General features: G+C 39.6%; 2 protein-coding genes across 2 annotated transcripts; both read left to right on the forward strand.

Annotated features, from left to right (window-relative positions):
• The first annotated feature begins 2,343 nt into the window (after positions 1-2,343).
• GRPR (gastrin releasing peptide receptor) lies at positions 2,344-31,002 on the forward strand. The gene is made up of 3 exons (XM_016118738.2): positions 2,344-3,148; positions 28,128-28,479; positions 30,214-31,002. Exons 1-3 carry the CDS (start codon positions 2,742-2,744, stop codon positions 30,601-30,603), a joined length of 1,149 nt encoding a protein of 382 aa, XP_015974224.1. The 5' UTR covers positions 2,344-2,741; the 3' UTR covers positions 30,604-31,002.
• An 8,393-nt stretch (positions 31,003-39,395) lies between these two features.
• On the forward strand, positions 39,396-42,469 carry MAGEB17 (MAGE family member B17). Its single transcript, XM_016118751.2, has 2 exons — positions 39,396-39,449; positions 41,246-42,469. Exon 2 carries the CDS (start codon positions 41,303-41,305, stop codon positions 42,302-42,304), a length of 1,002 nt encoding a protein of 333 aa, XP_015974237.1. The 5' UTR covers positions 39,396-39,449; positions 41,246-41,302; the 3' UTR covers positions 42,305-42,469.
• Positions 42,470-72,089: the final 29,620 nt, after the last annotated feature.

Consider the following 72,089-nt stretch of genomic DNA (forward strand, 5'->3'; position numbering starts at 1 on the left):
CCTACGGAGCAGATGGGATATAAGTTGCAATTTCTTTTAAGAAGCCAGAGTTTATTTCTATTTAAACAATACTCAAGGAACTTTCAGCAGGTTAAAAGGCCCAAAGATATTGGTTTAATATAGTATTATATCCAGGAGCTGGGTGTTGCTGCCACTGTTTTGAAATTCTCAGGACAGCCCTAGGCATTTCGATGCCTTGCTAATTCTTCTAGTCCAAGAGTAGTGAACTCCTCTGAATTTGGGCATAATTCATACAAGGCTATGCCTCCAGTAACGATGACAAAAAAACAATACCAGAAGCAATCATTGTCTTTGAGAGGAAGAAAGGTAAATTGTCAGAGGAGAAAGCCACTACAGCAATTTTGAGAAGCAACATTATTAACCCAGTAGAGAATAAACAGAAGCATTTGCAGAACCTACATGAAAACCCTTCTTTTCCGAAGCCAGATCCTCTGACTATGAGCTTGCGCAGCTGGGATCATGATGGGTCTTATAATGACATGTAGGTTTATGTTCTTTTTCTCAACCTCTTGCCCAGTGTCTGGAAACTGGTAGATGTTTGATAATGTCTTTCATGTAAATGGAGGAGGTACTGATTCACCTGTATGAATAGGACATTTTGCCTATTGATCTGAGGTCAGTCTATCTTTTGAACTCATTGAACTTTTCTGAAGTAAAATCACAACAATAATCCCTCTCAATCACAACAATCATACTAGTTATAGTTATAGCAGCTAATATTAATTGAGCACTTACTATGTGCCAAATATTATGAAGTCTTCACGTGGATAATTTCGTTTAACCTCATAAATGATTCCCACTTTACACACGAGGAGCTTGAAGCTTAACACACCAAATAACTTGCCAAGGTAGTAAATGAAGGAGCCAGGATTTAAGCACAGAGTCCATATATTGCATTATTAAGATATACTGCTAGTAACTAATCATAACCACGAGGGTGATGGTTATTGACTCATAGCAGGTGATACTGATCTACACAGAGACATCCCCACCCTTCCCCGTGCCCCCGCAGGCATGCAGCATCAAACCCTTGCTGCTGGCCCAAAGGAGTACAAGCCCTGTGGATTTATGGAAGGAGCATGGCAGCAGTCTCGGTGTTGTAACTTGCCACTGAAAATTTCCATGACAACACGGTTGGCGGCTTTCTTGCTGGGCCCAAGCACAGTGATCAGCGCAAGCTTCTTTATTCCTTATGGACCCTGAAAAAAACTAAGCATCACTGGCAAAGCCTGTTAGTAACCGGCATCTTGTGATGTACCTGGAAGAGCTGGCTCCACATGAGAATGGAAGATTCACTCTTGTAATGTATCTATCTATAAGTTATTGGCTAAAGGTCTACGCTCAAATCTAATAGTATCTCCTCAATAAAGCCTTTTCTGGCACCCAATTAACTCTCTAAGTTATTTCTTTCCACTCCCCAATTCCTCAGTATTCTATCTGGAACTCCTTTACCACTCATTTCCCACTCAGGGCTTTAGAAGAAATCTGCTATAAAACATGGCAAGCATTCAGTAAAAAAAAAAAAAAAAAAAAAAAAAAAAACTGCAAATAACTGCATCAAAATGCTAATTCATGTCATGTTTAGATCTAATGAGAAAAGACCCATTTTTTTGGAAAAGACTACTGAACTTTGAGAGTTCAAAACACAGCTGGCTCCTGATTTAATTTCTCATGGTAAAGGGAAAGAGAATGGCCTAGCAAACCTGCAAGAAAGAGCGTGTGTGCGCTCTGCTTCTGGATTTTCCAGAGGTCAGTAGCTGAAGGTTTAAGCATGAGCCCTGTGCCTATATTCCCTCAGTAGTATCCCCGATCAAAGAGACAAAGGGAAGGCTGAGCGGGACAGCTCACATGTGGACACCCTGTGCATCTGTATGCATTTAATTCAGAGACAGACCTCATTTTATAGCAACCTTAACATGTCATTCTAATGGATTGGAAAAAATGAGAAAATGGGATGTGAGTCCCATCTGGATTGACGCACGTAGTACCAGTGCCTTTGCAGAGTGCTGACAACACTTACTAACTACCCACCACAGGTGCTGCATCTTAAATGAGAAGCCAAATGTACCTGTTAAAGCCCTGTGGGCTAAGAACCGCAGTCCGCTGGTGGATTCTCATCTGGGGAATGCAGGTGACTGGGCAGTGATTGAAGTGTCCAGCAGGGGGCTGGCATTCTCTGTCTATAAGTAGCCCTGGTTCCTCTTCAGAGCCTCAGTTCAGCAGAACTGCTGTTTGCTAGTGCAGCCAGTGACGTGCCAAGCATCCTGCCTATAGGATTAGAGGATTTCTCAGTGCAGTTTTTTTCTACCCACTTTAAACCTTCAGGTTCTAAGTATCAGGAAAGACAGGAAATGCTGTGTGAAAATAGCAGACCAAAAGTTCTTAGTTAACTGCAGCAGGGGAGACTCAGACTGGAAAGGGGGTAGAAAGAGTTGATTCAGAGTGGGTTTAATTCTAAGTCCTTTTTTGACTGAGTTTGTTGTTAATTTACTGAATTTAGAGGGGTACTACATTGGCCTTGTGAAGACCAGAGCAGCACCAGCATTTAAATTGTGGCAGAAGATTTTGAATGCCACAGTAGATATGTACTCAGAGTATTTTTGTTAAAGAAGATAAAGAAGCCAGCAGAGATTTTATCCTCGTCTTCACCCAACTGCAAAAGCAAAAGTTAAGAAACAGCGTCTAAGGGCACCTCTTAGGTGGGAAAGAATCTATAGAGGATGGCTCTAAATGACTGCTTGCCTTTGAACTTGGACCAGTTCGTTCACTGCAACATCTCCAATCACAGTATGGATCTCCCCATGAACGAGGACCTCTTCTACCCGGGGATCCTCTATGTCATCCCTGCGATTTATGGGGTCATCATTCTGATAGGCCTCGTTGGCAACATCACTCTGATCAAGATCTTCTGTACTGTGAAGTCCATGCGAAATGTGCCGAACCTCTTCATTTCCAGTCTGGCTTTGGGAGACCTGCTCCTCCTGGTAACGTGTGCGCCCGTGGATGCCAGCCGGTACCTGGCCGACAGATGGCTGTTTGGCAGAATGGGCTGCAAACTGATCCCCTTTATACAGCTTACCTCGGTCGGGGTGTCTGTCTTCACGCTCACGGCTCTCTCGGCAGACAGGTAAGTACCAGAGGAAAGTTACATGCTCTCTGAGGTGGTGGACACTTTGGTTAATGAGGTTAATGAGCTACCTACCACAGTGGGACAGACAGAGTTGTTTGTACAAAGAGAAGTTTTAGTCAAACTCAGATTCCCTTCCAGGCATGTTATTGTTCTGAGGATTACTTCTTGAGTTTGACGTATTGGTTTAAGAAAAAATAGTGAATGGATGTCAGGGAAAAAGGGGGACAAGTGAGAAAAAAATCTGAGAAAAATATAAGATGGAGGTGCATTTTCTGGAGGCACATAGGTTTAAAGCGTGGCTTTTTCCTACCCTCTCCCTCCTTGCAAAATTAGTTGACCAGTAAGAAAAAAAAATCACAACTAAGAGTTTAAACCCCACGCAGATATTTCTTAAAGGCAATTCAAAATCTTCAGAGAAGAGGAAAGGCCCGCTGCATTTCTTCTTCAAAGTACCTTTTCAGAAATAACCGAGAGCAGAAAATAAGTGGCATTTCCTAAAAATTTATTTTTCTCAGTTTAACTTTTCTCACAGCTGATTTTGTATTTGGCTCTCTGTAACTGAACAGTTTGCGTGCTGGTTCTTCTAAGTATCTCTTAAGTGAAATCATGCATTATTGGATTTTTTTTTTCTTGAGAAAGCTCCATTCAAGCTTGGTTTCCAATTGTAATATCTATGTTGGTGTACTTCCCATATACAGTGCCTTTAGGGTCTTGGGGGAGAGGGGAGGGAATCAGTACAATGTTTTATTCTGGGAAATAAACATTATTTGTCAATAGCATTTCGTGTGTGAAGCTATTGCTTAAAAATTCATATTTATTCATTCTTAAAAATTCATAGCCATTCTTTGAATATTTATCAAACGTCTATCTCTTCGAAAACCTGCTTGAATTAATTAGTCAGGAAATATCTTCAGGTTGTTCACACAAGTTGCTGAATGTATCTTACGTACGTACTTCTGAGACCTAGAAACCAGACACAGTAATGAATAGACTTCAGACGCATTGTGGACCAGATGGTCAAATTAAGAAAAACTGGTACAATGAGCTAGAGACTATAAATTTTTATTTTAAAATCAACTGTATGTTACTGTGTTAAAGATACGTAAGGATTTGGAAGTGTATCAGGAAAGGCATAGAAGCAGCTCTTGAAAGTTTATATTCTGAAGAAAGCGTCCCACATTTTAATACATGTGGTGCTGGATTCTCATTTTGTGAAGGAACAAACAGTTCCCAGGTGATCTGGCTTTGTCGAGTAATGGACAAATAAAGATAGTGTTATCAGTATTTGTCGACATGTGTTTATACTTAGCTGCCTGAAGTACACTGCTCAGCACACATGACATTTTCAAAGATTGAAAACCAACAGCCCAGAAATGAGGTTTGTACATCACACCAGCCTGACGGGATTTCTCCATTCTCACTACTCGTCTCCAGCCTACTGTGACCCTGAATATTTGCCCACCAGGTATTAATGACCACAGGCAGTTTCGCGTGTTTATTCAGGGCAGGGACACTTTGGATCTGGCGGAAGGTCTGGGCTCTTTACCAATGGCTGAGGGCACGTCAAGATAAGGGGAATTTTCTCGATGGGAAGATGAGATTTTGTTCTCTGAGTTGGTGAGTGCAGAAGTACAGATGCAGTTTACTGTCTTCTTAGTGGAGCTGAGGCGGAGTTTGGAGGGGTCGCCTAGAGGAGAGTGAGGGCATGGGAGGTGAAGGTGCGCTGGCTGCGTGGAACTCTTCTCCGGAGTTTCAGAGCAGACCAAATTCACCATCAGCAGAAAGGCACTTTCAAAAGCCGGTCGCAGCTCGCTTTGGCAGCTCCCTTGTGTTCTCAGTGAGTTTATGAGTCACTGCTCGTCTTTCCAAAATTCAGAAGTTACTATAAGCTTCCATATAACTAACTTCCTGTGTTTTGCTGAGGCGTAAAAAGGCTGACGGATCACCTGAATCACAGGTAGTGCATCTAACCAATTTCAACAGGAATAAGGGTTGAGCTGCTTAAAAAATGTAAGACTGCTTAACCTATTTATCTCATTTTTAAAAGCTGTTGATGCCTTATAACCTCATAAAGTTGGCAGGGCAAATAAATATATATATATATATATCCACACATACACAATATCTACACATATTTTTAACAAGATATAATCTATATACAGTACACTGAACAAGTATACAGTTCAATATATTTTTACACGTCTACATGACAACATAACCACCACCCAGATGGACATACAGAACAGTTCTAGCACCCCAGGAGTGTCTTTTATACCCCTTTCCAGTTAATACCCACCCCCACAGAGAGGCAATCACTAGTTTGAGTTCAATTACCATATATTATTTTTGCCGGTTCTGTAATCGTATATAAATGACATCATACTTCTTAGGCTTATCATTGTGTTTGTGATAGTCATCCATCTTGGTGTATGCAGCAATGGTTTGTTCTTTTGAAATGTTGTATAGTATTTCATTGTATGAATATGCCTCAAGTTATTTATCCATTCTAAAACTAAAGGACATCGAGTTGTTTCCAATTTGGGGTTGATAATAACCTGCTCTGGATATTCCCATCTGTGCCTTTTGGGGTACATAAGTGTTTATTTCTCTTTACCTTGGAGTGGAACTGCTGGATCATAGGGAGTATATATTTAGTAAATATAGTCAGAGTTTTCCAAAGTGGTCAGCTATAGTTGATAGATTGGTAAAAAGATGAACCAGAAGACCTTCCAAGCTGTATGGTCATCAAAATCGTTGGGGAGCTTTAAAAAAGATACAGATTCTTAGTCCCCATTTTAACGCCACCGAATCAGGGTTTCTGAGGTATGAACAGGTAGAACAATAGTCCATCCATCCCTGCCTCTTGCAGGTTGACCATCAGTGCCAGTGCTCATCCCAAACCCACTTTTCCAGTCCTCCCCTTCTCCAGGTGAACTTGAGTCTTTGTTAATATGAAAAGAATAACATATTTCTAGAAAAGTTTATACTGCTGCCATTGTTGTATCACAGGGAGGCTTCGAGACAGTCCCAGAAACCTGAATTCTGGCTTTCACACAGCCAACCAATTGCAGATTTGCATTCAAGTCCCTTCATATTGGCCCCCTTCTTCCCTCTCCTATACTTTCTTCCCTTTTCATACACACAGATGTCCTCATACATGGTGGTTACGCTGGCGAGTTCCTGGCTCTGCTTCCTTGTTATTCTGTGTCCTGCCCACTCTCCAGAATCCCTTCTCCTTTCCTAAGTAGAAGACTTGACTCTCCAACCCATATGATATATGGCATGGAATGGCCGTCAATAACCTTGCATTTTATGCTTTTTCCTGCCATTGCTACCTACAAGAGGAGTCATACCAAGTTACTTAACTCTTAATAATAGAGTTGAACAACATTTCAAAAGTCCCTCCAAGTTTTATAATCTTATGTTTTTTTTTTTTTGTTTTGATTTGTTTTTTTATCTAACATTTTGCCTATAATTTGGAATCTGGCTCAAGCCTCCTCCTTAGAGCCCTATGTTGAACAATTTTAGCCCAAATTTCCTAATCATCTTCTAAACATGAGGCTTATTATCTGAGACATGGATTACCTTGTGACATTTTTCATCTTGCCATTTTGAAGTATTTCACTTATTTGTCTTTTTTTAGTCTCTCATATATTCATTGTTTTAACTCTCAAGTAGATTATTAAGAATGTTAAGGGCAGAGATTTCTTATATATTCTTATATCTTCCACAATGCCTCACGTGGTTCCTTGTACCACATCAGGCATTGTGGGTGATCAATAAATACTGATTAATTAAAATTATGGTTAATCGATGCATATTTTTTTCTCATTCTTATTATTCCCCCCCCCTTTTTGGGAATTCATCTGAAAGCATACTCTTAAAAATGTATCATGCAGTCACTTGCTTCTTATCTGTTCCTCTCTATTAAGCTTTTTATTTGGGTAAATGAGAGAAAGCTATTCTTTGTGAGTCTGTAAATGGACTCAGGGGATAAATAAATGGGTGGATAGATGGAAAGACAAGTGTATAGATGAGAAGATGGATGGATGGATGGATGGATGGATGGATGGATGGATGGATGAGTGAATGGGCAGATAGATGGACAAATGATTGGTTGGATGGATATATGTTTTACATAATGGTCTTTCCTACTAGATGCTCATCTCTGTACTAGGTGCTTCAGTATCATGTAAATGGAATTTAAGACCTGAATTGGACCCTCATTAGGAAAAGGGTAAGGAGAGTTTGTGCTTTCTTTTCTAGTAAGTATAAAATTTAAAGCTGGATTTAATGTTGTCAGCATAAAAGGCCAAGTTATATTGTGCCTGCTTCTGTATTATGCAGTTTTATTTCTACTAGAGTGGAGCTGACAGAAGGAATCCTAAGGACAGATTAATACAGCAGTTCTACTGTAACGTGGTCCTTCGATTCCATGGAAAAGACTGTTTAGAAGTTTCCCCCTCCCTTATGATTTGGAAAGTGTTATATTCATGCAAACTCCTTTAAGTACAGACTCTTTGAATTCGTTGCCAGGAATTTATGAGATTATAGTTTTCAGCCTTTCCTGACATCTGGAGCTGCATGGTCTAACATGGTAGCCACTAACCACATGTGGTTATTTAAATTTAAATTTAATTTAAATAAAATTAAAAATTCAGTTCTCTAGTCACACCAGCCACATGTCATGTGCTCAGTAGGCACATGTGGCTCTACTGGACTGTGCAGATACAGAACATTCCAATCATTGCAGAAAGTTCTATTGGACAATGCAGAAGAAAGTTTGTTCTGTATCCTGGGGTCCAATTCTCTTTCTCAAGATCCATGTTAGCAGCTCTCGCTCATTGAGGGTATCAGGAATTCTTCAGATAGGCAAATATCAAATGCCTCTCAGCTGCATGGACTCTTCCTGTCTGTAAAATATCATCTATTGGAAGATACCCAAAAATAAAGAGAGGAAACAGGCAGCCCAATACAATCACCAGATACAGGCTTGGGAAATTTAGACATCCCATTGCTGAGGTTTTGAGACCTGAAGAATATATGTGGAGTTCACTTTCTGGGTCTGCATTAGGAACTTCTGTCTGATCCTTCCATTCTCTTTTGCCAGGCCCTCTTCCATCTGCCAGTCTATCTGTCTGTCTTCCTATCCTAAGACTCGTGAGCACAAACACTGCTTTAGCTAAACTCTACTCATTGTCTCCCACATGTGTCACCTGACTTCTCGCCTCACTGACTTCATTTTCCTTTCCCTGATGGCTGGGCTCCATTCCCTTCATCTATCCCAATCCCAGCAATCCTTCAAGGCACACTTCAATTACCTTCTCCTCCATGAAGCATTCCTTGATTTTTCGCTTTCACTGATTTTTCCCCCCCTTCCCAAGGTGTTTCTGCCTCTTCCTTAAATACTTAATCTGTCCTAAATTGTATTACTGGGTCTTTTTATAGATGTGTTTTCTACTTCCTTAATTATATAGGAAGCTCATGGGGTCTGTCTTCAGTGACATGCAGGCCCACCTTATGCCTAGTAAAAGCATAATAAACACAGCTTGGTTGATGTTTGAGCTATGACAAAATGATAAAGTCCAACGGCTACATGTAGAAGTCATTTTAAAGTTCAAACCCTCGTAAATAAGCAATTCTCAGAACATCGGCTGGGTATCTGAGAATTCAACTCAATTGTGACCCTCTCTGCCCTGAGATAGCATCAGATTCCACAGGTTGAGTTCTCAGTCCCTGCGAAACCCCACCCCCAATCCTGACTTCAGATGCCATTCTCAAGTACATCTGACCAACTGGCTACAAATCAAAGGTTCTCATACCCGGTCTCCTTGGGATCAATTTAATTTCTTGTCCCTCTGTTGGAGGAGTGTACATGAGCCACCAGTTCATCATTTCTCTATAGTGTGATTTTTCTGAAGCACGTCTGCCTCTCAGAAAGGAAATTCAACTCACGTCTCCCCACGGCAATGGACCTGTCACAGTTGCTGGGGGACTCTGGGAGTACTCAGAGGGCAGGTGCAGTGGACGCGGGGTTTCCCAGAAAGGCTCTTTTAACTGGAGCTTTTTCAATTGTGCCGCAGAGAGGAGGGCAGCAAAGAACTTTGACCTCATCTTGCACATTATCTTTTAAAGCGGTAGACTTTTATATGATTAATTAAGTACCATTTCTGGCAACTTAATATGCATGGAAGAAAAAAAACACACCAACTTGATTATGAAACATAGAACATAGCCTGAAAGGGCTCACTGGTCAATAACATCCTTTGAAAATAGACTAAATTTGCATTTTTGCACTTGTAAGTCCTCCTGGTATGTGCAGTTTGCATAAATTCTCTCTTAATTAAAACACATGCTTTGCAGAATAAAAAAAAATTCTCCATTCCTCTTTTTCTTCCTCCCAGTAATAGAACAGGGTTTTGTTTTGCTTTACAGTCATCTCTGAAATTCTGCTGATTAGTATCTGATATTTGCTGCTATTTAAAATTATTTAATTTTCTTCGGAAACTCTGAGACTATTGGTTCATTTTATACACTAAAGGTCACCTTCCGTAGGAGGTCTTCATTCACCGCTCGATCTAAAGGAATGACCAACACTATTCTGTCATCCACTTTCTTTTTCTGGGTTGACTGAGGTGTAATTTACATTCGGTACATTTTTAGGTGTACATTTCTATGAATTTTGGCAAACTTATATAGTCATAAAATTACCACCACCACAGTCAAGATACAGAACATTGTCATTATCCCCCAAATTCTCTTACGTCCTTCCTCTACCCCCAGCTCCTGGTAATCATTGATCTTTTCCACATGAATATTACATGAATGGCATTATACAGTATGTGGTTATTTGAGCTTGGCTTCTTTTAACTCGTGTTGTTGCATGTATCAGTAGTTCATTCTTTTCTATTGCTAAGTAGTATTCCACTGCATGACTATACCACAGTTTGTTTATCTATTCTTCAGTTAATGGGCATTATGGTTGTTTTCAGTTTGGGGTAATTGTGAATAAAGCTGTCATAAACATTCACATACAATTTTCTTATGAATGTATGTTTTTATTTCTCTTGGGTAAATATCATCCAGTATTACTTTCTTGAGAAGTATTTTGTTTACTTGTTTATTATCTGTTTTCCACCACTAAAATGGGAGGCTATCTTATTCATTCATCATGTTCTCTGGCACTAGAACAGTCCCTAACCTTCAGTAGGTGCTTGATAAGTGTTGAGTTCATGAATAGATAGATACATGAAGGAAGCAATAAAGGAATGAATTTCGGTAGTACCTACTGAGTGACCCTGGAATACTGAATTATGGTTATTTCCTTTGATGATTAGCAGAGTACCTGCAGTAGAATAGTGGTTCCAACCCTAAATGACGAGACCTCATTCAGGTTTCATGGGGACTGTTTAGAGGGTGCTTTTAAGATGAAACAAATAAGATTATGAATACAAAGTTAAGTAGACAAGTGAATGTTTTAAAATATTTAGAAATCATATATTAGATTTAGAAAACACAATAAGTTACAAATTAAATAATTCGATAAATGCCACAAACATCACACAATTCAGAAAAATAACTGCCTTACACACATCTATTATGCATGTTTTTTTAACCGTTTTGGTTTTATCCTCATTCATTTCCTCTTAAAATGATGATAGTTTGGTGATATCCTTTTCTATAGAGAAACTAAAAAGATAAATCAGTCTTCTAGCACGGTTGATTAAAATTGGTTTATTATTAATGAGTGATTAGAGGGAGGTAGATGAGGTAAAAGGGGTCAAATATGTGGTGACAGAAAGAAATCTAACTATGGGAGGTGAACACGCAGTGTAAATATATATATGCCTTGCTGTTAAAATGTACAGCTGAAACTTACTGGATTTTGTTAACTAATGTCACCATTAATTAATTAATTAATTAATTTTTAAAAATAAAAAAAGACAGATTAGAAACGTTTCTTTCAGTTTTATAATTCATTATTGGTAATGCCATATAAATGTTTAGGATTCTTATCAAATATTTAGGATTAGTCGAGAAAGCCACTATCAAGTTTCCTTTATACATGGGCTATAAAATTTCACAGCATTTCAAGTTTTCTTATGACTTGAGTCATCTTATTCATTTAATTGATGACATCCATTAACTTATTGGCCATGGATGTCTTCACATTTTGACTTTTAAGTTATTTTCATCAGTGTCGGTATTCGTGGGTATGAATAACATGAGTGACTTTATACAAATGTATTTGCTATTTGTAATTTGGCTAGTTTTCTGTCCTATAAACACAGACGCTATGATAAACTTGCTTTTGCTAATATATTTGGATTTAAATCTATCATCTTATTGTTTTTTTTTTTTTGGTCTCACTTGTTTCATAATCTTTTTTCCCTCCTTTCTTGCCTTCTTTTAAATTAATTAAATGTTTTTAGTATTTTATCCCCCCACCTTCATAAGTTTGTTAATTATACAAGCTCGTTCTTGTATATATGATTTCTAAATATTATACAAGTATTCTTTTGGGGCTGCCCTAGACTTTACGACATATATCCTTGACATTTTAGAATTTACTACAAATTAGAACTTTCTTACTTCCCAGACAATGCAAGGATAATAGGATACTTTAACCTCATTTTCTTGTGTTTTTTTTAATTCCGTATTTTAATTGTTAATATTTTAAAACCTACGAAACATTATGTTTATTGTTTTTACATACTTTACATTTACCCACATATTTTCCTTTAGGTTTAGATTTATTCCTGTATTTAACTTCTCTGTTGCTCCCCATTTCTTTCTGTATCTCTGTGGCTTCATCTGAGATCATTTTCCTTCTGCCCAAAGAATGCCCTTCAGTATTTCATTTGCTGTACATCCGATGGCGATATATTTTCTGATTTTGTTTTAAAATGTCTTTCTTTTATGTAATTTGAGGAGGATGTTTTCACCGAGCATAGATTTCTAGGCTGACGTTCTATCTTTCTCATTTTGAAGTTGCCATTTATTGTCTTCTGGCTTCCTCTGTGAAGTCAGATTCCAGTTTTATTGTCGCTCCTTTAAAATTATGCATTTTTTCCTCTTTAACTGATTTTAAGATTTTTCTCTTTATCTTTAGTTTTCAGCAGCATCACTATGATGCACTTAGGTGTAGTTTTCTTTGCATTTTTCCTGCTTGAGATTCATAGCTTTTCTTGAACCTTTGGCTTAAAGATTTTAGCCAGTTTGGGGAAGTTCTCAAACATTACAACTTGAAATATGCTTCTGTCCCATTCTCTTTTTCCTCTCCCTCTTTATCCTGCCTACATATAAATAGAATAACTCCAGGTTAACTTTTAAGCTTTTCATGTCCGCCCCCCCCCCCATGGTTGTTTTGGTTTATACTGAGGCAGGAAATTTCATAGGAGGGTCTGGCCTCTGTTGCTGAGAACTATTTAAGCACAATTTCATTTTACCATTCATTACGTCCCATAAAGTTTTCTCCCTTTTCTGTATTTTCCATTTCTTTCTTATAGTGTACTTCGATCTGGACATTATCATCTCGCTAATCCTCTCTTCAGCTATGTCTACTCTGCTTCTAAACATTCCATTTCATTCTTAATTTTAATTATGATACACTGCAATTCTAGAATTTCCATTTGGTTTTATTCCATCACCTAGTTTCTTGAATTAGCCACAATATATTGTAAAATCCTTCTCTGGTAACTCTAACATGTGGAACCTCTATGAGTCTCTTTCTATTATATGTTTCTTCTCTTATTTTTTTTGGTCAGTTTGTTTTGTCTCCTGGTATATGAGGCAATTTTTGTTTGACTATCTGGTTTTGTATATAAATAATTATAAATAATTTGAGGCTCTGGATGAGATTATGTTTCAGAAACGATTAGCTTTTGCTTCTTGCAGTCAGTTAGGAGGTGGCCATACATCTGACCCAATCAGGGATATAGCAGATCGGAGTCTGGGCTTGGGTCTTTCTGAGAATGGGTCTATTTTTGGCTCACCCCTACTACTAGGACATACCCCTTTAGGCATCTCAACTGAAATCTGGGGTCATTTACCTGGGCTCCTCTCCTTGGTGAACCCTGACCTCCATTTATTGTCCCTCTTTATCCCCCAAATGCTAGAAGCTCTGCTCAGCTCTTGGATTCTCTGCTGCTGCTTGAAATTTGGAAAATATCTTAAAGGCAAAGTGATGATGAATAACAGATTTGCCTCTTTGCATTTCCCTTCTCTCCAGGATTTTGGCCTGTCACGTCCTTACTGCCTTGATATTTTTCTGATGTTTTCAAAGACATTTTCTAGCTTTTTACTTCAGGAGAGTTGGTCAGCAACAAGCTAATTAGCCATTATGAGAAGTGAAAAATCCTATACCACTTCTTACTGACCTGATCTGCTGCCTTTGAAGCTGTCTATATACTAGCTCTTCTAAAGAGGAGCTCAGAACTACCAAGTCACACCTGTGGGATCAGCATTTAGAGCCTCGAATTATCTCAGCAATTCAGATTCAGAGAAGTGAGTTCTGGCTAACCTCAAAGTGAGTAAGTCAGGAATTTAAGCTGAGGCCTGCAGCAGTGGACACTGCCAAGTATTATAGGTACATCAAAGCCTCTGGGATCTTTCAACTAGGCCAGGACTCTTAGCCCCAATGAGCAGGAGTTAGAGCCTACATTTAGTTATGCAGTGATTGATAACAGCTGAAATTTCATGGGAAGGAAAGCGCCAAAATGTTCCTAAGGTACCTTTCTTTAAACTTCACTTCTTTATTTACTTTTTCTTTTGTTGTATTGTACTCAGACCAATTGAGCAGTAGTGATAAATAAAGGTTACATGGGAAAGAAACGGGGGGAAAATGAGAAATGCAGCACTTAAAAAATTTTTCCAGTGTGAGAATTTACTGTGACAATATGTCCATGTGATTCATTTATTTCTTTATGCTGTCTACATATAAACAGAATAACTACAGGTCAACTTTAAGCTTTTCAAGGTTTCTTTTTCCCCTTTAGTGGTAGTTGTTTTATTGTCAGGCAATTTCATACCAGGCTTTAGGCCTCTGCTATGAGAAATATTTTAAGCACAATTTAAACAATATTTAAAATTATATAAAAACAAAATTACAGTTGTTTCTCTATGAGAATACATGGGAGATGCTTATTTCTTTTTACGTAAATGGTGATCAAAACAGATTTTTAAGAATTTCATTAGTTTCTTTTTCCCTTTCCCATTACATAATTGAAAATATCACAGAAGAGCCGGAAAATCAGAATTTGACATCTTTTCTTTCCTAGATTGTCAACAGAGGTGAAATTAAAGATTCAAATGGATGGCTCAAGGAATACATGTGCTACAGGATAAAGATTAGTGTGTTAAATATTTAGTTTTAAGCATTCTTTACTTGTTCCTTAAAAAGATCTGAGAATCTGAAGTGCTAGACTCAAACGTAACTGAGATGGGGATCCAGAGACTTAGGTTGTAGTCTTGGTTCTCACCTAACCAGCTGCAGGACATCTATGGGTACCAGTTAAGGAAATGGGACTTGACTTCTGAATTTTATATTCCATGGTTATATACAAAACGGGTTTGTCATTAAACATACTCATATGTCTGTACATGCAAACGACAGCTTTTCATATACTGACCGAGCTTTGTTTATTCTAAGAGTGCTTCACAAAAGGAAATATACATATGTAAGTAGCATTCTATTGTTCCTTAAGGGCTTCACCTGGGTATATCTCACTTCCCCAACAAGATCTTAAATCCTTGATGGCCAGACACTTTTATATCCATACTGTCAAGCAGAGTCTGAGATACTAAATTATTTAAATGTGCTGATAAATTGACTAAGGAGCCTGAGCATGAGTGTTTAATAGTGGGATGTTAAACTTTTTCCTTAAAGGGCCATATAGTAAACGTTTTCAGCTTCTTAGGCCATAAGGTCTCTGTTGTAACCACTTAACTTTGCCATTATAGTGTAAACGCAGCCAGACATTATGTAAGAAAATAGGTGTGGCTGTATTCTAGAAAAGCCTTATTTATGGACACTGAAATGTGAATTTCATGTAATTTTCACCTGTCACAAAATATTGTCTTTTGACTTTTCCCCAATCATTTAAACTGTAACACCATTCTTAGTTCGCAGGCCATATGAAGATGCGCTGACGGCCACTTTTGGCCACTGGGCTTTAGTTTGCTATCCCTGATAAAGAGGTGTGTGCTGATCTAGTAGAATCCATGAGACCTGTCCACTTATGCCAGACTTCCTAGGGAATATAATCAATATGAATCATATAGTTGTGACACTTCAGGGTATGAGGAACTGTCATATCATGTGCATGAGCTTTTGGATCATCTAAAAATTGAGATAAGTATTTAACACACTAATCTTTATCCTGTAGCACATGTATTCCTTCAGCCATCCATTTAAATCTTTAATTTCACCTCTGTTGACAATCTAGGAAAATCAAGCCAATGTCTTTAAGCCGTGTGTCTTTTCCAGCATTCCCTGCATTCAATGTAACACTAACAGTTGTTTAAATGAAGAAAATGAGTTTTAAGTCAAGGCTTAACCAGATTCCAGCTCCCATGGGCGCTGGGTGTAGGCCCAGTCTTCTTGTCGCTCATTGGTAAAGAGGTAAACAGACACCAGTTCTCACTACCTCCTCCTCACGCTCCACCATCATGCATGGCGCTGCTTCCTCTAAGGTCTTTTTATCATAGGCTCATATAAACAAGAACTTAAAATTGTTAAAAAGTGAAATTGTGCTCAGGAAGAACTATTTCCTCAGCACCCCCAAGAATTCTTCTGACCTTCAAATGGTTAGAGACACAGGAAGTGTTTGGGCCATAGGAGATCCCTCGGGAAAAGGCTAATATGATGGTGTCCAGAGTGATTTGGGATAAGTGGCCTTGAAAGGACTATTTGGCTAAGAGGGTAGAAGGGAAGGAATAGGTTATCTTGAGTATCTTCAGCCCATTTCCTTATCTGAAAGTAAGAAATCAGGCCAAATTGGGTGTACAATTCTACTCAGTTTTAATTATATGTTTGTTCAATAAATAAAATAGGTATAAAATGAACAAGACAGAGACCCCGCTCTTAAGAAACTCATAGTCCTGTGACCCAGGATGCATGAGCCTTTTTAATTTGGGGGATGAACTGAGAGAAAATGTTGCTGTGTCCAGGGCTTATGCGTCTTCTGACCTCTTTTGTGCCCTGTACAGAGCCATGCAAAAGTAAATGCTTAAGTTATGCTTTTGATTGCAAGAGGTGCTAATTTAGGACTGGGGGTGTTTTGCTTTATTTAGGCTTGTTGTCTGGAGCTAATTCTAAGAATCTATGAAAGCAGGGACGTTGCCCTCTAGTGACCACCAGGGCTCCTTGGAGCTTAATGGACGTGGTGCCCAGAACGGTATCTGCCCAGAGAGCGCCGCCTGCTGGCTAGAGAGGTCATGGGCACCTGTGAGAAGGAAATGCTTAGGATCCTAAAAAAAGGTACAAAAATTGTATGCTCTCAATTCTGTACAAAACACAAAAATTGGAAAGAAATATATCAAAACATCACATGTAAGACATAGATGATTTTTTGTTGTTTTCAGAATTCTCTGTCTAAATTTTTACAATGAGCTGGTAGCACTTTTATAGGAAATTTTTAACTGAAAAAAATTATTCTAAGTAACTACTGCCTTTAGACTGCTTTCCCTGCAGATGTCTTTGATGACTCAAAGCAAACTTTTTCAATTGGTTCTTGGGATACCCCCAAAGTTATATAGTGACAAATGAACAAGTATTTACCCTTCCTTCCCGTCTTTTTTCTCCCTTCCTTTTCTTTCTTTCTTAACTTTATTCTGGTAAAATATATATGAAATTTGTCATTTTAATCATTTAAGTTTACAGTTCAGTGGCATTAAGTTCACTCACATTGTTGTGCAATCATCCAACGTTCATCTCCAAAATATTTTTAATCTTCCCAATCTGAAATTCGTACCCATTAAACAATGCCTGTCATTTCTTTCATTTTCTTTTTCATTTATTAATTGTAGGAGGTAATATTTAGTAGAGCACTATTTTAAAGCATTGAATTGAAACAGATGTCTGAGTCTGAGTCCTGGTTCTTCTAATTGTCAACTGTGTGACTGTGTAAATCCCTCTACCAGCTTGTTTTCTGATCTGGAAAATGGATAAGGGCATTTACCTTAAATATATCATAGGACTGTTGGAATTTGCCTAATGATAAAACAAAATGTGTCACATTCTTTACGAATTACTAGTCAAAGGAGTGAGTGTAGCACTAGCATGATTGTTACTTATGTTCATATGGGAGCCGAGAGGGTATTGTCAAAATCTTGACCACGTGACATTCTAGAGGACAGTCATTCTTTTTCAGGAAATGTACTAATAATCTTTTATTTAAATAGTGCTTCCTAGTTTTCAAAGTGCTTTCAAAACACTTCATTTAGCCATTCTTCATAGTAAATAAGGTTGATATCATCAGTCCCAATTCACAGATGAAGAAAATGGACGCATTAAAGTCTCGTGGTTTAAAGTCTGGACTCAGGAGCCAGGCAGCCTCTGTTCAAACCTTAGCTCTGCCACGTGGCAGCTGTGTGACCTTGGACAAGTTATTTAACCTCTCTGTGCCTCAGTTTCTTCATTTGTAAGAAGAGGGTGACAATAGTAGTGCCTACTTCTTGGCATTGTTATCAGGGATTCAAAACTTAATGATTGAAAAGTGTTGAGAGCTGTAGCAGCACATGGTGCTACATAAGATTTGTTGAATAAAAAATAAAATAAAAAGAAATCGGGAGAGCATGCTTATGGCAAAATAGCTAATTATGGGAGTGGGAGTAGAATGCTGGGCTCTACCCAGTTCATCTCTCTCCCCATCCTGGGCTCTCACCACACAGCGACACCTTCCGACACTTCCGGGATCAACCTCCTGGGCTGGAAGACCCAATAAACCACAGTTAGGTCACTATTTCACTACATATAAAGCCTCTCGCAAAAGGTTATTTAAATATATTGCCGTTACATTTTTATAATTAGACATAATGACTCATGTGCCATATTTGTGAGCTTTAATGATTCTTATTTTGAAAAAGAATGCCTTTTATTGAAATAATTTAGAAATTCTATTTTTATCCCCCATAATTTGAAATATATTTACACACTGAAATTGTCTCTGATGTTCCATTTTCTATATGTATGTTTGATAAACTGACTGGACAGGGAGAATTTACACAGTGGCCACTGCCGATGGCCCGCCCGTATCCATTGCAGACCTGGGCTTCCTGTTTTTCTCTGACCTGGGGTGATCTCTGGCCAAGGCAAGGTTGGGGGCAAAGCAGAATGCTCCAGAATTAACACCACAGGATAATTCTCCATCAAAGAGCAATGGGAGTTGGTGGATTAAACGGCCGGGCTGCCTCGCCCCTTGGTGGTACAGTTCTGGAACATACTTACCAGACTCTCTGGAGGGTCTCAGCAGTCCTGTGCTCCAGCTGCCCAGAGTGGCACCTTTATTGGCTCCTATTCCCTCGCTTGGCTTTCTGGGATCCCCTCCCAAATAAACTACTCGCACCCAAATCCTGTCTCAGGGTCTGTTTGGAGGTGACTGACAATTTATAAAGACAGTATATGGCTCAGAGTCATTACAGCTTCCACCCCAGAGCATGGGTAGTTTTTGCCCTATTCTGTGTATCGTCTATGCTACGCAATAGAGTAAATGCAGGCCATGTCTAACACTTTGGAAATGGGATTTATAAACATTCTTCAAACTTTTTGGCTCATAAAATGCTGAAAAAGTGGAACAAGTTATAAATATATGTTCTTCCCTTCATAACATTTTTGAAGAATGGCCTGCGAACAACTCATGCCAGGATGTTTGCACACCTACTGAAATGTAGCTGACTGCTTTCCTTTGTCATTTTAAACATACCCACTGGCAACTGTACTATTACATCTTGCTCAGACGACTAACGCAGACTCCCTTACAGGATTAGCACTGAGCTTCGGAATGAGATCATCCTGCTGAAACCCATTTTGGGCCCATGGGTGAATAGTTGCCCACCTTCTGTCAAAGCACCATCAGACATCCAGCAATTCTTTGCATCTCTCTTCTCATTTAATACCCCAGCATGTACATCCCTTATACTCAGTCCCTGTACTCTTGACATCTTTACCACATCAGTGGCTCTTTCTTTAACCTTGTTCCAGCCTCTGGTTTTCAGTCCTTCCAAGAAACTGAGTTTCACCTCGGCTTGGGCTTTGAGGTCTCACTTGAATGGTCTCTTTAAGTCCTGAAGCCTCTCAATGTATGAAAGAGCCCAGACTCCACCCTAGGCCTCAGGCCAGAGTTGAACTTCAGGGTGTGTATATGGGAATGAAAGAGACAGGAGATTCAGTTAACAGACTCAAGGAAGAACAGAATGTTGTCTCTGCCTAGAAACACACTGATTTCATCATGGCTGAATTAGGTGTGGGAACAGACGATTTAATTATTTCTTTGGTTTTCTTCCTTAATTCTAATAGTGAAGGGGGGTAGATTTTGCCACCTCTCAATGGGCTTCTTTGGCACATTGTAATTAGAGGTAAGACTTTAAGTATAGGAAGGTGATCCATACTAAGGAGCAAATGACTGATATGTACTCCCCTTCCTAAAGCAGGGGTTGCTCCCAGGGAGACAGTGGGTGCCTACAGGGAGAAAACACGATGTAGGGGAAATTGCAATTCACGAAGAGGTGACTTTAGGACGTCACTCAGGGGCCCTCCTGCATGGATCCATGACCTGTATCTTGATTTCTCTGAAGAAAACAAGAAAAAAAAAAACAAAAACAGTATGATTACACTTTATAACATGGATCGTGGTCCTTTGCCTTGGCCTGAGTTTAAAGTTTGCTTCCTCAACTGAAGTATTCTACAATAGATGACTTGGTAAAGAAGCTGTGGTACATATATACAATAGAATATGACAAAGCCATAAGAAGAGATGAAATATTGCCATTTGCGCCAACATGGACCTCGAGATAATCATGCTAAGTGAAATAAGCCAGACAGAAAAAGCTGAAAACCACATGATATCACTTATATGTGGGATAAAACCTAAAAGCAACAAATGAACAGGACAGAGATTCATGGACATGGAAAATAGAGGGTGGATGGGGAGGGGGGAGGTAGGTGGGGTAAAGGGGGTCAAATATGTGGTGACAGAAAGAAATCTAACTATGGGAGGTGTAAATATATATATGCCTTACTGTTAAACTGTACAAGCTGAAACTTATTGGATTTTGTTAACCAATGCCACCATTTAAAAAATTAATTAATTAAAAAAATTAAAGCTTGCTTCGTCCCAAGGCAGGAAGTTCTCTGCTACAGACTCTTGGAAAGCCCACTGGAACCTTAGCTACAGTTTCTGGACAGTGTCTTTTGGGACAGTGGACTCCAAAGCAGGGTTCACACCTTCCAGGAGAGGTGCAACTTGATCTAATAGGTAAGGGAGGAAAACAGGAGAACTTTTACATACATTGATTTTTATTTAGAAATAAGGATGAATTAAACATTAGTAATATGGAGTATTCATATCGAGGCTCACCCTCTCACTGAGTCCACGTCCAAGGACCACTTACCACATATAATGCAAGCAGCCGGATGGGGGCGGGGTGTCTCATCACATAGAAGGCTCAGCAACGGAACCTTACTCTGCCCTGAACTTCCAGCTTACAGCGAGGTATTGCAGACTGACGTGTGTCTGTGCGTGATCTAGTTTTAATTGAACTAACCTCCCTAAGTGGACAAGTGGCTTAAAAGGTTCCTGCAAAAAAACTAAACAGAAAAAAAAAACCCCATAGATTATAAATGATATTAAAATTGCAAGCCCAAGAGGACAGTACAAATATAACACTTCCCTCGTTCCTTGTATAAGTGCTAAGCAGGTATGACACATTCAGTCATATTACAATAAAGATTTTCTGATGACAAAAGGGTTTACTGTTAACAAAATGGAATAGAATATATAATACATTTCAAAATTATTTTACCATTAGTTCATTTATTTAATTCTGTATTTTAATGTCTGTTTTCTCCCCAACCTGATTATGAACTGTTGTATAATACCTACCCACATTTAACAATTAACATTTACTAGAGTTTCTTCTCACTCTTTTTCTAATAAATATATATTTATTTGTGTTGTTTTGTTTTGCTGGACTCTGGAAAGTAAGGAGCAAACACCCTGACCTTTTACTCCAAAATATTTCAATATGTATTTCCCAAGAACAAGGACACTCTTCTACATACCCCCAATGCCATTATCATACCTACATTAACAATAATTCCTTAATATCATCTAATATGTAACCATAATTAAATTTTCCCTGTCATCCCAAAAATGTCTTTTATAGCTTTTTGAAAATCCAGGATCAAATCAAAGCGTATGCATTGGATTTGGTTATCATCTCTCTTTTTCCAGTTTTATTGAGATACAATTAACACATAACATTGAATAAATTTAAAGTACATAACATAACGATTCGATATATGTATATATTGCAAAAAAAAGATCACTTCTTATATTTCTTTAATTTTTTTTAATAGTGAACAGTAGCTCTCGTATATTCTTCTAAAAAAAAAAAAAAGAAAAAGAAAAAGAAATGATGTTGACTGTTCCGATGACTACAAGTGAGTTATTTTGTAGCATGTGCCAGAATTGGATTGGATTTGTCAGACTGTTTTTCTAATAGATTCAAGTTAAAAACTTTGGCCAACAATACTGCATAGGCAATATTGCGTTCTTCCCATTGCATTGTATAAAGAGGTACAGGATCTCAGATTGTCCCACTATTGGTGATGCTAAATTTGATCAGGGCCACATGATGAATTTCATGGATGATTGGCTCTTTTACCTTCATGGGAACCTTTTTCCATAAAAAATACTAAGAATTACATTTTATATTTGTACTGGCATAGAAAGTAATGTAATCCAAGATAGATTATATTCTCTTCCCCCCCAATTTTAGAAGAAATTAAAACATTTTCCTGAGCCTTTAAAGATATCATAGGTACCAGACCTTATGCCTATTCTGCCTAATGAAGAAGCCTGCCCTGAGTTTGAGCATTTGATCAAAGTGACCTCCAGATATGCCCATCATAATGGTACAATTTTATAGTAATCTGTAGGGAGACTCTTTGAGACTACGTGAATATCATGTTCCTCTAAAATCTCTCCTTTTGCCTGAACCAGTTATTATATTGCAGGTTGCAAGAATTACTTCCTGTTCAGGGATGAGAATGCTGAGATGAAGAATCTGTTATTTGTTCAAGACCATAAAGTTAGTTGGTAGACTCACCATTAAGCACCAGAAATCTCTGCTCCGAAGTTCACATTAGAGCCCAGAGGAAACAAGTATATTAAGAAGGAGTGAAAAGGAACATTGGAATTATTTGGCCCGAAGGGAAGAACAGAAAAGGATGACTACTATAATGTCTTACATCCTTAAAGATAGCAATGGGATGGGCATCCAGGACCTGCACGTTCTCCATGTGGAGAGTAATAGCTCAAAGGGAGATATGATTCCATTGCTCTGTAGGATAGCCATGTTACAAGCCAGCTAATAATTGCCTCACACTTCTTCAGAGAAGTTCTTGGTGTTATTCACAGGAGAAAAGAAAGCCAATGTTTAAAGCCTCGTCAAATGGTATTAAGTATTAAAATTCTAATTTGAATGCTGACAATGTGTCAATTTCCTCAGCGACTATTTAGTTTATTCAGTTTTCACCTCGGTCCTCTCTAAATAATGTGCATTGGGATTGTAATGAAAGTTTTAAAATATTGGTATTTAACGATTCCTATGGATTTCAGAAGGTAATTATGAACAAATAAGGGCCGAAATGCTGGATCCTTAAAAATAAACAAATTGCTCATATTTGAATAAAAGACATACCTTTCAGTGGACAGAGGTTTCCAACCATGGGTGTGGGAGCCAGCTACTTCTACTTGCCAAGAATCACTTTGACACATTAATCTTGTTATAGAGAATATTTTTGGCCTTTTCAATGTTAACATTTAACCCTTGTCCCATTTAAGAAAAAAAGGTACAGCTCGCTGCCAGCGTTCATTTGACATCACGCATAAGAATGCTGTGTTTTCTATGATTTGACATTTTCGGCGATTGAGAATTACTGTATTTTGTCAATGGAAATACCACTATTAAAAACAGAATGCTATAAATAGAACAATTTCATTTGTTTCCAAAGACTATCAGTATACTAGAGCGATGCGAAAATAATAATAAAAGCGAGATATTTTGTGGCAAACTTTGGGGGTAAGGCTAGAACTGTAATCCACGAGTTATCGCAGGGTAAGCGCTGCAGCTGCAAGTGAGGCTGGTGAGTATTCTCAGGGCAAATGGGAAATGGGTTAAAAAATGAGGTGCAGATGTTTTCAGAAGTGGGAAGCAATTGTCTTGAGCCCCAAATGATCAGAGGAGTGAGTTTGTCACTCTATGGAAGAATGATTCTCACTAGGTATATAAAAGTAGATCTGCTTTCTGCCATTTTTAACAAGTGGGGGAAAAAAGACACATTGGTAAATCACATATTATTAATCAATTAATTATCAAGTCCTTGCCGAGCCTCTACTTTGAAATAAAAGGTATGTAGGACGAGGGACCTGAAATAATTTTAGAGACACACAAAGAAAAGAAGAGAAGATGTCAGCTTTTGACCTCAGGAAACTTCTGAGAAATTCAGGTACAAAAGACATACCCATGGAAAGCTAGCAAACAATTCAAGATAGTGCATAGTAAGCATAAAATGTGAAGACTTGTTAATCCAGTCATAAAATTAAACAGGTTAGATGAAAGAATGGGAATTATTGAAGTCTAGATTGGCCAGCAAAAACTTCATGAATATGATACTTATAAACTGGAAATTGGAAAGACAGGATTCAGATGAATGGAGATTATGGGATTAGGCATGAAGAAAGGAGGGAGGCAGGAAAGTGATGGAGAATTTAGGAACAAAACATAGACTCGTCTATTTCTTGAATACAATTGAAAGTTGACAGCTTATTATTTCAGAGGGCCGCAAGTGGGAGATGATCTATGCAAAATGATCCTGGAAATAAATCTGATGATAACTTTAAGTGATCACCATGTCTCATTGTTCCAGATAAGACTCTTTTGCTGACAAAGAACAGAAGCCTCTCTGAGGAAAAAGAGGACAGAAGAATTTGAAGTTTATAACAGGAGACTTCTTATATATTCAAAAGTAGTTAATAGGCCAGGAACCAAGGACCTCTATAATGACTTGGGGCCCTATTATGTCAGCTTCTTTTTTTTTTTTTACATCTGCCGCATTCTCTCTCAATCTACCTCTGTGCTTATGCATCTCGCACTTGATTAAAATATGGCTGCCCTGACCTTTTCCTTGACATCAAAATCCTTTACTTCTACCATTTATCATTGACTAACTACATCCTCTCTATTTTTCATTCAAAATGCTTCAGAGAAGGAGAAACTCTTTAGTAGCTGGCCAGGCAGTTTGTGGCTACGTTAGACTGAGTACCCACTTCAGTGCAACCAGCCATCACTCCTAAACAAGAATCACCCAGTGGTGTTTCCCTGTACTGGGGACTGCGGGTGGAGCAGTCTAACCCAGAACAAAGAGACCGATATGTTTCATGCTCTATAGAACCATTAGACTTCCAGGGAACATTTAGTATGTTCCATACACATTTGGGAAATGTCCGGTTTGTTTCTCTGCCTTTAGGAAAAATGTACTGAAAGCTTTCTTCTAAAAGAGCCATAATATCCTGAAAAGAGTTGGTCCTAAATTGAATATTGACCCTACCACCTCTAACACTGAGCTTCGATTTGTCACTTGTAGAATGGGGATAATAGCACCTATGTGTTGGACTTGCTATGTGTTGGAAATGTCTATGAGATAATGTAGATGCTATTCTCTGCTTGGCTCAAGGCAAGAGCTTAGTAAATGGGATTTCTTAAATTTGATATTTTATGAATATTCCACAACAATTATTTGCAATGCATTTAAACTTATTTTTTAATTGCACGAGTGATATATATGTGTGTGTGTGTATATATATATATATATGAATATTTAAAAGCAGTTATAGACATTATATTATTTTATTGGTACATATTTTAGGGTGTGTTTTTAATAAATAAAGCCTTTTTTAAAAACATAACCACAATACCATTATCATACCCCATGTGTTAAAAATAATTATTTGCTATCACCAGCACTAAATCTGTGTTTGATTTTCCTCAATGGTCTCTAAAATATTTTTATGGTTGTTTAGTTTCAATCAAAATCCAAAAGGAGTATATATGTTGTACTGGATTGATCATCTTACACATCTCAGTCAGCCTGTAACCATTCTTCCTGTTTTTTTTATGCCATATATTTGTTGAAAAAAAAAAAAAAAACGGGGTCATTATTCCTGTGGAATTTTCCAATTCAGGATTTATGTCTTCATGGCATCATTTAGCAGGTTCTTCTATTCTCACTTTTTCCCAAAACTGGTACATAGATCTAAAGGCTTAATTAGGTTTATATTTAAATTATTTTTCTGGCAATACTATTAAAAATAGTTTATACTATCTTTTATGTTTCAATAGTTTTGAATTTAAAATAACAGCTCAGTAGTTCCCATGACATTTTGCACTAAGGAATACAAGATTCCCAAGAAAGGAGGTAAGCTTTCACTCTGGGTTCCGACCTATACATAAGTAAATCACCTTCAATTGGAGAGTTAATGGTATTTATGACTGCTACCTGCCAGGAAATTCAGATAAAAGTCATAATTACCACTTTATCTCTAATCGATTCATTAGGGATGTTTACATACATTTAATTAAAGATAGATTCCTTGCCTACATTCTAAACTAGGAATAAAAATGTTTGAAACAATTAATGACTAGAGAAAGTACCAAAAATTCCTTTGAAGTTTTAATGTTTTTTATAATTGTTTAAAATGAACTAATACAAGTTAAGGGTGGAAAGCAAACCCAGGTACACTGAAAAGGGCTGTAGTGATTTTCTGGACTGCTGGGGTGTCCAATAAATCCTAGCCCTCTCTTTCCTACCTGAGATGGCAACAGAGACCTAAATAAAGAAATCAGACAGACAACAATAAAAATAATTGCATCGATGTCTGATAAAGCTCTTTGGAGAATGTGACTGAGGTTCGCAGCAATTGTCACCCTACATACACTCCAATCTCCTGTACTAGATGTGCCATTCTCCTAGTCAGGAGTGGTTAGGCAAACATTAGGCCTCTCTGAGCCCAATGCACATGCCAGATTCTCTTACCCAAACTCACCACTTAATAAATTAATCCCCTTTCCTGGAGGGAGGAGGAAATCAAGAGAGGATTCAAGGTTCAGTCAAGAGTGGTAACTCAATGGAGGTTTAATCAACATGGAAGCAAGCAGAAACAAGTGTTCCTCCATCACTAAAGTCCATGATATAAAAGAGTATCATAGGTAGAACCCAGTTTCAATACAGCATTTTCAGCAATGAAAACCCTCACACTTAAGTCTCAACTTATATCCACTTCTACACTGCAGCAGCTCATATTCCGTTGGACAAACGTTTGTAGACTATGTGCAGATCACGGTGTTGGCAAATGCCAAGATGGGCAAAGGCACACTCTTTGCCAAACAGGAGCTTATCTTCTAGTGGGCTTTCAGATAAAATAGACATGTAGCCCTCCTGCTGGGGGTTGTATGGGGAGTCGTGGCAGACAGGGAGATGCTTGGATCAGACCTCCCTTGAAGAAAGGACTCACTGTCTAGCTGCGGGGACTATTATTTGCTGAAAGCCTCCAGCTGTCAGCTCCTTCGGTGTCCACTTCAGCTTTCAAAGTACAGTTATGCTCTTCTTAGGCAGTTCCTGCCCAGTGACTGAACCAGGTAGTAAGTGAGGTCACACACTTTTTGGGTAGCCCCAGTCAATGACTCAGCAAGGTGGTGATACAAGAGCCTGGCCATTTCCACCCAAGACAGGACTCTTCCACTGGGCAATATTTGCTCCCAAACTTCCCACCAAGCTGGTATAGGGTGACCAGCAGTCCCAGTTTGCTGGGACTATGATTTCTCAGGACATAGGACTTTCAGTGCTAAAACTGGGAAATGTTCAAGCTAACTAAGAAGTCTGGTTACCTTCGCTTTGGTAGATTTTGTCAGGTCTGCATCACGGTCTGACAGCTTCCTCTGCCCAGTCCTACTTCTTTCTCTTTTTATCCCCACAGATATTACTCTGCAATAACATTTTGTCCTCCTGACTTCATCTCAGTGTCTGCTTCCCAGAGCACTTGATCCAAGACAGGGCTACATATAGCACAGGAACCAAGAGGGATCTAAATACTGTAAGAGAAGGTGAGACTGAAAGAAAGTCAGAGAACAGGGGAAAGATTAATTTGATAATCACAGGGATGCTCCTATGTACAACTTTTTCAGCAGACTCTTAATTCTATACACTTTGAAAAAGAAAAAGGCATATGTAAATACTTAATGACTTAAGGTTCCCTAAACTGCACTTGAATACTCAAAATGAAGGCTTTGCCAAAAAATAAAAGCGACGAACTTCTTGTCCCTGCGTCCTTCTTTAAACATACTTTGTTATTAACTCCTGTGATTTAAGAAGAAAAATGAAAGGAGCTTCAGCTTGTCTGAGAAGTATTCTTAAAATTAGGAGAGAATGTGGGAAGAATGTTACTGCTGGAGAAAAGGGAAGGCATCCTTCATGCCCGGACTAGGAGAAGGTGAACAAGGTGCTCGGGGTACAATTTAAGGAGGCACTCACTTTCAGGGTTGTGTGAGTTCAGAGTCAGCATTTGCATGAACCTGAGAGTGAGCACCTCCTTAAATATTGCACTCCAAGTGCCTCGCTTGTCTCACTCTAGTCCTGATCCTGGTATACATAATAATATTAGGCAGCTTACACAGAACTCTGTCTTTTCTGCCCCAGGTACAAAGCCATCGTCCGGCCAATGGATATCCAGGCCTCTCATGCTCTGATGAAGATCTGCCTCAAAGCAGTACTGATCTGGGTCATCTCCATGCTCCTGGCCATCCCAGAAGCTGTGTTTTCTGATCTGCATCCTTTCTATGAGGAAAGTACCAACCAGACCTTCATTAGCTGTGCCCCATACCCACACTCCAATGAGCTGCACCCCAAAATCCACTCTATGGCTTCCTTCCTGATCTTCTACATAATCCCACTGTCGATCATCTCTGTCTACTACTACTTCATTGCCAAAAATCTGATCCAGAGTGCTTACAATCTGCCCATGGAAGGGAATATACACATCAAGAAGCAGGTGGGTGCTTAGAGTTGATTAATTTTCTGCTTGAGGATTTAATCCTTTGCATTTCTTTTGGACTCCACTGACATGTACAGGTTTTAGGTGGGCACATCACCTGATTCTGCAGTTAGAGGAGGTGGTTTACGGGCATCCAGATGGTAAACTCCTAGCCACAGAAGCCCAGGAATTCAGGTCTTCTTTGTAATCTTGTTATTTTATTAGAGATCTAAGCTAGGGTGCCGTTGAGAACCCGAAGGATTTGGAGTATGGGCTTCTTTCGGGGAAATATCTGGGAGAGTGTTGCTATTGTTAAAAAAATAAAATAAAATGAGGCCCAGAGGAATGTGACTTCTTTAAATTCTAGTCACATTGTTTGGATAGGAAGAGGATTTCCACATGGGGACAAAACAGAAGAGGCAGGAAAAGGAGTCTGATTGAAGGAAAAGAAATAGTTTGATTAATAAAGGCTCACACTGATTTAGGTTCAAATCCAGGTTTCATGACTTACTTATTGTCTCTGAGCCTCAATTCTCCCATCTGTGATATAGGGTAGTGACCCCTATATTGTAAGGCTGTTGGAGGATTCCAAGAAGGAGCATACGTATGCCCTAGACTGCTCAGAATGCAGGATGCCCTTCGAATGTGATAGACTCCCTTCCCCATCCCCCATAGCCCCTATAATTTCATCCTTGAGGTAGAAACCAGTGGCTCTGGCTTTCTCTTCTTTGTCAGTTTTTGCCTCCTACTCCAAACGTAGATCATGTGGTATTAATAATGGAGAAACAGAAAGACGCCACATCCATTTCAATGTATAACTGATTCCATTTTAGGCTTCGACCTTTCCTTCCTTCCTTCCTTCCTTCCTTCCTTCCTTCCTTCCTTCCTTCCTTCCTTCCTTTTTTCCTTCCTTCCTTCCTTCCTTCCTTCCTTCCTTCCTTCCTTCCTCCCTCCCTCCCTCCCTCCCTCCCTCCCTCCCTCCTTCCTTCTCCCTCTCCCTCTCCCTCTCCCTCTCCCTCTCCCCTCACTAGGGGAGAGTAGTTCTCAGTGAAACTATCTTCCTACTTGAAAGATCTCTCAATAATGACCATCATTCTTTCTCAAATTCTTTAATGAGAAAGCAGAGGCAGAGGGAGTTGGGAGCCAAGGGAGATGCTTGGCCATTTCATTTAAGTACCTTCTTGTATAATATAGTCCAGAAATAACTTGAGATTAAAAATAATAAAAAATTGTCTTGGTTTGAACAATGAGGAAGAAAAAAACTGGCCTATTTTTTTTTTTGAGCATCACAGAGAATAAAAAATTATTAATTGTGGAGTCAAGTAAGACATGAAGTCATGTGGCTGGTGAACTGCACCAATGCCCTCCTGAGAAAAGAGGACTTACTAGAATTTCAGTGTGTAATCCATTTAAGCATGTATGTAATCAACGTTGGTTAAAGATTCGTTCTCAGTGGCGCAGTATAAGTTTATTCTACCTCCTGGATTTGTGCTTCTTGGTGTTTTTGTTTCTGTGTTTCGGGCTCTTTTTTTTTTCCTCCATTTTTCTGTCCATTTCTGTTGATTTTCTCTCATTTACTTGAGTCTCTCTTGTCCTCTCTCTCCTATTGGATTCTTTTTCTCTGGCTTTGTGAGCTCGTCTCGTTCCTTAGTTTTTTTCCCCCCATCTTTTTCTGTCTGAATTATTGTCTCTTTGCAATTCTCCCACGCTGTCCCTTGGCCCCTCTGTCTCTATGTGTGACTCTCTCTTCAGATCGAATCCCGGAAGCGCCTCGCCAAGACAGTGCTGGTGTTCGTGGGCCTCTTTGCCTTCTGCTGGCTCCCTAACCACGTCATCTACTTGTATCGCTCCTATCACTACTCCAAGGTGGACACCTCCATGCTCCACTTCATCACCAGCATCTGTGCCCGCCTCCTGGCCTTCACCAACTCCTGTGTCAACCCTTTTGCCCTCTACCTGCTGAGCAAGAGTTTCAGGAAGCAGTTCAACACCCAACTCCTCTGTTGCCGGGCTGGCCTGATGACCCGGTCTCACAGCACTGGCAGAAGTACCACCTGCATGACCTCCTTCAAGAGTACCAACCCCTCTCCAGCCACCTTCAGTCTCATCAACAGAAACATCTGTCATGAGGGGTACGTCTAGACTGACCCTTGACCTTGCCCCCGTAGAGACTCCTGGTTTTGCTTTATGGCTGGTACAGAACCCTCGCATCTGTTGCTGTCTGTATACCCTGTAAAGACCCTTTAGAAGGCGCATGAGTGGGGAAGGCGGGTTGGAGAAACGCCCGAAGGGACCACTAGTATGTTTGAAAGGCCCATTAAGGCTTACATTTTCCATTTCAACTGTGAATGCTTTTTTTTTGGTGTAGAGCTAACTTTCCCTTTTTAAGAAAAGGAACCAGATAGAAAATTATTATTTTAAGCATCAAGCCCTGATACATAGGTGTGGCCAATTAAGTCATACCAACTATATGAACAACCAGATTTATATAGCAGAGAAATTATACTTTGAATGTCCACTTTGTGAAAGATTTCACCTTGTCATTTCTTTAAGCAGAAGCTAGTGCTTTAAAAATATGATTTGAGTCATTTTTCAACAATATAATGACGAACCAAGAAAATTTTTGACACTCTATGAGAGTCCCATATATAAAGGACAGTCCCCAAACTGATAATATTGGAAGTCGGTTTAAAACAAATCCAAGTGTTAATTGTTTTTAAAAGACATTACTAAGGATATAGGAGCTGCATGCGAGACATCATTTAAGGCAAAAACACAACCAAACACATAGACACGTATATAAAGATCCATGTGGCTGTGGAATAATATCTCACATTCTGAATTCTGATGGAGGTTCTCTTTGCTGCTACCCAACTGTAATCAGTTCCATCACAGAAAAGAAATCCTTTTAGAGAAAAATTAATTATGCTATCAATTCGTCAAATGTTATAAGTGCATAAAGTTTAGTATTTATCTTTGGTATAAAGGTTTTCAGTCTAATGTTCTTATATAATTTTTGCTGTCTTCATCTGCTACATTGAAACGATAGTTTCATAGGCGAAAAAAGGGATCATATCTGAGTGAAAATAGAAATATGTTTACATTTAACACATGGTTTGCCATAAGTCTGTGGGAGGAAATAAATACATTCCATTAATTAGTATTTCTACCAGAATATGTATAACAAAGATACAGGGGGCTTAACCTTAAGAATGGATTGAAAATCAACTGCAGATATATCAAGTTTCTACTTAAGAATATTTGCAAAACAGTCTATGTGCAGAGAAATACTGGACTTAAATCTTTTTTCTGAGTAAAAGGATTTAGCTTTCTTTAAAAAACTGAACCAAGGGTGTTTCTCTTTGTTTTGTTTATTGTTTATTTGTTTGTTCATTTTCTGACTTGAGGCCAGGGCAATTAGGTAGATTACAAACATGTTAACCCACTTTCGGATAAATCCAAATTCTGCAAATGTGCCCCACTATGTATTTCTTACACCCTAAGACCATTTTAGTTCTGATTTTCTCTATCCAGGTGAGATAGAACAGTCAGCTCTCTTTTCCACATGGCATATATTAAAAGATTCTTGATGCAAGGAAATACTCCGTCTGCTGAGCTTTAGAAGGTAGGACCAAGACGGTTGTAAAGCTTTGTGTTTACAGACGTATTACCTAGAGTGAAACCACTTCACTTCTGTTTGCTACGTGCACCTATATACTGGACACACCTGCCTTCTTGATAGTCCACAATTACATCGGACAGTTTGAAAAGCAAGACAGATTGTGTAGCTGAAAGAACCAAGATCTTTAGCTCGACATACCAACTCTAGCTATAGAAGCTTAACTATCAATTTCCCGTCTCTAGACTCCTTTTTTCATCTCTAGAATGAGAGGACAGTGCTGAGGTCCCTTCTATTGCTAAAATCCTCTTGGTCTTGTCATTGTTTCTAGTTCTCTGTCTAAGCATTTGTGGAGCCTACCTGCTCCCAGTTGCCACTTCTGTTACCTTTGTAATGATTCCTCTTGGCAAATCCTTCAACCACCATTCCACACTCATGTTCACATTTGTGGACTGGAAGGAGATGGACTGTTCTAGTGCATCTAGGGGCTCTTTGGAATAATCTATATGAATGACATCCCATTAGCTTTTTATGTTTTGGAATTCGAACTGAAAGAGACATAAGAAAACACATTGCTCATTTTCCTTATTATACAAAAGCTATTCACCCTTCTTCAACCTCCATGTACCTGTTATTTCCAACTATTGCTCCACAATCTTACCTGTGGCTTTCCTCAAAACTCTTAACTGTGATTCCATATCTAGTTAGTTGCTAAGGTGTATAGCATTCTGGGTACCTAGCGTGACTTGTTTAAGCATCTCCGATCTATCTGATTCCAAAGACATATTGGGCGTAGGACTCATCTTAATGTCTCCTTCAGTTATCATCATGACATGGATTGTATCTGGTCTCCCCACTAATATGAGCTCAAACAGTGAGGACACTGAAGTCCAGCTGTGTGTCCTTATGTGAATCATATCACCTCTTTGATCCTCCTAAGTGAAAGGGTTGGAGGAGGCCTTTGCTAGTGAGTGACCTAGAACTGGTAAAACTATTACGTGAATCAACTAATGAATTGACTCAAGTGTAATTGGTATTGACTTAGCTGGGCCCTTCTCTAGGGAAGTCAAATTTTTATTTCACCTCAAAAACTAAAATCACAATGAGACAGACCCACACCCTCACACGGTATCACCTCTCTGCTCAGGTGGAGTGTGGCAGAGGCTTGGAGCTAAGACATTTCACGCCTGGCTTCCAAAGATAATCACATTTAGTGCTTATGTCTTGGGCAAGAGAAAAAAATCAATTTTTGCTGTGAAAAACCATCTGTGTTTATTCAATTGACAGACACTACCTTTCAATCTATCTTAAATTGAGCCTCCCTGAGGCGGGCAGCTCAATAGTGATAGATTAAGCAATAAACAAAGCAGTCTTCCCACCAATGGCTGCTGCTGGCAGGGAAGTACTGGTAGGAGTGATATTCCACAGCAAGATGATCCTCCCAGCTTGGTGCAGACAAGGCACCTCCCTGTTATTGATTTGATGAGTCCCCATAAATGGGGATGGCTAAACCCTGTTCTTCTGGCAGCCCTCACTCCATCTTTGAACCTGGCCTTCTGCCTCATTAACACGTCCTAGGATTTCCCGCTTCGACCCACAATGAGGTTTCATCTTGAAGGATGGAGACACCCTAGGTAAATAAAAAGTTTAGAGTCTACATCACATGAACCAAGTAAAATTTGTTATGAAAATGCATACTGAAAGAAAATAAATGAACTTGTCCATAGGACACGGACACACTTAAGTTATAAAGTCTTTGTTTATGCCAAAAGTAGCCGTTGGTTATCGGTTTCAGTCTATTTATGCACCAAATGGCTTCTAATAATAGAGATTAGCTTTGTTTGGGGACTACAAGTTGAATGACATCCTCAATCTGTGGACTAAAAGGTAGCTAAGTCACTTTTCCCAGAAGCCAGACAGAGACGATCATGCTGGGAACCTGACTATATGAGAGCAAAACAAATAGCATGCACTTGTGTCGTGTCATGAGCTGGGAGGGATACAAACTTTCTTTCCATTTGTGCCCTTCACATCCACACCAGGAAGGAGCAGTTATTAGAGAGTAGCTTAGAATTAATCCTGGGTTCCTGGGAGGAATGGATAACATTTTGCACATTTGTCTAATTTTTGGCTATATTTTCATGATATGGATTAACAGCTAAAAAAATAAAAAAGGAATTATGCACTCTCCTGGGACCAGGCTTTGTGTGAGCTATTCAATGAAATCAAGCCCCAACAAGCTGTACTGTATTCTGAATCTGGATGGTGATTCCTCTCAGTCTCCACCTTGATCTACCCCCAACCCCATGCCCGACGCTAACACAACAAATTTAATATTGAGCAATCTCTTACCAAAACTTCGGCCTTTGAAGACACCCTTTCTTTGCTGAGAGCTAAGCTGAATATATCCAGAGTAATCAAAACCACACTGAGGACAGACTTTTCTCTTGTGAAATTTCAAGTTGGAAATGAATTCAATGGAATTTACCTAAATGCGTTAAAGTTTAAGAACCCCTGAGTTAAAATATTACATGTCCGTGTTTAATTCAAAAAACACATTTACCTAGTGTTCATGGTCTATAAAGTACTTTTAATACTCATTGTCTCATCTAATCCAAGCCTTCCCTGCTGGCCAAAGAGCTGCTTTACATCATTGACCATGGAAATTTGCAAATGACATTTACTAGTAACCATCTATTATTATATTAAAACGCTCATGACACTATGAGGTTGAAAGATAATGTGACTGCATTCATTCTCATGGCTCGTTTTGTGATATTGGAAGAACAGAGCTGATCATTGCTTCCCCAGTTTACAGGATAGTCTGTCACCCTCAAAGCGAGTCTGTTTACCTTGGCACAAGGGAGTGAGTGGCGTCACTGATGGTTGCCCCAGGAGAGGAACATTAGTGGGAACAGCATTCTGCATCACGATGAAGTGGAAGGCTAAGATTAGAAGGGCAGGATCCTTGGGAGAAAAAAAAAACATGCGTCACAGAACATACCATATTTGTCTGAAACCTAAGTGGATTTTCTGTGACTCTAGAACTGCTAGAAGGAAGGAGTTCAACTTTACCAGGCACCAATTACGTGCTAAATGCAGGGCCAAGCACATTGCTATTCATCTTCACAAGTACCTTGAAGAGTATTCAGATGATGACGCTGAGGCTAGGGAGATTACTTCAAGATCTCAAGGTCACATGGCACAGCTGAATGGCAGAGCATTAATGTGGGCCTGGATCTCTTTTAAGTCCACCTCCATCCACTCTCCTACTCCTCTCTCCTCCCACCCATCACAAAGAGTAACATTCAACAGTGGGTGGTTTCCAGGAGCCCAAGACTCAAGCTACCTGAATAGCCTCTAATACAAAAATCTCTCCTTGACTAAGGGGCAAATCATGAGCTCAGGTTCAGACTAAGCTCTCTGAGTGGCTAGCCCAAAGTACCCTGTCATAAAGCCAGTCATCTCTCTGTCCTCTCTGAGCTCATGTTCTAGAAGGTAAGATTATTTTTCTTTTTCCTCCAATTTAAAATTCATTCCCAGAGCCACATAATGACATGGAAGGACTCACATAATTTTATGGTCTTTTAAAAGGATCATTTTAATGGACAGTAAAACCTCACACATTCAACACCTCATTAATTCCCAGACAAGCTTGAAATTTTTTGTATAACTCAGGATTTCAGTGTTCAAGGTACATTATATAATTTAGGCCTGTTGTGAATCCAAATTTTTTCATCACTTTGCTTCAGTTTTAGCTATTAATTGATACATCAATATTGATAATGTACATTAAGAAAGTTAAACTGATTTTCTTTGAACATTTTTTTTTCTGTAATCTGACTTAACTGATTCAAACATGACTTTTCTTTCATCCAAGTCAGCAGGGTTGTGCGTAATAAAATTTGTTCAAACAGTCGCTCATCAATAGTGAGTTGAAGAAATACATGGCACCAACTTGTTTAATGTCATATTGTTTTGTTTTAAATATTAGACCCATATTTTGTGAATTATAATTGTACTTGTTGCTATTAACTGTAAATATTTATTGCATTAAAAATGCGCTCTGTGTTAAATAACTCAGAACAAGTTCCAGGTGTGGTATTTAGTATAAATAATGTCATGGCTTGGCTTTGCCTAGACTCCTTAGACTAATGAATTATTTATAAGAAATTCACAATATTAATATGAATGATTCAGACCCTTTTAAATGTGCAAACTTAACTGTGTGACTGTGTAAAATTCTATCTATCAAGTGTGCTCATTGATTGTACTCTTATTTTTCATGAAATGTTGCCAGTGCTTCTGCCATATTGTACATGGTTTGTATGACATTATGTCAAACCCTGTGTAGTAAGCCATTCAAGTCATAGAAGATAAAAATGTGTTTTATTTCTTAATATAATAAAGCATAATTTATGAAATGGACATATGCATGTATTCAGTGTTCAATAAATTATAGCTGTTGCATGAATGTAGTCTGTAGCCATATGCCCTACAATTCTTTGGTTCCAGAACCATGAACATGAGATTCACCCAGGCTGCCGGTTGCAAAATACAGATTCCTCAAGTCCCCATTGACTTGGAACATCTGAGGGGGTGGCCTAAAAATCTGCATTTTAAAACAAACACCCCAGGTAGTTGCTTGGAACACTAGAGTTTTTAAAATATGTATTTAACTTTTGAATAAGTAAGATTTTCTCATGGTTCAAAATTGAAATCATATAAAGTTATTCAGTGAAAAGTTATCAATTCTGCCTTTTAGGCATATATTAATATTTACCTTACTTACAATTCCAAACAGAACTGTCAGATAGTTTCCATTTGCAGTGCACAGAGTCACTCATCAACAATGAAAATGCACTGCTATGCCAAGACTAATTTTCCAGCTGGACATGGATTCCCTTCTACCATGCTGTGGGCTGGTGAGCATCTTAAGAAGGTTAATCAGGTGCAAGCATCTTAATAGAGGTCAGTGTCTGCAAGAGGCAGCTGTCCAATTTGCAAATCCAAACTGTAGAACAGTACCATAACTAGCAGCACCAGCTAATGTTGACACAATTCACCATTATTAAAAAATTATGCCTCTCCAGACATGAGTGAAATAAACAGGGCTCCCTGACCTGTAAACACAGACCGGTGAGCCTTCAGAGAGCTCCTTGATGTACATTACTGTGGATGGTCAAACTTGTTATAAAAATACCATTGACTGGGTAGCTTGGAAACAACAAAATTTTATTTCTCACAGTTCTGGACCCTGTGAAGTCCAAGATCAAGGTACAGGCAGCTTTGGTGTCTGGTGAGAGCCCACTTTCTGGTTCAGAGATGTCACCTTCTCACTGTGTCCTCACACAGTGGAAGTGGCAAGGGAGCTTTTCGGGACTGCTTTTATAACGACACTAATCCTATTCATCTGGACCCCACTCTCATGATCTGATCCCCTCCCAAAGGCCCCCACCTCCTAATACCAACACCTTGGGGGCTAGGACTTCGACATATGAATTTAGAAGGACAACATTCATTCAACAGCATAAGGGTTTGTTTTAATTAGGAAATATGCTGGTGAAAAACACACAGAGACAAAAGTAAACTTTCTCATGCACAGTCCCCAAGAATGGCTTATTTAAAACAGAACTATTCTCACACTATCCCACTTATCCAAGCTTAGTATCTCTTAATTCACATTTCTTCTCTCTGCTCTAAAATCTATCTCGGGTAGTGAGCAGAAAAACCGTGTGCTAACTACTGGATTGAAATACACAGAATACCAAAATAAATGAGTACAAATTAAAAAGATAATATTTGATGACAAGATGATCACCTACATATGCAATGTCAGATTACCTCCAAAGGACAGGGATCACAATCTTGAGGCGTTGCCCCTTCTCTGTAGAAAGTTAGTATATTAGAACTGAAGTTGCATAAGAGGCTGGCTGGTCCATAAAGAGAAGGAATAGATCAGCTGGCTTTTCTTCTGGCAGCCCATCACCTATCCTGGGCACCCTATCTTGAGCTGCAGCTTCTTCATTTCTCATAACTCCAGGACAAGGAAGCATTTTCTGCAAAGTTTACAAAAGTGTTCAAGAGTCTGAAGGGATATGACACGTCCCAGGAAATTTTTCATCAAGGAGACAGGAGCCAAAATGGAAACGCCCTTGTAGGAGGACTGGAGAGATCAATACTCCAGAATATAGACAACCTTCAGAGATCAGCCTATGGCTTCTCCGAGACTTATATGGCTCCAGGCAGCCCTGTGAGGCTGAGCATCCCCTCAATTATACTGCAAACTTCTCAGGAACAGAGAGCCTTGGGCCAAGGAGGGCAACCTCAGGTGGATAGAGTGGGGAGTGTGAGCCTCTGATAGGCTTTAAGGTGAGGCCCCCGAATGAGGAGTGACGGAAGGAACTGACCAGAGAGGTGTGGTCCTGTGGAGTCCTACCCTGGCCGTCCGCTCTTGCAAATTCGGCTGGATCTGCCTCACTCGGACTTCTAATTATCTGTAGTCGCAGACGGCGAGGGCCTTGATGTGAGGGGAGCATGTCCGATCCTCCGAGGGTGGAGTCCCGGGACTACTCGGGAGTCAACGTGATGAATTTTAGGGAGGAATGGGGGAAATACCCATAATCGAACAGAGGCAGCACCACAAACTCCCCACTCCCACGCCTGCCACGATCTAGGAGTCCCAGGTAGTTATCACACTGAAGAGCGCCCCCATTTTCCACCTGCGGGGTCTCAGGGAGAGAGAAAAGCCTTCGTCTAGGGGGAGTGGGCACAATTCTTCAGAGAGAGAGGAGAACCATGTACAGGAGTCAAGGTGAGAACCTACTAGTATGAAGGAACCCCGCCAGCAGAGAGGGTCACACATGTCCCGCGCTCTGTTCTTTGTCTAAGCTGAGCAGAGCGCTCAACACAGAGGCTCCTCATTTCTAACTGGAGAGTCTCAGTAGGTGAGGGCCTCGGTAGAAAGGGACCAACCCGTTATGCAGAGGGAGAAATTTGGGCTCTAAATGGAGTTCAAGTGAGGACCCTGCCTGAATACTAAAAAGAAAATGTCTCCGCAAAAGAGGAGGTTGCACAGAGTCCCGCCCCGCTACCAGGTCTCATAGTCCCAGGCGGACGTTGCTAGAGGTGATGCGCCCTGACTTTCCCTTCTTGGGACTCGGAGAGGGTATGGATTGGTGGACTCAAGTCAGCTGAGGAAGGAGTCCGGGCTTGGATTATTATCATTGGCGAGCCGTAGACCCTCCCCTGCTGATGGTCCTCAGAGACCCCTCGGCCGGATGTGGCTCACCCCCACTTCCGCTTTGGTCTGAGACACGAAACCTTCGGTCGGTGGAGAAGGAAATTCTGGGACTGGCCAGGTGTTAAGGTAAGGAAGGACCCTGAATGTAGACTGAAGTGCCCATCCTGCCCATCATCAAGAGAACGACACGAATGCCAGCCCCAGTGGCAGTTCGGGGAGGTTCCCGTACAGTTATTGGGTTGACTTGTTTATGGGGGCCACCGCGGAAAGAAGGGCTTTGGTCTCGGTGGGGCAGCCATGGTTTTGTTGAAGGAGAAAATCTGGGCCCTAACTGGAGTCTTGGTGAAACCCTGAGTATTAAGAAGGGGATCGCTCCCCAAAAGAAAGCGGGGAGATGGGGGGGGTTGAGGGGGAGGAGCGGCAACCAGGACCAGGACCGCCATGCTTGGATAGCAGATAGTGCGCCTGCGCGTACTTCCCCTCTAGGGACCATGGGAAGTGAGGCGTCGGGTGTGAGGGTGACGGACCCAGATCAGTACAGGGAAGAGTCCCTGGCTTTGTTACATCAGTGGGATCCCAGACATCCCCATCCCTTTCCTGCCCAGCATAGCCTTGACATTTAGCCTTTGGAGGCTTTGTACGGTCTCGGCCACATTTCTCACCCAGAACGTGAGGACCTGGGTCTGAGCGGCACAAACTCCAGTCATTGGTAGGTGGAATTCTGGGATTGGTCAGGTATGAAGGTGAGGACCCTGAATATGGACTGACGCATAACCTACCTGTACCCACCCTTCCGCAACTCTGGGAGATCCCAGCAGAGCTGCGGGGCTGACTTCTGCTTGAAAACTTCCAAGGAAAAGAGGGCCTTGGTCTAAGGGGGTGGACCGAGTTCCGCTTAGGGAAGAGACCTAGGCCCTAACAGGAGTCCAAAGTGAGGACCTCATCCTCAAAAAAAGGGGACTGACCAGAGCCCTGTCCCTGCACTCAGCTCTGGGAGGCGCTGAGCAGGTGTATTCAGATGTAGTATTCTCCAGCTTCTCTAGGCCTGGTCGACCCAGCTTAGTAGAGTGAGGAGCTGGAAGTCCTATCTGGAGCCAAGGTCATAATGCCTGGTGAGGACTGAGCTAATAATGATCAGTGGGGAACTGTGGGATCCTGTAGCATCTCACCCCTGTTCTCAGACCTTGTAGGCCCCAAACAGACTTAGCAAGATGTGGTTCACCCTGAACTTCCAACTCTGAGATACCATTTAAGCAAAGACTTTGGAGGGAAGGGTGTGGGCTCAGATCCACTGAAGGTGGAGTCCCACGACTGGTCAGGTGTCAAGGTGAAGACTCTGAGAAAGGAAATGAGGACCCATTGATCCCCAGTGGAGAGGGTTGCACCAAGTTCCACCCCTGGGAAGCTCAGGGCAGGGCTGACAGATTCAGGTGCCCCTTGACTTCAGCTTGCAGGGTTTTAGTAGATGATTTAAAGATTGGCTACCCCAGTTCAGCAGAGAGAGGAGCCCTTCTTGGGAGTGAAGGTTAGAATCCTCCTGTATGAGGAATGAAGGGAACAACCACTCCAGAACAGAGGTGGCTACATAAAGTCTTACCTCTGTTGTTTCTTGGAAAACCAAAGGCATAGATTTAAGGGCAAGGTGACTCCTCATTTCCTGGGGATGGGGAGCGGGTTAAGGGGAGGGCAGGTTGACCCAGAGAGGAACAGAGCAGTGAGGGTCTAGATCTGAGGGAAGTGGTTCCAGGCAGGGCGGTCAGGCTGCAGCCTCTGGTGTACTCTAACACCTCCACTGGGTGCTCAGGGGACAGACTGTTCGAGAGAACAGGAGCCCCAAGGGACACCTACAGAGGGGCATTCTTAAAGCCACTATGGCATCTCCCTGAGGAAGGGAGTCATATCCTCGTGTCCTCCTTCTCCAGGTGCCTGTATCACGTGCCTTCCTATCACACTCCTTCCTGTTGGCTCTAACCACAGCCATGCCTCGTGGTCAGAAGAGTAAGCTCCGCGCCCGTGAGAAACGCCGTCAGGCCCAGAGTAAGGAGCAGGGTCTCGGTGCTCAAGCCGCTTCAGCAGGGGAAGGAGAGTCTCCCTCGTCCTCGCCTGTGTCTCGGGGCGCTTCTCCCAGCTCCCTTGCTGCAGGCAGTCCCCAGAAGTCACAGAGAGGTGCAACTGCCAGTTTTGCTGCAGCAATTCCTTGTGCAAGTTCTGGTGAAAGTGCCATGAGCCAAGCTGAGGGAAGTCCAAGTCCCTCCCGGGCCCTGTCCTCCTCAGCGAGCTACAGCAAAGATCCTCTGACCAGGAAAGTAGGCATGTTGGTGCAGGTTATGCTGCACAAATACAAAACGAAAGAGCCCATCACAAAGGCAGAAATGCTGAAGATTATCAACAAGAAGTACAAGGAGCACTTCCCTGAAATCCTCAGGAGAGTCACTGAGCGCATGGAGCTGGTCTTTGGCCTTGACCTGAAGGAAGTTGACCCCAGCAATCACGTGTATGTCCTTTTCAGCCAACTAGACCTTTCCAATGAAGAGAATCTGAGCGAAGGCATGGACTTTCCCAAAAATGGGCTCCTGATGACTCTCCTGGGCGTGATCTTCCTGAATGGCAACCGCGCCACTGAAGAAGAGATGTGGGAATTCCTGAATGTGTTGGGGCTCCATCCTGGGAGGAGGCACTTCATCTTTGGGGAGCCCAGGAAGCTCATTACCAAAGATTTGGTGGAGCAACAGTACCTGGAGTACCGTCAGGTACCCGACAGTGATCCTCCACGCTTCGAGTTCCTGTGGGGCCCAAGAGCCTACTCTGAGACCACCAAGATGAAAGTCCTGGAGTTTTGGGCCAAAGCCAATGATACGGTCCCCAATGCCTTCCAGGCCCGGTATGAGGAAGCTGTGCGAGATGAGGAAGAGCGAGCTCTAGCCAGAGCTACGGCCAGGGCCCTCTCCAGGGCCATGTCCAGGAGGTCTTCCCAGCGCTAGTGGAGTCTGAGGCAGAGATTTCACCTTGAAGTTAAAGTTAAAAAGTGCTCTCAACCTTCTAAGTAGTGGGGGGCAAGGTGGAGATGGAGGGAGCACAGTGTCTCTTCTTTCTGTTCTTGTTTTCATAAGTAACCTACCGATTTTCCTCCCCCTCCCCCTCTTACTTTTCCAATCTGTTCCTTTTAAAAAGGCTTAAAGTTCAGAAGCTAAGTTTGGCCCACACATTTGTTGCTGTTTTTCAAGTTTGAGAGTTAATAGTTTTGTATTTTGTAAAACAAATTGAAAATCCTTGCATCTTTTAATGTGGCCCAGTACCAGAAGACAGAGGATTAGATAGAAATTTTCTTTTAAATGTTAAAGAACCCCACAGTGAAATATTGGGATAACGAGATAGTGAAAAAAAAAAGGAAAAAAGGTGGTTAATTCTTGGTTTTTCTGATTCTTTTTATTCTTTTAGTAAAATTAAAAAGATATGTGCAAGGATTTCCTTAGTTTATTCAAGAATGTAAGAGAAATTAAATGAAAAATTAGAACTCTTGGTCACTTGTCTCTTTTGTTCCCCAAACATGAATTGAGCGCCCACTATCTTGAAGGCATCATGCTAATTGGGATGTGTAGACAAAGAAGACCTGGCCCCCACCAATAACATCGTAGAGCCAGGGGAAGCTTTCATACAAGGAGCATGGTGAGAGCCACACTCGACCTTGAAGGATGATAGACAGAAGGGTAAGGAGGAAGGGGAGTCCAGACAGGAGCAGACTAGTGGAAACACCCCAATAAAAGGCAGGCTGGGAAGGTGGGAAACTGCCAGTCCTCCCGGGGTGGGGGAGGGGAGTACGATTTTAAGTTTGGCTGCATGGGAAGTTAGATGAGGCTGTTCGATTTGTGAGCAGGGACCAGACTTACTCTCAGATGCTGGGTCTCAGAGTGGAGAGACTATGCCTGCAATGGAAAACTTCACTGCTCCTTATGGGATATGGTGAACCTGAGTAAAGTCCAACCACCCGATGGGCGGAATGAGGATTCCTGTGCTCTGTCTCCATGGAGGTGAACACAGTGAACTAACTGGGTGTTTTGTGCATTATGTGTCCAGAGTTTCTAAGAATAAGGATGCTATTCAGCAGCCACTGGGATGGCCCGCTTTGTCCGGGCCTGGGGGTTGGGAGGGCCTAGACCACTCTATTAAAAGGGAACCCAGATATGGCATTCTTCTGTGTGATATGGCAAACTCTAAGCTAGGTCTAGATCTGTGGTGGTGGTGGAATGAATGAAAATAGGGACAGGTAAACGCAAGGGCTGCTGGGGAGAGGAAGCTTGCTGGTCTTTAGCATGCCTTTAGTAGTTCCGCAGTACATCTAAGTGAGGGAGTCTGCCTCATGCATGCATCAAGTGACTGATCATCTAATGGAGAAATATTACTTAGTTTTATTTACTAAGCAGTGTTTTAGCTGACTGAGGGTTTTATGTCCTAGAATATAAACAGTGTCTCTGACCCCTCCTCGATTAGGAGAAAAAAAAAAAAAAGCCCAGTGTGGTATGTGGTATCGTCTTGAGGTCAAAATAATCATGGTAATAACTGTCATTTTTAAAAATCTCAATGCCTGCCAGGTACTGTGTTGGGTTCGCGACATACATTCCATGCAACCACCACGCCTAGAAAACAGAGCTTAGCAAACCTGCTTCGCAGATGAAAAGCCTGAGGCCCACAGACTCTGCTAATGTGCCGGAGTTCACGTGGCTATTGTGTGGCAAAGCCGGTGCTAAACTCATGGTCTGAATTCATATCAGAGCCCATACCGCCCCTCCCAGCCTGACCCAGACACCTTGTGTCATAATTCACATTCACTGTCACTACGCTAGGAAGTTTCTCAGGCAATAAAATGAGGACTCTGTGTGCCAACAAGTGTTTGGAATACATAGCCAGAGCAATAAAAATATTAAATGGGTGGTATAAGTAAAGAGGAAAGTATTCAGTGACAATGCAATCATCCGCATATATGATGTCAGATCACCTCAAGAGACAGGGGCTCAGAGAATCATGCATCTTCACCCCTGCCTTGTAGAAAGTCATTCTATTAAAAACCAAAGTTACATGAAAGGCGAAAAAATCTGGATGATGAAGAGAAGGAAGAGATCAGCTGGGTTTTTCTTTTTTTCTGACAGCTCACAAGCTGTCCTGGGTACCTGCCTTGAGCTACAGCTTCCCCATCCGGCATCACTCCTGTGACACTGATCCTATGTGCAAGGTTTGCAGTAGGAAAAGTGCTCGAGTTTGCACAGATGTAGCATTTCCCAGGAAGCCTTGAATCTAGGAGGCAGAAACCAAGATGTGGATCCCTATGAAGGAGGACTAGGGAGATCAATGCGCTAGAATACAGATGGTCTCACAGAGACTTACTGCAGCTGCCCTCAGACCTACAGGGCCTCAGGCAGGGCTGATCGTCCACTTGTCCTGCAAAGTCCTCGGGAACAGAGAGCCTTGGTTCAAGGACCTCGGGTGGATAGAGGGAGGAGTGTGAGCCTCTGACAGACTTCAAGGTGAAGACCCTGAATGAGGGGTTAGGAAAAGACTCAGCCAGAACGGTGTGGTCCTGTGGAGTCCTGCCCTGGCTGTCCGCTCTTGCAGGTTTGAATAGCTGTGGCTGGATCTGGCTCACACTGACTTCCAATTCGGGGGTTCCCAAAAATGAGGATCTTGATCTGAGGGGAGAAGCCTCAGGTCAGTTGAAGGTGGTGTACCAAGAATGGGCTAGACAGCGCTCAGGTGTCAAACATGAGGACAGTGAACAAAGAGTGAGAGAACAACCCACGCCAAAACATAGCAGGACCCACGAATCACAAACACCCTAACCCTCATTGAGGATCCTGAGAGCCCAGGGAAGAGTTCTCAGGTTGAGGAGCGCCTCACTTCTGCCTGGAGAGTTACAGAAAGAGAAGGGCTTTGGTCTGGCTGGGGCAGCTTCAGTCCTGCAGAGGTGGAGGCCCAGGAGCTAACAGGAGTCGCAGTTAAGACTGAGTGACATAGGGGGATCCCCATCAGCATAGAGGTCCTCAAAGGCCCCACGTGTTCTTACCCCTGGGATGCCTACAGCAGAACCCTCAGCTCAGGCGCCCTTCATTTTGCCCTGGAGAGTTACAGGGACATGCAGGCCTTGCTGTAAGGGCTGCCTCAGTTTTTCAGAGAGGAGTTTTGTCTCTAATTAGTGTCCAGGTGAGGGCCCTGAGTACTAAAGAGAGGGGTAGCCAGATGTGACACACTCACCATCCTTAGGGACACAGGAAAGTGAGGAACCTGGTGAGGCTGATGGACCCAGATCAGTAGAGGGCAGTCCTAGGTTTTGATCTATGTCAGTGGGATCCCAAACAGTCTTGCCCCTTGCACATAGGATCAGTGTCACAGTGCTGTGAGAGGCCCCTATAGCCTTAGATGCATGTGGCTCACCTTGACTTTGTCATAGGGGAATCTAGAATATGGGAACTTGGTCTGAGGGACACGGACTCAAAAAGTGAAGGGTAGAGTCCCGGGACTGGTTAAGTTTCTAGGTGGGGACCCTGAATGTGGACTAAAGAGATCACTCTGCCCATCACCAAGGGGGCGCCCAATCCCACACCCTCTCTCGACCCTGGAAGGGTGGCCAGAGCTGTGGTGTGACTTCTGCCCGGAGAGTCTCAGGGAGGGGAAGGCCTTGGTCTAAGGGGATGGTCTCAATTCTGCTGAGAGGAGACCTGGGTCCTAACTGGAGTCCAGGTGAGGAATTCGAGTGCTAACCAGTGGACCACTCTCCAAAAGGGAGGCCATCCAAAGCCCCACTTCTTTGTCAGCACTGGGAGCCCTAGGCAGGGGTAGCCAGATGGGGTGCACCCCAAATTCCCCCTTCTAGGAAGGCAGAAAGATAAGGGCCTTATTCAGAGGCCAGTGTACTCAGGTTAGTAGAGGAGTCCCAAGAAGCCTAGGACAGAGAAGGCCCCCTCTGAACTGTCAGCTCTGGATGGCCTGCAGCAGGAGTGATGGGATGAGGTGTCCCTTCTCATTCTCTTATGAGATCTCAGAGAGATGACGGCCAGATTTTGGATATCAACTTCAGCATAGCAGAGGAGACGGACCTAGGCTCTGCCAACAGTTGCTATGATGATGCTGACTGTAAACTGAGAGAACCCACCCCATAAGAGAGGATCCCAATCACCTGCCCCTGCCATTACTCCAGGCAGCCCCAGGTAGGGCTGACAGGCTGCAGCCTAAGGTATACTATAACTTCCTCCACAAGGTCCTCAGGGGACAGGCTGACCCTCTGGAGTCCTAGAGAACTGCCTTGGTGAAGGGGCTCGCACCCTCTCAAGCTTCTCCTCAAGGTGCCACATCATCATGTCAGTGGGGTCCCACACTCCTGCCTGATGTCCCTAACCACGGTCATCATGTCTTGATGTCAGAAGAGTAAGCTCTACTCCCTTGAAAAATGCCACCAAGCCCAAGGTAAAGAACTGGGTGCTCAGGCCACCACAGTAGGGGAAGAAGAGTCCTATCCTACTCTCCTTCTTTTGGGTATATTCGCAAGAGCAAATGTTATTTCAGGTCACATAGCACATGTCAAGGGCCTCAGCTCCATCCACCACTGTTTTCTGAAGGCATATCACCCACAGGACCTTATGAAGGTGCTAAGAGCAAAGATGAAGAAGCGACAAGTTCTACCAAGGCTGATGTGAATATTTTCATGCCAGAATTCACTAGACTGAAGTTCCTTTAAGTGAGGTTTTTGGGGCCAGGTAAAGCAGACACCATTGGTTTTCCAACGAGATACTCATCATATCACTATTTAAATCAACTCTATATGCACCAAAAAAATAAAAAAAATGGCACAGAGAAGTGGGTTTGATCAACATACCCAAATACTCAAGAATGGACAAATGAAAACTGAGAAATAAGATTTAGAGAACAGAAGAGTTTGCTTCAAACTGAGATCTGAGAGGAACTTGTAGAAGGGTAAAGCTGTGACCAGGAATTTTGAAAGATGGGTAGCTCTTTGAGCCGGAGGTGGGAGAGAAGAGGGAAGGACTTCTAAGACAGAAGGAGTCTCTCCTCACAGTTCCTCACTGGGCCCTTTCATTCCATTCTCCATGCACTTACTGGGGAGGCAGCGAGTTCCAGGCACGTTGGCTTTGTGCATGGGCAGTAGACAGGTGAATAAGACATAGTCTCCCACTTGTGTGGACCAACTGGTTAGGGATAAAGTATCTTAATATCCTTTGGCATTTAGATTCTCCAAGGAATGAGAACCCTTAATCACAAGACAAGCAGAGAAAAAGTTAGGAGTCTGACAAGATCAGGCATGTCTTTTCTGTGTTAAGGTTAATTGTTGTTGTTTTTTTTAATAAACAGAGTCAGAAATTTCAGGACATCAATGCACTGAGATTATCCAGAAGGATTTTGCTATCACCTCTCCTTTTTTTTTTTTTTACTTTGAAATCTATATTGCATACAAAAAAGCATATCAAATATGCATTAAGAATAATTACATGAACACCTATGTACCTACACATAGATTAAGAAATTGAACATTGACAATGCCTCAGTAACCCCCAGTGATCCTTCCCCAATGGTGTACCCCTTTCTTATCTGCTACGGACTGAGTGATTCTGTCTCCCAATACTTCATATGTTAAAGCCCTAATGTCATGGTATTTGTAGGTGGGGCTTTTGGGGAAGTAATTAAGTCATGAAGGCAGAGCCCACGTGATGGGATTAGTGTCCTTCCTTATAGGAAGAGGAAGACAGCTGGCCTCTCCTCTCTACTTTGTGAGGACATAATGACATGACAGCCATCATTAAGCCAGGAAGAGAGCCTTCGCGAACAACAGAACCTGCTGGCACCTTGATCTTTGACCTCCCAGCCTCTAGAACTATGAGAAATAAATGTGTGTTGTTTAAGCCCCCCAGTTTATGGTAATTTCTTATACCAAGTCAAGCTAAGACACTACCCCCAGAGGTAACCACTATTCTGAATTTTGTTACTTGTTTTCTCATATTTCATTTTTCCGACTTTAAATGTATTCCTAAACAATCTAATCCATTGTACAGTTTTGCCTCTTTTGAACTTTATATAAATGGAACTACATTGTAGATAATGATCTGTGACTTGCTTGCTTTGCTCTCTATTAAGTTTGTGATACTCGCCCATGTTGAAGCATGTGCTTCTAGTTTGTTGATTCTCACTGTGTAGCAATGGATTTATCTACTTTACTTTGGTTAATATTTGAGTTGTTTGCTGCTATGAAAATTTTTATTCCTATCTCCTGCTTCACCTGTGAAAGAGGTTTTCTAAGTTTCATATCTAGTAGTGGAATTACTGGATCATGGGAAATCCACATATTCAATTTTACTAGGTGAGGCCAAATTGTCTTCAAAGTGGTGGTACTAATTTTCTCCACAGTGGAAGAAAATATGTTGATTTATATCTTTCACTAACATTTAAAAGATTTTCACTTTTTAATTTTTGTCCAGTCTATGTGTAGAGATATCTCACTGGAGATTTAGCTTGTATTTCTCTATTTACTAATGAGGTTGATGGCCTTTCCATGTGTTAAGTTGTTTTCAATAGGAAGGTCAGTCTGGAAATTTTGCCTGTCCTGCTACTGGAAACCAAACTCCAAAGGCAATATTTTTTGTGTAATGACTTTGAAACTGGTTACTTTTCTATTGTAACACCTATCATGTAGTCAGTGAATATATTTAGCAATCCTCAGAATCCACTCTTTTATTCCCCTGAGGAAGCTGAGACAGAGAAACAGAGAGAATCATATGTATGCTATTTCTCAAGAAAAGATGGCCTCCCATTCCATCATTGCCCATCTCACTTATGAAGATCATAGCCATTGACTCGGCATAGGGGCCCCTATGGAATCCCTATAGCCTCTTTATTCTCTCTCTCAGACGAGAATAAACAGTATTCGGGTTGTACCCACCATGACTTAAGTTCTCCACTTTTGAGATTTCTTCTTCCCCTGACCCGTGTCCAAGGATGTCTGAATGAAAATAGTGGTTCTCAACCAGGGGTGATTTTGCACCCTGCCAGGGTACATTTGGCAATATATGGGGACAGTTTTGTTTGTCACAACTCAGGGTGGGGGTGCTACTGGGATCTCATGGGTAAAGGCCTAGGATGCTACTAAACAGTCCTTTAAAACAAATAATTATCTAGCTCCAAGTGTGTATAGTCCTACAGTTCAGACCTGCTGGCATCAATGAACCTAGAGGGTTTTGTCTATGACAGGATGAATTCCTCAGAGAGTGTAGGTGGCAGAGAATATGGGCTACAGTATCAGCCAAATGCAATTCTATCACCGCATGAGAAGATCTAATTGTTAGGTGGCTCTCTAATGTAAAAATGACATCGCCGCAGCAAGGTGGCGCCATCTCTAGGCTAAGAGAAGCCTTTCACAGGGATATTTAATTAATACACATTTTATTTATTGTAGTACATATAAATTGTCTTTGGGGACATGAACACAGTGAGACATAGTTAAGGACAAAGAAGAAAGTCCTAATGTCCAGTTCTATTTGTTTCCCGCAAAAGTGGAAAAATTACTAATTATATATTGAGTAGTTAGACAAATCAGGGCAATTCAGGACAATTTAAACTCTCACAAGAGGGAATTTTACCAACGGTCTTACAGGACAGCCATGTAGTAATTTAACTGGAACTCATTTTTAGAGTGGCTGAATCAATCGATATACATCGTCAACAATTTCAGTGGACTACTCACTTTCTCTCAGCAAAAATAATTCTCTAGCACTTACAAAGTCATTAAGTTCAGGCAGACCAGCAATTGGAAGTGAGCTGGGAAAAGATGCAAGCAAAGACACACTGGAACTTGCATCTCTGTCTGACACCTCCAGCCTCAGTACCATGGGTAACCTTCAGGAGAAGCTGGCTTTGCCATAGCACTGTGCACACACTTGTCCCAGAAACCTAGCTCTAAGGAGGGAACTGGTTAGGAGCTAGGTAAGCTTTGTGTCCAGGTACTGCCCCCTGCTGACAAAGTGAGCAGCCACTAAATCGGTGACAACTTGCCTGGCCCTTTACAGCAAAGTTGTAAATACGGCTGCTGAACACAGCTGCTGCTTAACTTCCAAATGTCTAAATCTCACACAACTTTCTCTTGTGACCAACCCCAACCTGGAAGTGTACAAGGAAAGAAATTATGGGAAATATGATATAGAGTCACTACGAATACCCTGCTTTCCAAAAGAAGAGCAAATCCTCATGGTTAAGCATTTCCCACCATAAAATAAGTAGAAATTAGTGAATTAGTGGATAAGAAGCTGGCAGGAGCCTTGGGAATGTGGATGTTAGAGAATAGAATCCCAGAGGATGATAAATAAAGATCAAATGACACAAGAAGTCTTTCTCGGGGAACTCTCCATCCAAGAGACCGTGACATTGACTCTACCTTATAAACGTGAAACTAAAATCTTCTTTGCAAGACTAATTAGTAAGCTGGAGATTGGAAGGTTAGCGAATCGAAGAAAAAGAACATGCAATACTTTGTAATTAGAGAAGGCATTTGATAAATTCAACATCTATTCATACTTTTAAATAAACTATTAATAACATAAGAATTGATTAATTTATTTCCTTGTCATGATAGGATATAACCAAATAATCAGTATTATGATTTATGAGAAAACACTAGAAATATTCTCATTAAAACAAGGACAAGACAAGGACAGCTATTATTACCATTACCAATTTTTTAAATTTTCAGCTAAAATAATTAAAATAGAGAAATAAATCAAAAGGCACACAAATTGGGAAAGATGAGGTAAAGTTATCATTACTCATGGACAAAATGATTTTTTTCTCTTAGCAAACTCAACAGAATTAATGAAAAACTCTTACCAATGATAGGGAATTTTAGTAGATTTCTGGTTATAAAATCAATGTGCAGAAAACAATAGCTTTCATACAAATAAACAACCAATTATATGTCATGCTGCAGACCCTACTTGAGGTCTTTTAGAGAAAAAGATTTTGACTTCTAGATGATGGGGAAACTTTAGAAAGCAAAACATGGCAAAGCAAAACAAAACAAAAAATCTTTGCCCCCATGGAACATATATACCAATGGAGTCTAGAGGATGGGAACCACGTATTAAACGAAGAAAAAAATAAATTAAAAACCTAAATACCTTTACAACTACTATGAAACCTAAAACACAATTTGCTTAATAAAGGTATTTTAAGCATTCGTTACTTTGCAGAAAAAAAGTATCTGATCAATTTTCTAATTCCTATAAGTCCTGATGGAAATGCTACTGCTCCGTGATCTCTGTGTGAAATAGTTACTTCCTATCAGACTTATTTCTATTAATGGTATTTATTTTATGTAGATCTCTTCAGTTTATTTCAGTAATATATCCTGAATTTCAAGTTTGTCACCCATTCACTTAAAAAATGAACATCTAACTTGTGCCTGAGTTCCTCTCCTCGGTGAAACAAATTCATGAGCACTTAAAATATCCATGATGTTTATAGTAATAAAATTTAAATATTTCCTTCATTTTGATCTCAACAGATTAGATGTAATCTGTGAACAGGGCTTCTCAGTCTTAGCACTATTGATATTCTGGACCAGATCTTCTTCTTTGTCATGGGGCCTGTCTTGTGCATCATAGGATGTTTAGCAGTATCCCTGGCCTCTACCGACTAGATATTGATAATGCTTTCCAGTGAAGACAACCAAAAATGTCTCCAGACATTTGTCAAATGTCCTCTGGGTGGCAAAACCTCAATTAAATTTAGCCTCTCATGTTTTCCTATTACTTTTTTTTATCTTTATAGTTTTCTCAAAGATTCAGTCATAGCCTTTGGCATTAGATACTGTCAAGAAAATAATTTGACTTCTTCGACTAAATAAGTATAATTTGAGAGAGTGACAAAAAAATAACCTTCTCACAAGTATCTTAATACCACACCATTAACCAAAGGCAAGGTTACAGCTTTACTAGGTACTTAAAAAGGCAAATACAAACTAGTAAGCTATTTTACTAATACTGATGTCAACCCAAAGAAAATCCTTGTTCATTATTTGAGAGCATCATCCCAAACCTATTTTATGTTAAATTAACTGTACTGGAAAATCAATTCCAAAGTGGTACCATAAGAACCTATGAAAATTCATGCCTAGATAAAAGGCTTGAACAATACTATAAACTAAATGGACCTAACATATATCTATAGAACACTTTACCCAACAAAAGCAGAATATACATTTATGTCAAATGCACACAGAATATTTTCTAGGCCAAACCATATATTGGTCCACAAAAACATATCTCAATAAATTTAAAAGAATTAAAGTCATACAAAGTATATATTTCAACTACAATAAAAAGAAATTCAAAATAAGTAACTTAAAGAGATTTAGGAAATTCAAAAATATGTGGAAATTAAACGATGCACTTTTAAATAACCAATAGATCAAAGAAAAAAATTATAATGTAAATTAGGAAATAAATGAAAATACAACATACCAAAACTTATAAGATGCAGCCTAAGCAGAACTAAGAGGTTAGGAAAGAAAAATCTCAAATTAATAACCTAATCTTACATCTTAAGAAACTAGCAAAAGAAGAGCAAACTAAACACAAAGCAGCAGAAGGAAGGGAATAATGAAGGTTAGACAGGAATAAATGAAACACAGAATAGAAAAAAACAGAAACAGTGAAATCAAATGTGCATTATTTGGAACGATCAACAAAATTGACAAATCCTTAGCTATACTGACCAAGAAACAGAGAAGACCCAAATAACTAAATTCAGGAATGAAAGATGGGACTTCAAAACCAACCTTGCAAAAATAAAAAGATCATAAGGGAATTCTATGAATTCAAAGGAATTCAGTATGTCAGCATATCACATAGCCTCGATGAAATAAACAAATTCTAGAAAGATACAAACTACCAAAACTGACTCTAGAAGCAATAGAAAATCTTAGTAGATTTATAACAAGAGGTCGAAATAGCAATTATTTTCCAATGAAGAAAAGCTTAGGCTCAAATAGTAAATACTACAAAACATTTAAAGAAAAATTAATGCCAATCATTAACAAACTCATTCAAAAAATAGAAGAGGGAACACTTTGTAAATCATTATGTGAAGCCTTGATATCAAAAACCAGACCAAGACATCAGAATGAAAAAAAAGAAAACTCCAGACCAATATCCCAAATGAATATAGGTGCAAAAATTCCAAACTAGCAAACTAAATCCGGTGACATATACAAAGAATTATATACTGAGAAAAAATGTACTCTATTCTAGGAACAAAAGCTTGATATATGTGCATGTTTCCAAACTATAAAATGTATATGTTTAAATTTAGACAATGGTATTATTGTTTTGTAGACCTCATCTGTTTTGTTTTTTTTTTAAACTTGAGAGTGTATTTTTAAGATCTTTCCACAATGCAGTTGCTTTTAATTTTTGAATAGTATGCATTTGATTTATCCAACCCCAACTGATGGACAGAGAAGTTGCCTCCAACTCCTTGTTTTCCTAAACAATCTTTCAATGAACAAGCATACTCAGATGCAACCTTGGAAGTGTGGTAGGGTGTGTAAACATTCTGTCCTTTGATTCTAAATGATAGCTTTGCTGGGTAGAGTAATCTTGGTTATAGGTCCTTGCTTTTCATCACCTAAAATATTTCCTGCCAATCCCTCTGGCCTGCAAAGTTTCTGTTGAAAAATCAGTTGACAGCCCCCATCATTTCATTGTTGCTTTCAAATTTAGTTTCACTCTTGTTTATAAAACATGGTTACTTTTGTCAGTCATTAATTAAACTTAGTGACATATTTTATCAATTTATTTGTTCATTATTTTTTCACACATATTAAGCATTCCCTCTTCTTGCCAAAGTATATACTTTAATATTTTTTTCAGCAAGGATCTGTGAGCCATAAATTCAGCCTTTATAAATCTGAAAATATTTTTATTTTCCCCTCATTCTTGAATAAGAATTAATATACACAGAAATTTCAGGCTGAAATATATTATTCCATTATATTCTTGTAACCTTTGTTGTTAATGAGAAGTATATTCTTTTTCTAATGGTTACATTATATCTGTCTTTTCTATTTGGCATCTTTGAAATATTTTCTCTTTATCCTTGCTGATTCACTTCCACAACCATATGTCTAAACATGGGTATAATTTTATTTATCTTGCTCAGTCTCAAAGTGAACTTTGTTCTGAAGACTCAAGTCTTTCTTCAATTGTGGAAAAATTTCATCAGTATGTCCTTAAACATTGCTTCTTCAACCACCATTTTTTTTTCTCATGGAACTTGCATTACGCCTGTGTATTTCTCAATCTGTCTCCATTACAACTGTTCTTTAATAGTCAGTATCAGTATCTATGTGCTGTATTCCAGATGAGTTATCCAAGACTGTTATCCGATTCACAAATTCTCTATTCAAATGTGTCATTTTATCCTATCTATTGAGAATTTATCTTATCATTTCCTTAATTCCAAGTTTAGTATTTGGTTTCTTTTATATCTACCTACTCTTATACTTTTAAGTCTACTTTGTTTTATAATTTTCTGTTAACTTTATTAAATTTATTTTCCTAATCTATCACCTTAGGCACACTCATGACCAATTCATTTTAAAGATGTTCTATTATTTCAATTTTATCTTGAGAGAGTTTGTGTTTTGATTGGTGATTTTGTCAACTGTCTTTTTTTCCCCATTAACATGGGCTATACATTTATTAAGATCTTTTATATTTCAAGCACAATTTTTTTTTTTTACAATTCAATTAGCTTTTTTTTTCAATTATGGTTAGCATACAATATATTAGTTTCAATTGTACAGCATAGTGATTAGAAATCTATATAACTCACAATTATCACCCATTAAATCTCGTACCCCTTTCATATTTATTATGACATTATTAACTATTTTCCTTATGTTACGCTTTATATCTCCATGTCTATTTTGCACCTATCCATTTTTATTACTTAATCCCTTTGCCATTTTTCACCACCCCCCCAACCTCCCTCCCGTCTAGTAGCCCTCAAAATATATTCATTATCTGTGAATTTTTTTCCATTTTTATTGTTTTAGTTCTATAGATTCCACATATATGTGAAATCATGTGGTAGTTGTCTTTATATCTGTCTTACTTCATTCAGAGGAATACCCTCTAGGTCCATCAAGACAATATCATTTTCCATCTCTTTTAGTCTCTGTGTATCTTTTAGTCTGAAGTGAGTCCCTTGTAGGCAGTATATATAGGGTCTTGTTTTATTATCCGTTCAGCCACCTTATCTTTTGGTTGGAGCATTTAATTCTTTTCCATGTGAGGTAGTTGTTGGTAGATATATAGTTATTATCATTCTTTATTTCTTTTTTTGATTCATATTTTTTTTTCTTAAAGAAGTCCCTCCAATATTTCCTGTAATACTGGCTTGGTGTTAATGAATTCCTTAAGCTTACTTTTATTTGGGAAGCTCTTTATCTGTCCTTTAACTCTAAATGATAACTTTGCTAGATAAAGCATTCTTGGTTGTAGATCCTGGGTTTCCATCACATTGAATATTTTGTGCCAAGCCCATCTGTCCTGCAAAGTTTCTTTTGAGAAATAGGCAGCCAATCTTATGGGCGCTCCCTTATAGGTAACTACCTGCTTTTGTCGTGCTGTTTTTAAGATTCTCTCTTTGAATTTAACTTTTGGCATTTTAATTATGATGTGTCTTGGTGTGGGCCTTCGACTGTCTTTCTCGACATATAACATATTCACTTTGTTTAGAATATTAGTTTGCAAGATCATTTTGACACTTTGAGAAGGAATCCACCTTCTTTTCTCTTGCTGCTTTCTAGCAAGTTTTCAGTACTTTTACTTTTGGGTTGATGATATAGAACCAGGAGTTACTTGGAGTTTCAGGTGTCAGTCTTGTGATGATATCAAGGATATCTTAGATCCAGTCAGATCCAGCCTGTGAATGTCTTGGCTCCCATCTGATTTGAAGGCTGCCTATAGTCTCTCTCCCTCACAGGCCTACCTATGAAATCCAGCCAATAAACCACAGCCCCAGGTAGCAGTGAACAGCAGACATTAACAGTTGCCTTTGTCCATTACTACTTTTTTTTCTGCCTCTCTAGGCAAACAGAGGAGGGAACAAAACTAGATGCCTATTTCAAAAAGATTGCTAAACTTTGTGCTACCCCCTGCCTGGGAACTGTTTAGCATGTACAATGGGACGTCTATAAAGGCAGAGAAGTAGACAGTTTCTCCAGATGGGGAACTCTAGGAGCCAGGCATTTAAAGAGGAAGGGGGAACACAGAGAGAATCTAGGAGAGGGAAAGAGAGAAACAGCAAAATGAGGGAGAGCGATAGAGGCTGGAAGAAAGGAAGGTATGAAAGACAGAAGCAGACAGAGGCGGAGATAATAAGATGAGGCAGGGTTTGGGGGAGAAAGAGCCAAAGGGAGGAGGAAGAGAGAAATACAAACACTGCGAGAGAGAGCCAGAGACACAAAATGAAAAAGCTGGCAAAAAAATATTGTTACTATGTTGAAGGGACTCAATTTTTTTTTTTTTTTGCATTTAAAAAAGAAAACATGGCCACAGCATATGAGTAGATGTACCCCATTTACTGAGTCTGTTGAGGGGCTGTCCCAGGAGGAGGAAGTAGTACAAGTGACTAGTCTTCCTATCAGTGGAATGACCCCTTTCAAGCCTGAGACAGAAGGCTTCTCTACACTAGCTGTTGCTGGGCACAGACAAGGAGCACTCCCACTGCCTCTGGTCACTTCTTATAGCCAGGCTGATTTGATAGTCTCTTCAATAACCCATTCATCTGTAGCTTTATATTGGTTTTTATCCTGAGTAACACTAATTGCCCTTTGGCTGAGAGCATGTGTGAGACATTGATTGATGATTTTGCACCATTTTATACGTCAGCAGCAGCTGCATATGTCTTGGCTGACGCACATATCCCTCCGCACATGGTGGGTGGGGATATTCCAGGACCAGTGACTGCTGGCAAATTGAGCCCTCATCAATAAACTAGTAGTTGGGTTAATAGAATGAACCACAAGAGATTAACCTCATCATAGTGACTGATCGTCCCCTTTTGAAAAAGCAAGGTCAGCTATCAGCATGAGGCCAAATATTTGCTTTTCTCCAAGAGTGCTACCATTTATCCAAACCTGTCTTCGACTGAGTTTCCCTGGGAGCAGAATCTTAGAGAAGGATATGAGAGCAAGTAGTAGTTTATTTGGGAGGTGCAGATAACACTGGTAGGAGAGTGGGAAAATGTAAAAAGGAAAAGAAGGCAGCCAATCAAAAATGCATTATCAAGGCAGCTTCCGCTGTAGGCAACTGAAGATTAATCCTATAGGGAACTCTGGGAATTGTTGCAAAACCCATGCCTCAGTTTATTTAACCAAAGGGGCAAGGGAGCTGTGGTATTTTATACACTAAATATTAACAGTCATTGGCTTCTCCTTGAAGGTGTTCTTTCTTGGAAATTCCAGCCTCTCCTATATATGAGCAGAGTGGCCTTGCACTTTAAGAAATGTAGACACTGGCAGTTGGAAGTTAGCTGGAGGAGACTAAGTGGCAAGGCCTGAGGTATGTATTGAGTTCCTATCACACTTGCCCAGAAGTCTTAGTGGAGACGTGGAGGCTTGCTTCATTTACTGATCTCATCTGAGAGATGCTTACCATCTCCAAAGTTTCATAACATGGCTCATTTACGAGTAGTGTAACAGCCTTCATTTGTGGTGCATCCGAATTACTCCTAGCACTTAGGTTCAGCTTCAGCTCTACTAATGAGGCAAAGACATTAACCTCCCTGAGTCTCAGATTTTGTCATCTGTCAAGTGAAGATAATACCTGACTTACTTCCCTCACAGTAATGAAATGAAACTCAAAATCAAAATATGGTCATATACATAAAGAGTCAACCAACTTCTTATAGTAGGCCTCATAGTAAACATTCTAGGCTTTACAGACTGTGTGATCTCTCATAACTACTCATCTATGCTGTTGTTGCAAGAAAACAGTCTAGACAATAAGTGAGCAGATGAGCACGGCTGTATTCTAATAAAACTTTACTTACGAAAACAAGCAGCAGGCTAGATTTGACCCACGAGCCCACGAGTTGTGGTTTGCCGACTTCTTATATATAAGAAAAAAGCATTTGTAAATAATTGTGCTGTGCACACTTTCAGTATCATTTACTCCTTATTCAATAAGTCACTGGAGTTCATCATCCCTGTCATCCTAGGAGTGGAATCCATAGTTTTTTCTTCTTCATGCCTCACACGATTACCGAGCTCCCCTTCTGTGAAAGGCATTATGCTGCCCTGGGGAGTCAGTACTAATGAGACAGACACTGAGCATACCTAAGTCCTGGGAAGAGAATCCTAACCCTGTTCTCCCACCAACCTGAACCACTAGAGAGCCATTCCTTTGGATCAACAAATGACAACTGCAATTGAAACTCTCTTGATGCATGGGAGTTGGAGGGCAAAGGTGGAATTACTATCAAAACTTAAACTTCTAGGTCCCACACTTCCAATGGCTCCTTTCAAGGCCTTGGTAGAGCCCCTAGCAATGATTTATATATAGTCATATACTTTTGTCAGATTCTCACATGCAATTTATTTTAACCTTAAGAGCCACTGTCTTTGTCCATGCTGACATCCTCCATCACACTTCACCTTGTTTTTTTTATGCCCCGCCCCTTTGAAAAAGCAAATAATCTAATCACAGACATTTTAAGCTATTCGAAATAAAAAATATTATCACTGTTTGGACTAGAAAGTTATGGTCTATTGGGATTTCTTTAAAACAGTCTGCTTTTAGGAGGCAATAAATAACAATAGTTAAAAAAAATTATTCACTGTGGTTCTTTGGTATCTCTATGGCCAGAGTGCTGTGGGGAAGGCTGGTATTGGTCATCATGATTACTTCTGGTCTAAGAAGCAGTGGGAAATTTAAAATGACAGGAGAGGTTGTCAAATTAAGGAAGGAAAGTACTTAAACTTAGGGAAATAGCTTGGGAAAATCCAAATAAAATTTATTATCAGTAAATTTGGAAATTTCCAAAGTCACTTTTACCACTTCACAAATTTTTATTCATTTCTGAGCTAACCTGGGTCCTGTAATTTGATAGTGTTTATCTAAGTACAGTATCCATGAAAAACCCGATGTGTGCAAGTGTTTACCTGTGGCTAGATATGGACACATATGTATTTGACAGTATATGTACACATGTAACTACATACGTATATGTGACAACTATGTAAAACCCTTCTAAATATTTGGCAAAAACATCAAATATTAGGAATAGGTAATAATATCATTGTGTTTCCAAATATAGACTAATAATATAAAAAAATTACTTCCATTTATCGAAACCTTACCATCTGACAAATGCTAGGCAGCCCTTTAAATACATAGAACCTTACAAAGTACATGGTTATTGTCTCCATTATTCAGATGAAGAAACTCAAGCACAAAATGTTAAGGAACTTTCCCAACATCAACTTGTAAATGACAGAGCTAGGATTTAAAACCAGGTATTTCTGACTCCACAACCTGACTTTAAACTACCATAAAGTTGTTTTAAGTGTAAATGCCCTGACGAAAGGACAATGTCTTGGCAAAACTACCCAGAGCCTTGGGAACGTAGCTGTTCACCAAGACTCTTTATAGGAAATTGGGCTGTGTTATGTCTGGGCTCAGGCAAAGGTTCAGGCACCGGGGGCATTTTCTCCCAGTGTCAATTCTAGGGAGGGGTTCTAGGTCTCGATCTCATTTTGCCTTTCTCATCTGCTTTTTTCCATTATGGTGATCAGTCCAGGGGTGGTCTACTTGTCCTTCTCCAGATTCCGTGAGCCTCAACTTCTGACAAGGAGGTCTATGCTCTCAGACTCACTAAAGATCGGTACCTCACACTTCTCCCCTGGGCATCTTTATCTAGAACAGAGGTATAGTATATACAAAGTTTCTATATGAGGAAGGCAAGTTTGGTTTGTTTGTTTCCACTTCTAGTAGCAAAGGGGTTAGGCTAAAAATGATTGAGATGCAAGAAGTCTCTAAATGGCACCGAAATAATTTTTAGAACTGACCCATATGCAGATCATACGCAAGGTATGATTTTTCTTTGGTATTCATGTTGTCATAGCAATTCCACTCTATTTCTTTATAATTTTGTTAATGTCCTCTAGCTAAAGACCACTAGGAGCACGACTATAGTCAAAGTTGGCTTTACTGACTTATTACAATGAGGATGAATATACATGATAGAAAACCGTAGAACATCTCAATAAGAGGGTGTTAGAAAGGACTTATTACAGTGCTTGAACTTGTAGTGGGTGATTTGGGGACAGTTCAGAAAGTAGGACTTCATTCTGGATTAGATGTTGTCAGGAAATGGAGATAATTCTATGACTGGGTATCTTAATAAATCTTACCTAAAGGAGAGAAGACTAACATAGGGTCTAAGCTATAACTGGTAAAGTAGCAGCAGGCACTTATATTACCATAATAATGGGATGTTTGTCATTTCTGTGGTTTGAGAAATGTTCATGTTTTTGTCTGTATTCAGACACAATTACAGGGTGTTCTTTTCTCTCGATCCATCATGGTCTTAGAGTGGGCTTGTTAGATATTGGGGTTTTGTGAGATTGCTTGTATTCAACGGGAGAGCACTATGGCCCAGGTTTAAGTGCCAGGCTGGCTCTTGGCAGCACCAAGGATCAGCTGTTGTTCTAGGCCAACTTCTGGCCGTTAGAGGTGCTTTACTCTTTCTTAGTTTTCTTATGCTTAAGCTGATATTTTTTAGTTTTACCTCCTGGATGATCAAGTCTCAAAGCCCACCTCTCTGCATGTAGACCTCATAGAGAAAGACAAAATATTTCAAAGATGCTAACAGTGGGCCTTAGGCCTTCCAGAAGATCTTGCCACATTGCAGTGGAAAACAGGGATACCAAGTTTTTCTTTCCTTAGTCTCCATTTCTTCATAACATGGAAATAATTCCATCTGTAGTTTTATCTAGAATAAACCACAAATGATGCGCCAAGGCTTACGGTCTAATTAAAGTAGATTAAGGAATAAGAACTAGCATCAATGGAAGCTGAAACCCGGAATTAAATAGTTTGAAGGTCACACAATAGTGCAAATTAACAATGATCAGTAAGGAAGTACAGATTAATCTGTCATAGCAGTGATTGTAGCTAAGTGGTAAGGGAGAATGCACAAGACTACTTAGAACAGTTCTCAGAATACACATCCTGGCTTTGGAAACCCTTCATAACTTGTCTCTTCCTGTACAGTAGAGGGGACCCTCCTTCTTCCTTCTATATTGAGCTCTGCTTCCTCTTCAGCCCTTTTATCCTCTTGAGTGTCACCTCTTGCCCAGACCCTTTTCTCCCCAGTAGCCACACTGACTGGTTTTCCATGAGCCATAAGCTTCCAATTTCCTTTCTGTGCTAGAGAATAAAGTGTCTGACACAGACACACTTTTTTATATTTTCTGAGCTGCTAATAATAACAGTTGCCATCTTGATATTCCCGATTAGAAACTGAAGCTGCCTGTCAGTAGGATTTTGGTTTATGTTTCAGACAAATACAACTTTTCTCGCTGCACTGTTCATTTCCTCTGTAGTGTTTTCCCTGCATGAAAAATAATTGCTAGAACTGGAAGTTGTCAGCTTGTTCTGATTTTTATGACTCTATAATAAATTGCAAGTTCTATGACTTCATATAAATGAAATGATGCAATGCAATATGTGCTGTTTGCGATACCTTTCACTTATTATAATGTCTGTGGGACTCATCCATGTTATTGCTTATATCAGCAGTTTATTATTACTTTTTTTTTTTATTGCCAAATAGTATTCTATTGAATGAATTTACCACAATGTGCTTATCTGAACTGTTGATGGATTATTGACTTATTTCTAATTTGTAGCTATTATAAAGCTGTTATAAACATTCCTAAAACGAGGCTTATTGTGGACAGGTCTTCATTTCTTTTAAGTAATCTAGAAGGAGAAATTTGGGATAATAGTGTGGCTGAATGTTAAACTTTATAAGAAACTAACAAATGGATTTCCAAAGTGACCGTACTATTTCACACTCCCACCAGCTATGAGACTCCTAGTTGATCTACATCCTCACCAATATTTTTTGTTCTTAAGTCTTTTAAACTTCAGCCATTCTAGTGAATTTTATAGCACTTTACAGTTTTCCGATTGTCCACATCAAGAAGAATGCTGAATTCAATTCTTGTATATATTTGCTTTTATTTTTATTTCTTTTAATTCCTTTATTTTGTGAGTATAACTAGAAAATATGCAAATTTTTCATTAAAATGGTACAAAAAACACTAACCACAAAAGAAATGATTGATATATTGGACTTTAGTAAAATTAAGGACTTCTGTCTAGAAAAAGACCCCTTTATGATCTTGAAAAGGAACACACAGAGAAAAAAATTTATATATACAAAAAATGACTCATATTGAGAATACATAAAGAACTCCAATAAATCAAGATAAAAAGACAAATGACTCAATTTAGAAAAGAGCAAAAAATCTGAAAGGATACAAAGAAAACATTCAAATGGTCCATTAGATGCACAATTTCTTTAATCCTCAGGAAAGAGTGAACTTAAACTACAGTGAGATATTACTATACACTAAGTAAAACGGCCAAAATCGATAAGATTGCTACAAAGTGGTGGCAAGGATGTGGAGTAATTGAACTTTCATATATATCATTGGTGGGAGAGTAAATTGGTAAAGCCACTTTGATATATTGACAATATCTATTTAAGCTAAACATGCATCTACTGTATGAGCTAGCAATTCAACTCCTAGGTATAGAACCAAGAAAAATAAGTGTATATGTGTTCCAAAGACATGAGTAAATTTATTGATACTAGCCTTCTGTATAAAAGTCCAAACTAGAAACAACTCAAATGTCTATAGGAGAAAGATATGTAAATGGTGGCCTATTCATATAATAGAATACTACACAACGATAAAAAACGAATGAACTACAACTTGTGATGACACAGATGGCTCTCACAGACTTAATGATAAATGAAAGCCAGACTCAAAATAGTACATACTACATAATTTCCTTTATATGAATTTCACACATAGGTAAAGCTCATTAATGCTGTATGAGTACTGGTTATCACTGGGGAGAGGGTATTGACTGGGAAGGGATAAGGCAGCCTTCTATGGTGCTAGAAATGTTCTATGTCTTGACCTGCGTCACAGAAATTCATCAAATTGTAAACTTATGACTAGTGTACTTTATTGAATGTATATCATACTTCAATATTTTTTTAAAAAACAGCAAAGATTACAGTAGACATATTTGAAAACTAAAATACAACTAATAAGGAATTAGCCCCTTAAAAATATACAACCCTCAGAATGTTTGTTATCATTCCCCATCAAAATAACAATTATTTGTTTCCCAAGTTGAGATGGAAAATATCCTGAACAGATGCTAGCTAGTTTGTAAACCATTGCCCAGAGATCTGGTTCTTGGGATCTTTTCAAGATAGTGTATCAGCTCTGATATGTCATTAATTCATTTAGAAAGATTAGAAGCTCTTAAATACCATTAACATTCCAATATTGGATTATAGCCCCCCAAATTATCTCATATTTTTCTGGTCACTTGGTTTCACCAATCTAAATTTGGAGAAAATTACATTATAAACCATGCTTGTGAGCTGTTCTCACAATATTGAGAAGCCAAATCTAAGAGAAAATGGCAACCTACTCGAGCATCCTGGCCAGAAAGTCTGGTTTGTAGCAGGATGATGTGATGGTCATCGAGGTTTACGTGTGTGTATGTGGGGGGGAAGGGGGGTTGTGTGTCTGTATGTGTGTTTCCACAGTCTGGCCTGAGTCAGTATGCTCTCCTTCTTTAATCAACATTTCATAATTTAAGAAATAGTCTCTGTTGACTTAGGTCCAAATAGGAACAAAAACAATTTTCAAAACTTGACTCAGTTTTCTTAGATATCCTTGGCTACACTTTCCCTTACGTTACATTAATGCAAAAACACATACACTGATTTGGGGGGGGGGGGGGGACAGTAGGTGGAAGAGGCAGGAACAAAATCTTGTTAGAGTAACAAGAAGCCTTTTTTAGAGGGACTAGGATGCTGACAAGGGGATTATGACTTATAAATTACAATAATACTCACATTTAGACACGAAGCCATAGTATCGACATGAGACTATGAATAAGTTTTATTTTCCATAGAAGAAAAGCTAAAGGCAAGATAAAGCCCACATGCATAATGAAATTTCAAAAAACTTTTAAAATGTAAATTTTATTTCATCAGTAAGGCAGCTAATTCTGTTTGTTTTAGACTGTTCACTCAAGTTTACCATGTAAATCCTTCCATCAGAGAAAATGTGATTCTGAGCAAAGCAGTTTCTATACATAATTGATAAGCTCAGGTATTTGTGCAAAATAACGTAGTCTAGTGATGAAATATTAATTAGCCAGGAACAAATCTTCCTCTATTTATCATCCTCTAAAATGAGTTCTCCTTTGACTTCTCATTGCTGACCTGTAGCTCTTTTTACCTTGGGACGTCCGACTGGAGAACACAGTACTTTTATGATTGGCTGGGGTACAAAAAATAAAAAATGAACTGTCTACCATAATAATCACATCCACATCCTAGGCCTTCCAAATGGAATAGCCATCTGTGCATAGGAAGTCTCAATTCTGGTGACTCTGCCACAGGCATGCTAAGTGAGCCCTCTTATATGTGAGATATTGCAGAGGCAAGGGAGAAAAACATGGATGTCGTCCACCGATGACTTTAAACAGGTGGGCTAAACATTTTATTTTTCAAAAATACCCAAAGGTTGAGGATTCTGTAGGAGTAAAAAAACCAAACCTGTATCACAGTAGCCCCCTAACATCCCCCAAAGCCATGAAAGGAACATGTCGACTAATTAAGGGCTCCTACCTAGACTGGCCATCACCACTTAGTTTGATACGATAAGTCTACTTTTATAATATAATTTGCTTTCAGCAGAAGTTTAAATGATTTGAATTCACTGTCTTAGTTGTTTTGGTAAAGGGTTTTCAAGTGATATTTGAATGAAGTTTCATTTGAGGGCGCTGTGGGACATTAGAGTATATTGACACCTGTTACACGATGTTGGCGAGACGCTTTTTAAAGCTTTTAATAAAACTTATGTCTGTTCTTCATTGTTATGGTATCAAGTGGAAGAATTGAAATCAACCATCTGACTGCCCAAAGGAAATGTTTTGTCAGATGGGACTGTGACAGTAAAGTACAAAGCAGACATATACTTCGGTCTATAGTCTCAAAGCTATATAAACCATCGCTTCTTTATTTATTTACTTATTCTGTACTTTAGTTTAATTTCTGAGTCCAAATTCCCATTTCGACAGGCTAATAGATTACTAAGACTCTGCACTTCCTCAATTTCTTCACGATGGATTGGGCTTCTTGTGTCTTGGGACAAAATACTGATATGGACGCAGGGGGTGATAAGAGTTTAGAATCATCACCTGATCTTTTTAACTTTTACATTTTTCTTTTTTTCAATTATACTTGACATACAATATTATATTAGTTTCAGGCATACAACACAATGATTAGACATTTATATCATTTTTGAAGTGATCGCCCCGATAAATTTAGTACCCACTTGACACCATACACAGTTATTACAATACTGACTATATTTTCCATGCTATATTCTACACCCCATGACTATTTTGTACCTACCAATTTGTATCTCTTATTCCACTGCTCACCCCTCCCCGACACCCCCAATCTGACTACCATCAAAATGCTCTCTGCATCTACAAGCATGACATGTTCCATGAAGACTCCTGCTGAGTTATCCCCTATCTCCAACAGCGTTACCATTGGGGCAAGGACATAGTTTTCTACTTTCATCTGTAAGATGTACCATTGAGCCATTCAGTCTTAGGATCTTGCCGACAGAACAGCCAGGAAGCAGTTTATAGATCCAAGGTATTCCAAAATCCTTGGGCTTTCTTTCTCATCTTATTTCCCAACCCCAGAGACATTAATTTCTAGTCCAGGGAGGGAGAGAAACTCTCTTCCTTTTGCTTTTCTGAAACTCTGAATATAAGCAAAAATGCAAAGTAACTCCTCATTATCTTCTCTGATAACCCTCTAGGATATCCTCAGGATATCAGAGAGACTTTAAGGGCTTAGGCTTTTAGAGACTTAAAATCAGAAAAGTATTGTATAAAGTTTGAATAAAGTATTTACTTATTCTGTAGTTCAGTTTAATTTCTGAATCCAAATTCCCATTCCAACAGGCTAATAGATTACTAAGACTCTGCACTTCCTCAATTTCTTCACGATGGATTGGGCTTCTTGTGTCTTGTATTTTTCAACCCTTTGCATATACATCCATCTAATAAATGAACATTCAGTTGCCTATTTATTGAATAGGCAGAAGAAAAATGGGAATTAAAAAGCAGAAATTTATATTTAGAAATATCATCTATTCAAAATTACATGGACTTTTATTTTGCACCACTGTAAGCATCAAGAGGGTAATAACCTTATTATCAAGTCTTTCATACTCTTTATCCATAGGGTAAGGCCAGTTCCTAGAATATAATAGGAGGTGAAGAAATAAGTGAAAGGATGAGTGAATAAATAAATGAGTGAGTGAACAAATTAATAATGTTTCATAAGCCCAGTTTCCCAGTTAGTCTGTCTTGTACCACAGGGCAAGTTTACCCTGTCCTGTCTGCTGTTCTGTGATCTTAATAAAACCTTTATAGCAATCCTGTAATTATCAAATTCATCTTTTTGTACCAGGAGTTGTGAGGGTCACAAAAGAAGCTAGTATCATCATTGTTGTCATCAAGGAGCCTCTTGTCTAGTTAGAGACAAGGCTTATATACATATACCATTAGAGAACAATATAAGGTAAGAATAAAAGGAACATTCTGCCTGTTATGGGCACACCAAGCAAAAGAAGGTTAGCAGGCTACAGTAAATGGCAAATACTACAAATAAAGGATCCTGAGATGGACCACAAATATCTTGGGCAGGTGTAAAGTTGGAGAGAAAAAGCATGAACACATGTTCAAAGGGGATAGGCCATGGTATATCTGGGTGGTATGAGCTGTCTTGAGAAGAGGATGGATTGGAAGCAATAGGAAATGTTGGACTAGCTTAAGTAGCAGGAGGATATAATTGAATGTGATTGAATAACTGTAGTAGAACTTTGGACATTTGATCAGTGGACGCACGTAACTGCGACAGTGGGAGATGTTGCTGTGAAATCTAAGTCCCATGGATTTGAGGGCTAAAAGTAGAAATATTTGTAAAAAAAAATAAAATTAAAATAATAATAATAATTTATTTCCCTTGCCATATCTTACATCTTATAACTTTATAACAAGTCCTACCCCCAAACTGAAAAGATGCTCAATAATACCTTATTAATTGATTTATTAAAGTATAAAGTTCTTTAAATCTGGAGTGAAAAAACATGGACTCCAATTGCAGCTCTGCTACTAACTAGCTGTGTGATGTTGGCAGGTCACTTAGCTTTCCTTGGCTTCAGTTTCCTCAATCATAAAACAAAGAGACTAGATTTGAAAACAACCAATTCTCTTTGGGCTCCAGAAGCATATAATTGATTATAAGTCCAGCTAAGGAATCAAGTTGCAAAAGATTTTCTGGAAGAAATGAAGCCTGAAGGGATTTAAAAAACTATATATCAACAAGCAAAGATGAAAACAGGATTAATGAATCTTCATTTAATTATAAGGGCAACACATTCATGAAATTATATTGTAGGACAGATTTGTATTTTCAGTAAAAGTAGGGAAATGTAAAAACATGTTGATTCCTATTTGGAGAGGAGACTTTTGTGTGTGTGTGTGAGAGACACTCTCCATTCTTACTGCAGAGTAAATATGTTCTCAGTGATCTGAATTTTCTGCTGTGACTTCCACTCTAAGCTGGGAAGTCAACAGGGACTTGGCAAATGTTTCAATTTGGCTGAAATCAATTGGAAAGATTGAAATCAACTGAAAATCTTAATTACTGAAATCAATGGAAATCTCACAGAATACAATTCAGATAATTCTCTGCTCAGTATGCTAGGTGACAGGGTATGGGTTCGGAATGTCATAGTTTCCAAAATTCATCAATAGAACAAATCACTCAAGATATTTGCGTTAATTTTTCTTGTTACTCAGATTCCTATCTTATTATAGATTCTAGGACACAGATAATATATTTGTACTTATCCCTAGATTTTTATCTCATTGTGCACCAATTTTTCTTTTATGAATAATAATAATAATAATAAAAAAAGGCTAAGATGCAAGTGGAAGAACTTGGGGCCCACCAGAGGTAATCCTTGGACTTGTGTTTCCACATATGAGGTACTAGAAACACCAAAATATCAGCGCACAAGGTGAACCTGTCTTGACCTTCCACACATTCCAGGAAGCTTATCATGAGAAGATGATCAGGAACAATAAGATTGTCTTTCTCTTGAATTTAAATGGGGAGATACAATATGCATCAGTTAATGAAAAGATGAATAGAGGAAGAGTCAGAAAGTAGAATCCCTCCCGGTCATGAGGGACCATGGAAATCAAAATAGTGAGAAAGCAGAAACTGAGTAAGTAAAAGACATGTATGGTGTCAAGTGGGTGCTAATTACTGTCACTTGATTGAAATCTAAGTCTCTTGTGATAGCAGCTTCTAAAATGGCTCCCAATGATCCTCACCTCCTGGTATTCATGCCCTTGTGTGAACCCCTCTCCTTGAGCAAGGGCTGGACCTAGTGACTTGCTCCTAAAAAACAGAATATGGCAAAAGAGATGTATGTCACTTTGGTGATTAGATTATAAAATACTGTGACTTCCATCTTCCACTCTTTCTCTGGCTCTTCTTGCTTGCTTGCTTTGATGAAGTGAATTGTCTCATTGTGAGCTGCCCTGTGGACAGGTCCACTTGGCAAGAAGCTAAGGGCAGCCTCTGGTCAATAGCCATAGAGAAACTGAGGCTCTCAGTCCACCAGCCCATGAAGAACTGAATCCTACCAAAAACCATGTGACTGAATTTAGAAGCCATAAAGCCTTGAGATTATTGCAGTCTCAGCCTGTATTTTGTTTTTGACCCTATTAGAGATTTTGAACCAGAATACCCAACTAAGCCATGTCCATATCCCTAACTCACAAAATTATGAAGTAATAAAAATTTGTTTTATTAAGCTGCTTAGTTTCCAGGTAATTTGTTAGGCAAAAATTAATACTTAATATACACCCTCAATGCCCATATCAGTGCTTTTTGCTCTATAGCAGATGCCTGCAGAGTCAACAATAACCATGCTTGCACCCACTTGAATGAAAGCTGTGACTGTGATTAATCTTTGATCCCAACACCAAGAGATTTTCATTGCTGACCTTGGCAAGGGAACAATATTAAAATGATATTGGAGCAAATAAAGCTCAGGTGTGAGATTAAAACAAACAGAAAGAAAATACAGTTGCTATCTCTAAAGCAACTACAGATTTCTGTGATTTGGAAGCACAGGCTCAAATTACCCACATCTGCCCCTCAAACATTTCATCAGTAAATGCGCAGCAACAATCTTGTTCCTGGTGATGTTCACAGTGAAAACAAATACTCGATTGATTTTCTCCCAAATAGAATGAATTATCCATGTTCTTCATCAGTATGGACAAACATGCGTGCATGTGTATATGGTGAAAACGTACATCTTTCTCATTTGTGTCGTAGAGAGAATTATGAAAAAACAAGATTTGGATTCCATTTTCAAAGACTTTGATGGCTAGCAACACTGCAGTATAAATTAAGGGAATGAAAATTGCTCAGGGATAATTTATTGTTCTTTATTCATCTATTTATTCATTCATTTCTTCCTTCACTTACTCGACAAATATTTATTATGCATCTACTATGTATCGAGCAATGTTCAAGGTCCAGGAGATCAAACAATGAATAAGATAAATCTCCTGACATCAAGGAGTTTGTGGTTCAGGGGGGAATGTAGATAAGGAGGAGGCTTTTCCTACTACAAACCTGTAAAACATGAACAAAGCCACCATTGATTCTTCGGACTGCAGTAGCTTTCGTGCAATTTAAATTATCTCACTGAAATTTCACAGAGCATTAGTTCTTGTCTTTCTCGATGAAATTCACCTGTGTAAGATCATATTGTGTAAGATGAAGCTAGTCCTTCTGTCAAAACGTCAATAAAGCTTGGTGATTTGAGCTTGAGATCTGCAGTCAACCTACCTGTAGTAATTCTGATCTGAAGTAAATTATTTGAAACCTCCATGCCTCAATCTCCTCATCTGTGAAATGGTAATAATTATGTCCACTTTATAGGAATGTTATGAGGATTAAATGAAATAATATATATATAACCCAATGCAGATTTCAAATACTTGACTAAATTAGTTATTAATGAAAACTCTCCCTCAGAGGATCATGTAGGACAGGGTTTCTCAACCTTGTCACTATTGACATTTTGGCCTAGATAATTCTTTCTTGCGGGGGATTGTCCTGTGCACTGTGTAATGTTAGCTAGCATCCCTGGCCTCACTAGATGCCAGCAGCAACCCTCTCCTAATCCTCATAGTTGAGACAAACAAAAATGTCTTCATACATTGTCAAGCATCCCCTAGAGGTCTAAACCAACCACAGTTGAAAACTACAGAACTGGAGTTATTTGAGCCAAAAAAAAAAAAAGCAAACCGACATTCTAGAAGTGTTATTAAATTTCACATTAATAAAACTTATCAAGAAAAAATAGCTTTTAGCTCTCGAGATCTCTTATTTTAAATAGGTCAATATTGCTCTTTCTTGGTTGGTATCATTAAAATAGGAAGATTCAGATTTTATAGAATAAATAAATCTTTAAGTAAATTTAGAGTCGGTTGTGATCTCAGGCACGTAAAAATTCTAAAATGCAATCTCAAGGTAGCACGCCTTTCTCGGTCTACTTAAAAATTTCCAAAGGAACAGTATGCAATGGTGTGTCATTCCTTTCCCCACACTATGAGTATCTCCTATCCCTTTTACATCAGTTCAGTTCAACTTTCCTCGATATTCAATATAGAACATTTCTTTGACTTAATAAAGTGTACTGGTAGTTGAGAGAAAAACTTTCCCAGTAAGAGAAAAAGGGGCGCTGTCATAAATCTAACTGAAAGTAACCTCACAAGGCGATCTGATCACAAAGTCCTACCTAGGCAGGTCATGGTGGGTAGTCACACCCCAGGCCTATAACTTCTTTAAGTGAAAGGTTTTCAAGCCAGCCCTCTCCATTGTTCTTGTGCATCTAGATTAAAACACCTTTGAAATGCCAGAAGTAATCCTCCTTTCCAGACCCCTTGAAGGTGTAACCACCCTCCAGAGATCAGTCATGTTAACCATCCTGTAATCCAGTCCCACTTTGCTTTCTCTCACCTTCAAGTAAGCTTCCTTAGTTCTCTCTTTAATTCCAAATGTATAAAAAAAACTGCAAACTGTCATTCTCTGGAGCATTTCAGACCTTGCTTCCCAGCAATGATCAGTTTGGCTCAAATAAAATCAAATATATTTTATAAAAATTTTCTAGTTTTGGATGTTCTTAGGTAAACAAACATCAAACTCAGCTTGCCCAGTTTATTGCAGAAGAGAATCTTAAAGGTCTGTAAGTGAATATAATCT

The sequence above is a fragment of the Rousettus aegyptiacus genome, unplaced genomic scaffold (genome assembly GCF_014176215.1).
Source record: "Rousettus aegyptiacus isolate mRouAeg1 unplaced genomic scaffold, mRouAeg1.p scaffold_m13_p_9, whole genome shotgun sequence".
Taxonomy (NCBI): Eukaryota; Metazoa; Chordata; class Mammalia; order Chiroptera; family Pteropodidae; genus Rousettus; species Rousettus aegyptiacus.

Coding starts and splice junctions, on each gene's coding strand:
- GRPR (XM_016118738.2), top strand. CDS start 2,742: ATGGCTCTAAATGACTGCTTGCCTTTGAACTTGGACCAGTTCGTTCAC. Junction 3,149..28,127: donor ACGGCTCTCTCGGCAGACAG/GTAAGTACCAGA, acceptor TTTCTGCCCCAG/GTACAAAGCCATCGTCCGGC. Junction 28,480..30,213: donor ATATACACATCAAGAAGCAG/GTGGGTGCTTAG, acceptor CTCTCTCTTCAG/ATCGAATCCCGGAAGCGCCT.
- MAGEB17 (XM_016118751.2), top strand. CDS start 41,303: ATGCCTCGTGGTCAGAAGAGTAAGCTCCGCGCCCGTGAGAAACGCCGT.